Source organism: Rana temporaria, chromosome 6 (assembly GCF_905171775.1).
Source record: "Rana temporaria chromosome 6, aRanTem1.1, whole genome shotgun sequence".
NCBI classification, from domain to species: domain Eukaryota; kingdom Metazoa; phylum Chordata; class Amphibia; order Anura; family Ranidae; genus Rana; species Rana temporaria.
This window is the reverse complement of record NC_053494.1, coordinates 4,920,071-4,992,159: the sequence shown is the minus strand read 5'-3', so window position 1 is coordinate 4,992,159 and position 72,089 is coordinate 4,920,071. Positions and strand designations below refer to the sequence as shown.

Below are 72,089 nucleotides of genomic sequence, written 5' to 3'. Positions count from 1 at the left end.
AGAGGAAGGCGGTCAACCAATAGTCAAAGAATCCAAGGGCAGTAAGAGAAACAAAGCAGGTCAGATAGACTTCTTTCACAAAGAACTTCTGGAACCATACAAGGACCATCAAAATCTCCATGGTCAGGAAAAGCTGTAGAAGGGCGTTCACCAATCCTTTGGTCAGGTGGATCAGATCACACGGTTTTATTTTCTGCCTGCTTTTCATGCTTTTCAAATTGACATTGAATATGTACAGGTTCAAAGCAATCCCAGTGCTACTTTCTAATATAACTATAACTATTAACACAATATACAGAGGAGGGACCATGATGATGTCGGCTGTGCCTAAATATAGCAGTCGCCTTTGTCCGGTTTCTTTTATAACAAAAGTCAAACAATTCTTTTACACTCCAGGTACTCTTTTTTCCTCGGTATTCCTCCAAGCATTTGAGAGCTACAGATTCTTTCAGTCAATATGCTGATATAGGAGTCTGAAGGGAACTGAGATGATGCAGCACAGAAGCATTCTATGAGTTTTGACATATGCAAATAGTTAGTCTCCTATTTCCATGATTTAAATGAGATTTTCTCTTCAGGTATTACTCCTTTAATGGCTACTGCAGTGTCCTGTGCTTCGGTGACGGCAGAGGGTTTTACACACACTGCTGGTGGCTAAAGATTGTGAATTGTCAGATGGAAGCTATCACTTCCGCACACTTCCGAGAGCGCCGGTTCTCCCCCTGCATGCCCACGCCATATTTCCCGGACTCCACATGCCCATCCGGGGACCCAGGACCAGAATGGGGGGTGCCTCCTGTAGTGATATAGTATAGTGGGTAGATAATTAATTAGTAGTTATTATTAGCATGACGATGATACATTTTCTGCAGCAACCCCGATTCTTCCAGAGAGATGCACTTTATTGACTTCCAACACAGAACAAAGTCCATAAGATACTTGCAGATGACAAAATCCAACAGAGTAAATATGACAAAGAATAATAGCCTTCAGAGTCCCATTTTTCCTAGACCATTTCTAGACCTGTGCCTTCATATCCAAAAAAAATGAAAAGACTGAGCGCCAGGTTATATCCCCTATACACGGAAGGGCTGAGCAATTTGATTGGCCATTTCCATTAGGCCTTTGATCTGAGTGAGTGAGTGAACAACTTGTATAGCGCAACAATTGCGAACTGAATCGCCTCAAGGCGCTTGGTATCCCTTTTACTTCTGTTTCTCCCTCAGAATAGGTGGGTCTTAAGTTTTTTACTGAAGGCCAGGTGATCAATTTCCGTTCGGATGATAGTTGGTAATGCATTCCACAGTCGAGGTCCTTGGACTGCAAATCGACGTTCTCCTTTGGTCTTGTAGCGGGCTTTGGGGATTTGTAGTAATTTTTGGCTGGTTGATCTAAGCACTCGATTGGGGTTTTGTTGTTTTATTTTCTCACCTAAATATTGGGGCGCGCTTCCATGTACACATTTGTGCGTTAGGCATAGGGCCTTAAATATGACTTGGTCTTTTGCGGGCAACCAATGGAGTGATCTCAGGGACGGGGTGATTGATCTGCTTCTGTCTTTCAGAGTGACAGATAATGACCCCGAGCCATAAACAGCTGCAGTTATGAACTGCCCTAATTTGCATTCTTGCATATTCACATTAACATAGCACAGAGCCATTATCTGTCCCGTTTGAAATGTGTAATTAGTATATATAATAAATGGAAATCATATTTATTTATTTTCTAACCAAGCTTTGCAATAGTGAACAGTCGTTATTTCTTTGTTTCTTCTATCCCTAGAAGGTATAGGGTAGTGATGGTGAACCTCGTCACCCCAGATGTTTTGGAACTACATGTCCCATTAAGCTCAACTAAACTGCAGAGAATATGAGCATTGTGGGAAATGTAGTTCCAAAACATCTGGGGTGCCGAGGTTCGCCGTCACTGGTATAGGGTATCATTTAGCAGAGGCTAAAATGCAACATCTCCACTGCTGTTTTCTTTAGCTTTGGAGTTGTGATAATCATTTGAATAGACAGTAGTGGTGTAAAAGAAGAGAGAATTAACAGAAGAATCCAAAGCTCGGCTCTTAAAAATAAAAGAGCGGCCACATAATAAAGAAGCACAAGTAGATAATAAACCGAATAGGTTACGTATCCTCGCATTATTTTGGGCACTAAATTTCCATTGCTTATTTTTTTGTTGTTGGTCGAGGTTCCCATGTTTTCCATCATACTGTGATGGTGCTTATTCAGGATTATAGCAATACAGCTAAAAGTGACCACAATGATGAGGAATGGTGCACAGCTTAAGGTCAAAGCGATGCTCAAAAATCCTGCCGCATAGTTTGATACCGAATTGTTTGAACCTAACGTCGAATTGTTGATAGAAGAGACATGAGGTTTAAAAAAGAGTAGCACACCAAAAACACTGCTACAAAGAGATAAGACTTCTGCCCCCAGGATCATCCATGGTACGACCAGCTTGATGTTCTCCTTTGCCCACACCATGGCCCTGGTTTTGAAATCCATAATCTTTATGAAATAGAATAAGCTGAGAGCTGCCGTGAGCCAGGAACTGGAGGTCATTGTAAACATGTCCAGAGAGTAGACAACATACGCCCAGGGAGAATTGATGATATATTCCTTTTTGGGCCCAAGAAAGCCACTGATCGCTCCAGCAAACACGGTGATCGAGTAGCAAACGTTTGTCATGTACAGGACTATACGTATTTTGTTGGCTGTTTTAATGGTCTTTTTTTGTTTGCTTTCCTTGACTATAACACCTATAACAAATAAAGTGGAAGACATCCCAAAGACCATTTCAAGCAAGAGAATAAAAATGCATGCCGTCGTTAAGGGATCACTAAGGATGGAAGCCATGGATCCAGATCCTCTTATAGACAAAAGCAAATGGACCGGAGATATGTTCTGCACACACAGCTTAGCGCAGCAGAATCATTTTCTAATGGCCATTTCACGAGATGAAAAACGATTTGTTTATGACGTCAGCAACATGACTTTGCATAATTGAACTCACAGAATTTGATTATGTGATTTACATGAACACGTGGAACGATAATTGACTTTCCAGTATCCTTGTGACATAGACAACATTAGATAAACTGGCTACATTCTTAAAGCTCTCATGATTAGAACATAGAAATTACCCCAAGAAAAGTTCCAGTAGCGGCACTAAAATTCCATTAGCCATCAAAATTGTGCTTATCTCATTTCCCTATATTTATATAAGGGTATCTATTCAACACTTTTATAAGAGGGCCTGCTTACAAGTTCATGCAGGGGCAGAACACCCTGCAAATTTCACAGGTAAATGTTCGACCCAACAGGGCCGATCCTGGGCGGGTGCGCTGGGTGCTCTGGGGTGGGGGGGGCACCGGCGTGTCAGACTGCTCCCCTCCCTCCTCTCCTTGTGTCACACACAGAGCCGGCAGCTGCTAGGGTGCCAGGAGAGTACTGAAGCCGGGGGTGACTGTCCCTGAAGAAAAGTTACGCTGCCGCCGCCCCTGCTCTCATCTAGCTCGGCAGCACAGGTACAGTATGTATCACAAAGCGCACCATGACAGGCAGATACAACCCCCCCCCCCACCGCGATATGAACTTGCGGCTGTTTCCAACCTCGGGTCAACCCCGCCCCTTGACCCCCGTATAGGACACTCCCTGTCTAGAGAGATAAAAGGCAGGCAGTACCTGGTGCAGGTGTTCTTATGAATAGCTTGTGACGGTCCAAGGAGGGTGTGTGCTGTCCTGAGACAGAACCAGGAAAGGAAAATTATGGTAAGTATGGATAACAATTTTCCATTTTCCTGTCTCAGCCTCATGCCAGCACAACCGCGGGACTAGCACACCTGCACCAGGTACTTCCTGCCTTTTACCTCTCTAGACACGGGGTGTCCTATACGGGGTCAAGGGGTGGGGTTGACCCGAGGTTGTGCTGTTCTGAAGCAGAGTCAGGAAAAGCTATTGCAATGCAAAATATATTTAATTAGCCACAAGAAAGGTATTTCTTGCATTTTCTACATTCTTAGCAATACACCATTACAAAAAAGACAGAAAACCCCAAGGACCTTCACTTTATTGGCCACATCTCTTTATTAAGTTGATTTAGATATCTCATGTATTAAAACAAAAAGATGATGAAAAAAACAGTATAATATAATTGCAGCAATAATAATTACAGATACGGTACAGAAAATGAATGCCTCGTACACACGATCGCGATTTCCGCCAAGAAAAACTTGTTTTGTTTTTTTCAGCAGGAAAACTGCAGAAACTTGTGTTGCATACACGGTCATGCCAATCTTGGACAAAATTCCAAACGTCAAGAACGCAGAGACGTACAACACGTACGACGAGCCGAGATCAATGAAGTTCAATAGGCAGTTCGGCTCTTCTGCTTGATTCTGAGCATGCATGTTTTTTTTCGCATCGTAATTGCATACAGACGATCGCGATTCCCGATCATGAGCATCATTTCCTGTCGCGAAAATTGAGATCTTGCTCCCAATCTTTTCTTGACCGAAATGCTCACAGAGAAAGTGCGATGGAGCATACACACGGTCAGAATTTGCGACAAAAAGCTCACATCGCACTTTTCTCTTCAGGAATCGCGATCGTGTGTACGAAGCATTAGGTTTATACAAGGTCAGTAAATATAATGCTCTACAATTCTGACTGCTAATGAAAGCGTAGAGCCTAGCTGGGCATTAGAACACACAAAGCCAGATGTGCATTTTTAGCAAGTGTAAATTTGTTACAAATGCCGCCATGTCTGCTTAATAATTTTTTTAATTTCTCACTTAGCTATTTTTTTTTAATACAAACTTTTTTTATTGACAGGAATAATGGGTCAGGCCCCGTACACACCAGCGGATCTGTCCGATGAAAACGGTCCGCAGACCGTTTTCATCTGACATGTCCGCTGCCAGATTTTGGTCTGATCAGACCAAAATCCCCGCGGAAAACAAACGCGGTGACGTGTCGCGACGTGGCCGCGACAATGACGCGGCGACGTGCGCGACCCTGGAAGGTCAATGCTTCCACGCATGCGTCGAATCACTTCGACGCATGCGAGGGATGGCGGCCGATCGGACATGTCCGGTGAGTCTGTACAGACGACCGCACATGTCCGACGGACAGGTTTCCAGCGGACAGGTTTCTTAGCATGCTAAGAATTTTTTTTCCGCTGGAAAACGGTCGGCTGGACAAATGTCCGCTGGAAACCTGTCTGGTCAGCCGTACACACGACCGAACTTGTCTGCTGAAACTGGTCCGCGGACAAGTATCAGCGGACAGATCCGGTCGTGTGTACAAGGCCTAACTGAGATACAATACGAAGGTATACATATTCAGCTGGGTTGTATACATATTAAACATCCAAGTACATAGTAAGCAGTTACCTGGTATCAGGCTCATATAATATCCCTTTCATGCCTAAGCAATGTAAACATCCCTTGTGACAATAATAGGTGGTGACAGGTACTCTTTATGGAGAGATCGGAGGTCTAAAAACCCCAAATCCCTCCTTTGAAATTCAAAGTATTCAGATTGCCAAATACGGCGATTCTATATAGTGTATATTTTTTTAAAACCGGCGCCATTGGCAGCCGAGTAAACCGGAAGTGACGTTGTGACGTCGGTTCCGTGTTTACATACAGGAGACTGGAACAAAGCCGTTTCCGGCTTCGTGCCAGTGTGTCTCTAGCCGCCAGTGTGTCTCTAGCCCCAGTGGGACGGTAGGCCCGGTAAGAGTGGAAGAAGGCGGCGGGAAGGGGGATGTCCCCTCCCGCTCCTCCGGTATAACAGCCGAGCGGCTTTTAGCCACATTGGTTGCCAACCCTGGAAAGCTGGGATGATGCAGCTGCAGGCATCATCCCAGTATAATCCCCTAAAGCCGAGGCCGCAAATGTGTGTACGGTCAGCACGAAGGGGATAAACTTGTTTCTGGCAAAACTCGAAACAGACAGAAAAAAAAAGAAAAAGAAAAAATAATAATAATAGAAAGAAAAGAAAGAAAAGAGAGGAGAGGAAAGGACACCTTCCTCCGGGCTTGTTCATAGACATACAGTATGTACCGCATTAGTTTTCCTCTATACAGCACATGTATTGTAGGAGTAGCACCAAGCTCAGGAGGAAATCCTATAGATGGGTCTAGAACCGTAGCAATCTATCCATTACTAACTGAGGGGGAGCAAGGTTAGAGGTGTCGATACGTCAACTGTTCCCTGAGGAGAAGAGAGTTGACAATCCACTGGGCCCTTGTAGGCAAATTAGACGCCAGCCAGTAGTGTGCTATGAGTTTTCTAGCCAAGTATAATTCAGGGGGTCCCCTAGTTACAAACATCCGACTTACAAACGACTCCTACTTACAAACGGAGGGAGACAACAGGAAGTGAGAGGAAATCTACCCCTAGGAAGGGAAATTCTCCCCTGTAAGAGTTATTTTGGGAAAAAGGTGTCTCTACTGATGCTTAAAGCGGGGGTTCCGTGGGAAATACTTTTTTTTTAGGTGCATCTGCCGCTGTTAATATACTTCTGATTGTACTCACGTGTCTGAGATTTCTAGCCATCCGCACGGACATTCGGCCGTAAACAATAATTTATAAAAATGTTTCCTGTATGGTTCCATCTTGCTTGTGGGCACTCTGAAGCCCACGAGCAAATACTTCCGGGATATGGTGAATGCTGATGTCCCAGCATTCACGCTCTATCCCACGCATGTGTAGTGTTGACCGCGAGCGGCGCCGCCAACACTACATGGTTGCCATCACAACGGCCGGCGTACTAAAAAGTACACACCCCCTTGTGACGGTAGCCACAGCGTCACTATGAATCTGCCTCATAACTCGTCTCTTGGGAAGCATTACGCTGTGCTCCCAGGAGACATGGCAATCGAGTCCCAGAAAACACTGGGGCGCTTGCGACATTAATGACACGCCCACTCCCGTGGGAGGGATATCCGGAAGTGCCTGGTATTCCCAGCTGGATAAAGGTACTGTAAAAAAATAAAAAATAATAATAGCGGACTTAAAATGTAGTTAGTGTGGCAGTCTTAATCAGATACATTGTCTATTGAGGGTGAACCTCCGCTTTAATCACCAATCCTTGTTTCCACAACAACCCAACATTTTCAAAATCCAATTGTCACTGGGACAGAAAGTGAGGTGAAATCTTCTGAACAGGGTCACAGACATCAAAACAAATGTTACAGGGGTGTTAACCATTCCCTATGCTATTCAAAAAGCTTAAAAATATTTTTTTGGGCTGGAGCTACACTTGAAAAGTGTACCTGTTCCGACTTACAAACAGATTCAACTTAAGAACAGACCATGTCTTGTTTGTAACCCGGGGACCCCCTGTAATCTAGTCATCATTATATAAGTACCCTTTGGATACATTTCAGTGTCGATCGACTCCAGGAGGCTCACCGGTGGAGTAAATGGTATGGGCAAGCTACATTTTAGTTATTGTATTTACTTTCAGTATTTGCACATTGAGTTTTTCAAAATGAACAATCATTTCTATTAGCCAGATTCATAGAGAGTTACGCCGGCGTATCAGTAGACTCTGAATCTACGCCGCCCTAAGTTTAAGCGTATTCTGGAAACCAGATACGCTTAAATTAGGCTAAGATACGAGCGGCGTAAGTCTCCTACGTCGTCGTATCTTAGGGTGCAATTTTTCCGCTGGCCGATAGGTGTCGCTTCCGCTGAGTTCGGCGTAGAATATGTAAATGACTAGATACGCCGATTCAGGAACGTACGTGCACCCGGCACAGTAAAGATACGCCGTTTCCGTAAGAGTTACGCCGCGTAAAGATAAAGCTGCCCCCTAGCTGGCCTAGTCAATGTTAAGTATGGCCGTCGTTCCGGCGTCGAAATTTGAAAAATGTACATTGTTTGCGTAAGTCGTCCGTGAATGGGGCTGGACGCAATTTACGTTCACGTCGAAACCAATACGGCGGTGTACTTTGGAGCAATGCACACTGGGATATGTACACGGACGGCGCATGCGCCGTTCGTAAAAAACGTTAAACATGTCGGGTCACCAAACATTTACATAAAACACGCCCCCCCATCCTCATTTGAATTAGGCGCGCTTACGCCGGCCCCATTCACGCTACGCCGCCGTAAGTTAGGAGGCAAGTGCTTTGTGAATACAGTACTTGCCTCACTTACTTACGGCGGCGTAGCGTAAATACGATACGATACGCCGCCGGAAAGATGCGACCGGCTACCTGAATCTGGCTACATATGTTTACTATAGAAGGTATGAGGTTGTATTTATTGACGCAGAGCGTGCAATTCAACATCTCCTTCGCTATTTTCCTCAACTCGGGAGTTTGGACAATCATTAGAAGAGACATTAGTGGGTTAAATGAAGACATTATTATCAGAAATACCCAAATTTCAACGCTCAAATTGAAAAGAGTGGCCACATAATAAAGAAGTACACATAGATAAAAAAACATATAGGTTAGAATTACGCACATTACTTTGGACACTACATTTCCAAAGCTTTTTGTTTTCTTGCTGTCTGAAGTACTCATGCTTTCCGCAATACTACGGTGGTGCTTACTCAAGACTTTAGCAATACAGTAGGAGGAGAACGCAATGATGAGAAATGGAGCACAGCTTAAAGTTAAAGAAATGCTCAAAAATCCCGCAGGAGAGGTGGAGACCGAGTTGTTTCGACTTAACGTTGAATTGTTCATAGAAGAGGAATAAGGGTTAATAAAGAGAAGAACACCAAAAAAACTACTAAAAAGAGCTAAGACTTCTACTCCCAGGATCATCCATGGTACGACAGCCTTGATGTTCTTCTTCAGCCACACCATGGCCCTGGCTTGGAAATCCGTAATGTTCATGACATAGAATACGCTGAGAATGGCTGTGAGCCAGGAACTGGAGCTCATTGTAAACATGTTTACAGAGTAGGCAACATATGCCAAGGTAAAACCAGTGATCTGATTATTTGAAGGTTCAAGAAAGCCGCTGACCGCTGCAGCAAACACGGTGAATGAGTAGCAAGCGTTTGATATATACAAGGCTATACGTATTTTGTTCCCTGTTTTCATGGACTTTTTTCGACTGCTTTCAATGGCTATTGCACCTAAAATAAATGTAGCGGAAGATATCCCAATGACCATTTCAAGTGAGAGAATAAAAATGCACACTGCAGTAAAGGGATCCTGAAGAATGGAAGCCATTGATCCAGTTCCAATCATAGTCGAAGGTGAATGGACCGGAGTAATGCTCTGCACACACACAACGTTTAGCTTGATAGCATCGTCTTCTAATCCACATTTTACAAAACAAAATGTTTTTTGTTTATGACGTCAATAACACGATTCTGCATAATTTTTAGCCACAGAATTTGATTATGTGAATTTACATGAACACGTTGAATGATAATTGACATAGAAAGCTTATGATATGCTGTCTGCATTGTTAAAGCTTTAAAGTCGTTGTAACCCAGTGAAGTGACTGGCCTCAGGTGATACAGAGATTGAACAAATCCTCTTACTTAAAGCGGAGTTCCACCCATATACAGAACTTCCGCTTTCCAGTATCCAGTATCTGGTATCCGGTATCCCCCTGTCAGGACCTGGGCTTGAACCTGGGACCTCTTCTGTGTCTGGCATTGACTCTCCCCACTGAGCTGTCTGGGATGCTGGACAGTTCCCTGCCTGATCTGCTGGATAAACCTGATCCATCAGGCCTTGTACACATGACCGAACATGTCCGCTGAAACTGGTCCGTCGGACCAGTTTCCGCGGACATGTCCGACCGTGTGTAGGGCCTACCGGACAGTTTTCCGGCCTAGCGGACAGGTTTCCAGCGGAAAAAAGTTTCTTAGCATGCTAAGAAACTTGTCCGCTGGAAGCCTGTCCGTCAGACATGTCCGATGGTCAGTACGACTCATCGGACATGTCCGCTGGCCCGAAATCACGCACATGCGTCAAAGTGATTTGACGCATGCGTATTCTGTCTGTGGGGAATTTGGTCTGAAGGTGTGTACACACATCAGACCAAAATCACCCAGCAGACATGTTCGATGAAAACGGTCCGCGGACCGTTTTCATCGGACATGTCTGGTCGTGTGTACGAGGCCTCAGACTACTCTGCTTGGTGTCTTGATTGCTGTTGAACCTTGAACCCTGAACCCCTTGCTCCTCCCATGAACTTCCTATAAAAGCCTTGTCTCAGCACTTCCTCTTTGCCAGGTTATTGTGCCTTTCATGCCAGTGCATTGCTGTTGTCTTTCCTGCTGCCATCTGTACCTACAACCACATGTGATTGACCCTTGGCTTGTTCCGATTCAGCTTCATATATTGAGCGGCATGTATGGGTTTGGTGCTACCTGTCTCCTGTGTTGTGTATCAAAAAAATATTTAGCAACGTACGATGCTCATTATGTGTATACACTGTTAAGCCTCGTAACACACGATCAGTCCATCCGATGAGAATGGTCTGAAGGACCGTTGTCTTAGGTTAACCGATGAAGCTGACTGATGGTCCGTCACGCCCACACACCATAGGTTAATTAACCGATCGTGTCAGAACGCGCTGACGTAAAACACAACGACGTGCTGAAAAAAACGAAGTTCAATGCTTCCAAGCATGTGTCGACTTGATTCTGAGCATGCGTGGATTTATCGGTTAGGAATCCATCGGTTAAATTTAAAGCAAGTTTTTTTTTTTTTTAACCGATGGTTAAATAACCTATGGGCCCCACACACGATCGGTTTTGACTGATGAAAACGGTCCTTCAGACCGTTGTCCTCTGGTTAACCTATCGTGTGTACGAGGCCTTACAGAAAACTTCTAGCTCCTGCCAATGGATGGATCTGATTTACATCAGCTTGGAAACATTCAAATATCTGACCGTGTAGGTTTACTGTTTACCTCAACAACCGCTCAGTTATGTCAACAGTAGAAGAGTTCCAATGCAAATTTTTGGCTTTTGGTTTTAAGGCTTTGCAAATAAATAAATGACATGGTGTGTGATTTATTTCATCATTTCGATCCGGATATAGTTGGTATAGAGATCACACACTGAGTAATGTACAACAATCTCATTGATGGCTCATCCATGATCCATTGAATTCCTAATGAAATTATTTAGCACTGTTTTTTTTTTTTATAGTATTAACCACTTCAGCACCGGACCGTTTTGCTGGCCAAAGACCAGACCATTTTTTGCGATTCGGCACTGCGCCGCTTTAACATGACAATTGCGCGGTCGTGCGCCGTGGCTCCCCAACAAAATGTACGTCCTTTTTTTCCCACAAATAGAGCTTTCTTTTGGTGGTATTTGATAGCCTCTGCTGTTTTTATTTTTTTGCGCTATAAACAAAAATAGAGCGACAATTTTGAAAAAAAAATCAATATGTTTTACTTTTTGCTATAATAAATATCCCCCCCCCCCAAAAAAAATATAAAAAAATGTATTTTTTTTGCTCAGTTTAGGGCGATACGTATTCTTCTACATATTTTTGGTAAAAAAAAATCACAATAAGCGTTTATTGATTGGTTTGCGCAAAAGTTATAGTGTTTACAAAATAGGGGATAGTTTTATGGTATTTTTATTAATATTTTTTTTTTTTACTAGTAATGGCGGCGATCAGTGATTTTTATCGTGACTGCGACATTATGGCTGACACATCGGACGTGTTTGACACCATTTTGGGACCATTGTAATTTTTACAGCGATCAGTGCTATAAAAATGCACTGATTACGGTAAAAATGACACTGGCAGTGAAGGGGTTAATCTGTAGGGGGGCGCTGAATGGGTTAAGTGTGACCTAGGGAGTGCTTCTAACTTTTAGGGGGCATGGCTTGCCATGACACATCACTGATCGATGTTCCCGATAACAGAGAACAGACAATCAGTGACATGCCACTTGGAAGAACGGCCGGCAAATTAAAGGGGACATATATATATATATACGCCCATTTGCCCAGCCGTGCCATTCTGCCGACGTAAAAGTGCGTGCGGCGGTCGGCAAGCGGTTAAAATGGAGCGGCAGTGAAAAAAAATCCTTATATCGAGCAGAAGGATTTATCAGACTTTACTGGTACACTAATGTCCCGTACACACGGTCGAATTTTCCAACAGCAAAAAGATTGACAAACAGGTTCTCAATTTTTCTGACGGAAAAAATTATGATCGGAAATTCTGAACGTCTGTATCAGTTCCGATGCGCAAAATTCTGACGCAGAATGCTGCTAGGAAACAATTTGACGCATGCTCGGAAGCACTGAACTTCATTTTCTCGGCTTGTTGTAGTGTTGTACGTCACCGCCGTCTTGACGGTCGAAAGATCAGAGAACTTTTGTGTGACCGTGTGTATGCAAGCCAAGCTTGAGCGGAATTCCGGTGGAAAGACCATCCAAGGTTTTTCTGATGAAAAATCCAATCGTGTGTACGCGGCATAAGGCTCGCTGTACCAGTAAAGTCTGATACATCCTTTTTCTCGATATAGCTACTCCATATGCAACTACAGATGTAAGTATGACAGTGGTGTTCTTGTAACTATAAAAAAAAACCTTCTAGTCTTAGGTAAAATATAGTAAAATTGCGGTTGGCAGCACCCCCGCTGGCGATCAGGTCCCCACCTTCCGGGGGTTTCGCGATTGGTCATCCAGCCCCGCACTTACCCTATCTAGGTTGTGGGCAGCACTCCTATGGATTTCCACCGTGCTTCTCCTCCCGCCTCCTCTTTGGCTTCCAATAGGATCACCTGTCCTTTCAGCCAATCAGGTGATGGGTCTCAAGACCCACTTCCTGATTGGCTGGGAGGAGGATCAGTGTGACAATAGCAAATATTCATTCGCTATTGTCACACAACTGGGTGGGGTCGGAGCGCAGTGGCCCTGAGCCCCCACCCTTTTTTGAAGTCTATTAGAGGCTCTGGCTTTAAACATGTGAATCAAAAAAAAAAACACCCACCGCCATTGCAACCCCCCCTGATGGAGGGGGCAGCCACTGCTCTCTTCTATCTATCTATCTATCTATCTATCTATCTATCTATCTATCTATCTATCTATCTATCTATCTATCTACTCAGGAGATTTCTTCCCATTTTCCCACTTTCTTTTGGGTCCCTTGGCAGAAGTTTACCTAGTGAGGACACAGACAACATGGAAAGCCCAGAAATAGGTTGTAAACGTCAGTGCCTGACCTCACAAATGCTCTTCAGGAAGAATGGTCAAACATTCCCATAGACACCCTCCTAAACCTTGAGGACGGCCTTCCCAGAAGAGTTGAAGCTGTTATAGCTGCAAAGGGAGGGCCAACTCAATATTGAACCCTACGGACGAAGACTGGGATGCCATTAACGTTCCCCTGCTCCTCGGTGATGCAGGGACACACGCACCCCCTATAACGCCGGGAAGCTGAGGCCGTCATGTGACGCCTTCCCAGGATGGGAGATCCCATCTGCGGACATCATATGACATTGGGCAGGATGTGAAGTGGTTAACTTTTGACACGTTCTATTGAATGTTTTCTACTCTTGATCTTCTCTTTCAAATGCCCCTGAAGAAGGGATAAACTCTCTATTTTTATATAAGTTACCATTATTTAGTTTGCCCTTAGAAGAGTTGAAGCTGTTATATCTGCAAACTCAATATTGAACCATACAGACGAAGACTGGGATGCCATTAACGTTCATGTGCGTGTAAAGGCAGACGTCCCAATACTTTTGGTAATATAGAGTATGTTAGTTATTGTTTGTACCTGTAGTACAGCCTAAAAATTTTCATCCTACCTAAAACACACTGACACTAACTGACACTGATACTAATTAGAAAAAAACCCCTGTCAAAAAAAAAAATACTGACCCTGACCTTGGCACTGACATAGATCTAACCTTGATCTATGATTTTTTTGTAGTTTTATTATTATTAATATTATTATTATTATTATTATTATTATTATTATTATTTTTATGCACGCTTTTTTTTTTACTCTCTGCAAGGAAAGAGAGAGATATGATGTATCCAGGGCAGGACTTAGGATGGTGGGGGCCCCTGGGCTTGAGTGTTGATTGAAGGGACCCCAACCGCTAACAAAGTTGTTGAGCGAGGGGGGGCGCTGATCGACGACTGATCATAGTTGTTGGGGGGGTTCTCATCTAAGTTGTTGAGCGGGTGGAGGCGATCAGAGTTGTTGAGCGGGGGCCGTGGCACGATCATAGTGTCTGAGGGGTGGGTGGCGATCGTAGTTGTTGAGCGGGGGGTGCTACCGCTGGCCGGACTTCTTACCTCTTCATCCACAGCTGCATGGCTCTTCCTGCTTCCTCCTCCCGTGCTGCAGGGCTCTTCCTGCTTCCTCCTCCCATGCTGCAGGGCTCTTCCTGCTTCCTCCTCCCGTGCTGCAGGGCTCTTCCTGCTTCCTCCTCCGGGGGACCCCTATTGGGCGTGGCCCATGGGCTTCAGCCCAGCCAAGCCCAATGGTAAGTCCGGCCCTGGATGTATCTCTCTAATCCATTTACAGAGAGAGAAAACATGGGGGCGGACTTCACAGTGACTGAATACTGTGGTAGCCAATCAGAGCTGTGAACAAGGCTTGTGCCAAAACGCATCTGCGTTTTCTTTTAAACGTGGTCATATAAAATAAAGGTACAAGACTGAACCTCCAGTAGTGCCGGATCTTCAGATTTCATTTGACCCAAAATCGTGCGTTCTGGGTCCAAATCATTAGTATGGGGCCCATGGCTCTTGGTGAGACGGTGAGACCCCTGGTCTCTGTTCTGGGAGCAGGCTACAGGAAGCTACAAAGGGAGATACACAAATATGCAGCCCCGCGGAAAAAAGCTTGATCTAGCGGGGCCGCATATTTGTGTTAGGTCGGCATCAAGGGGTTAATGTATACATACAAACAGACAGGCCATAATATCACAAAAGTCAGATCTATGTTATTCCTTTTTATTTTTATTTGTTCAGAACAATCACCAAAATGTTAGAAAATTACATTGGTACTCGAGTCATTTCGAGGATCCATTGTTTTATCTTTTACAAATATCATGTGATTAGCTGTGGTATGGCTTATAGCCAACATTTACTAGGAAAAGTTACATAATTCTTTTCACCCCATCAAGGGGTCTGTTGAGATATAAAATGATATATTAGAATCAATATATTGTACGGTATTGAGTATATAACTTTATTTAAAATGTACAGTTGCAATAAAAAGTATGTGAACCCTTTTGGAATGATATGAATAGGAAATCTTATAGCTAGATTCAGTAAGAGTTAGGTCGGCGTATCAGTAGATACGCCGACCTAACTCGGAATCTGCGTCGACCTAAGTTTAAGTGTATTCGCAAACTGAGATACACTTAAACCTATCTAAGATATGACGGCTTGCGCCGTCCTATCTTAGGGTGCAATATTTAGACTGGCCGCTAGGTGGCGCTTCCATTGCGGTAGGCGTAGAATATGTAAATCACTAGATACGCCTATTCACGAACGTACGCCCGGCCGCCGCAGTACAGATACGCCGTTTACGGAACGCATTATCAGGCCTATAGTTATTCCATCAAATAGTTGGAATAGTAATGTTAAAGTATGCCCGCTGTTCCCGCTTCGAAATTCGAAAATTTTACGTTGTTTGCGTAAGTCGTCCGTGAATAGGGATTTACGTAATTTACGTACACGTCGAAATCAATAGGACCGTGCAGCGTACTTAGCCGCAATGCACACTGGGAAATGTAGGCGGACGGCGCATGCGCCGTTCCAAAAAAACGGCAATCACGTCAGGTTAAAGCAAATTATCATAAAACACGACCCCTCAGCCTATTTTGAATTAGGCGCGCTTGCGCCCGCCGCATTTATGCTACGCCGCTGTAAGTTAGGAGGCAAGTACTTTGAGAATACAGTAATTGCCTCTCTGACTTAAGGCAGCGTAGCGTAAATACGATATGCTACGCCGCCTTGAAGTTGCGCTGGGCTACCTGAATCTAGCTATTATTCTGTACATTGATATGGGTTTACATCCACTTTAACCACTTAAGGACCGCCTCCTGCACATATACGTCAGCAGAATGGCGCAGCTGGGCACAAGCACGTACCTGTACGTCCTCTTTAAGTGCCCAGCCCAGTCCAAAGCTCCATGACTGCGGCCGCAGGACCCGCGGACCCGATCGCCGCTGGAGTCCCGTGGGCGGTCCCCGGGGCTGAAGAACGGGGAGAGCTGTGTGTAAACACAGCTTCCCCGTTCTTCACTGTGGCGGCTTCATCGATCGCGTGATCCCCTTTTATAGGGATACACAATCGATGACGTCACACCTACAGCCACACCCCCCTACAGTTAGAAACACATATTAGGTCATACATAACCCCTTCAGCGCCCCCTTGTGGTTAACTCCCAAACTGCAATTGTAATTTTCACAGTAAACAATGCATTTTAAATGCATTTTTTGCTGTGAAAATGACAATGGTCCCAAAAATTTGTCAAAATTGTTCCGAAGTGTCCGTCGTAATGTCACAGTCACGAAAAAAATCGCTGATCGCCACCATTAGTAGTAAAACATTTTTTTTTATTAAAAATGCAATAAAACTATCCCCTATTTTTTTCAAAATTGTCGCTTTATTTTTGTTTATAGCGCAAAAAATAAAAACCACAGAGGTTATCAAATACCTCCAAAAGTTTGTGGGGAAAAAAGGACGCCAATTTTGTTTGGGAGTCACGAGGCACGACCGCGCAATTGTCAGTTAAAGCGACGCAGTGCCGAATCGCAAAAAGGGGCAAGGTCCTTTACCTGCATAATGGTCTGGGGCTGAAGTGGTTAAGGAGTGAGGTCCTTCTGGGACTGAAGCGGTTAACAGTAACATAAGATTTGCATAGTTGATACATTGGGGGGTTATTTAAGAAAAGTGCAAACCACAAGTGAAAAGTGCACTTGGAAGTGCAGTCGCTGTAGATCCGAGGGGGACATGCAAGGAAAATTAAAAAACTGAATTTTAGCTTGCACATGATTGGATAATAAAATCAGCAGAGCTTCCCCTCATTTCAGATCTTCCCCTCAGATTTACAGCGACTGCACTTCCAAGTGGACTTTCAGTGCAATTTCAAGTTCACTTTGCACTTGTAGTGCAAAGCGAATTTTCCTTTCGTAAATATCCCTCCCAATGTTAATAGTTTTCAAGTTGTAAAACAGATACCTATGTAAACGAGGGAATCTGGTTTCAAAGGTGAACATCCAGCAATAATTGTACCCAAGAGGTGCCCTGAGAAAGTACATTTGTGTCTTAAATTCCTCCTGAAATATGGCCGTACATTTCCCTTGCCTGGACACTCCCACATCGTAACCTCCTCGCTGGATTCAGCATTGCAGGTGGACATTTTCATCCCGGCTCTTCTCAGCTTTGTTGTGGAAAGAGACAGAAGAATCTGCAGTGCAACCATTTCCCTGCTTCATCCATTCTGCCCTTCCTCCGTGACTTCTGATGCTTCCGGAATATTCTACCACCGGCCATCAGACGGACGCACATCCAGGAGGAGCCCTGATATGAAGAATTAAAGCCCCGGATCCCCTACCGAGGTGGTCATCTTCACACAGAGACACTATACAGAGCAAGGCAAGGTAAGTCATAATGGGAAAATTATCAGCTGTAGGGAAACGTGGGATTTTTAGGCAAAACTTGCAGAGAAAAAATGAAAGATATGTCTTTGCTATTTATAGATATTTAGTGTTCATTTTGGCCAGAAATTTCAATGTTGTTTTATGCCGCGTATGCACGATCATTTTTCGGCATTAAAAAAAACATAGTTTTTCAAAAACGTCATTTAAAATGATGGTGTGTGGGCTACACATCATTTTCCAGGTTCTGAAAAACGGCAAAAAAAATAATTGAACATTTTTTGTATTACCGTTACGCCCTATCAGCATGTCTTTTGATTTATTTGTGTGGGGGAAACCGGAGTACCCGGAGGAAACCCACGCAGACGCAGGGAGTACATGCAAACTCCAGGCAACCAGTGTCGTGGTTGGGTCAGGATTCGAACCCACAGACGTGATTGGTTGCTAGACTGTAGTGCTAACCACTAGGCCAACTGGGCTGCCCCATGCTGCATTTTTTAACAATGTTTTAAACAATGTCATTTTTCGGGTTGTAAAAAATGGTCGTGTGTGGGCTAAAACGACGAAAAAAAACAGCGCATGCTCAGAAGCAAGTTATGAGACGGGAGCGCTCGTTCTGGTAAAACTACCATTCGTAATGGAGTAAGCACATTCATCACGCTGTAACAGACAGAAAAGCGCGAATCGTCTTTTACTAACACGGAATCAGCTAAAGCAGCCCAAAGGCGAATAGAACTTCCCCTTTATAGTGCCGTCGTATGTGGTGTACGTCACGCACTTTGTTCATCATTTTTCAAAAACGATGGTGTGTGGGCAACGTCGTTTTAATGATGAAGTTGGAAAAACGTTGTTTTTTGGACATGCTGAAAAATGATCATGTGTACGCGGCATGAGACTTATGCCGCGTACACACGATCATTTTTCGGGTTGTAAAAAAATTAACTTTTTTTTTTATGTCATTAAAAACGATCGTGTGTGGGCTCCAGAGCATTTTTCAGGTTCTGAAAAACGGCATAAAAACATTCGAACACGCTCTATTTGTTTTTTACAATGTTTTTAACACTGTCGTTTTTCGGGTTGTAAAAAATGATCGTGTGTGGGCTTAAATGACGTGAAAAACCCGCGCATGCTCAGAAGCAAGTTATGAGACGGGAGCGCTCGTTCTGGTAAACCTAGCGTTCGTAATGGAGTAAGAACATTCATCACGCTGTAACAGACAGAAAAACGTCTTTTACTAACACAAAAGGGTGGCGTCATCCGAATGGAACTTCCCCTTTATAGTGCCGTCGTACGTGTTGTACGTCACCTCGCTTTTTTTCGCGATCGTGTGTAGGCAAGGCCGTTTTAATAATCGGGTTGGAAATGTTTTTTTTTTTCTAGAGCCTGAAAAACTTTGTTTTTTTACAACCCGAAAAAATGATCGTGTGTACGCGGCATGAATCTTAGGACTAAAATGGCATTTTAGTTTAATACACGTATGCACAAATACAGTGTCACATAAAATAATGCAACAATCGCCATTTTATTCTCTGCTAAAAAATATATACATAATGTTTGGGGGTTCTAAGTAATTTTCTAGCAAAAAATACGGATTTTAACTTGTAAACACCAAATGTCATAAATAGGCTTAGGCATGGAAGGGATAATTAAATAGAGTGGAAACACAATAAAACAAAAAAAAAGATACATCTACTCTTTTCTAGTTTCATCCTCATCACTGGATCCAACATTGCAGTGTAACATTTTCATCCAGGCTCTCTTCAGCATTGTTGTGGAAAGAGACAGAAGAATTGATTGAAGAGGACTAGATGAACATATAATGATCAGAAAAACCCAAAAGCCACGGCTATAGATTGTGAAAACATTGAAATAAAAAAGACAAAGCGTCACATAGATCAGAGCATAGAAAGCCAACAGACACACCATGATTTTTACGGCACCTTCGTATTTTCTCACATTGCCGTTGGTGGATGCTGTTCGGTTCTTCGCCATTTTTAGTTTGTGGAGGTGTAGAGACCAGGCGGTGGAAGCCGTAGTGAAGACACTAATAAAGAAAGGTATAAAACTGCTAACAAAGGCGATGTAAAGCTTAGTATCAGATGTTAATAATGAGGTAGACACCTGCGACGTATTTCCGAACGTTGAAATGACAGACTGTGTGTCTTCTTTCACAATGATCTGTAATAAATTGAGCGAGGAGCAAAGAAGAGAAAGTAGAACCGACAAGACGATCATCCACGAAGCGAGGGAATTAATCTTCGGCTTCAGCCGAGAGAGAAGGTCGGAGCTGAAATGATTTATCTTGACGTAATAGTAAAAGCAGAGAGAGGCCGTCAGCCAAGCCGAAGTGATGACGATAAAAAAGGTGAAAACAAAGAGAGAATCGTAGACTTGAGCGATCGACAAAAGATCGGGCCAGATGGTAAACACTAAAATATTGGTGAACATGGCGTAGGTATAACCGAGATTGGAGACGCTCAAAGCCGCAATAATCTTCTCGCATCCGCTCACATGTTGATGTTTCCAATAGGTGAGGAAAATTCTAAAGATGATGAAAATATTTGTGAAAGTTCCGATAACGGACTCCAGAATTGTTATGGGAAAAAATGTCCAGTCTGCGGTGATTGCCATGATCGGCCAAAGCTGAAAGGTGAGCAGTTCTGCCCCCGAAGGGTCTCTTATATTTCCCTCGAGTTATCAGCGGGTGTTTAAGGGTGCAGCTGTAGGACCACCAACTTCTAAGAATCAGCTTAACAATGATGAAGAAAATCCTCAACAGACACCAACGTGCGAGTAATGTTTTCTTAAGCACTGTTGGGCGGAGCTTGTGGTTTTAAATAGAATGTCGTCAAAGCTGATTGGTCAGGCTGTAGGACGCTGGAGCTGCTGATTGATGGTCTTAAAAAGATCTCTACACTAGAATGCAGAGATGTAAAAACGACTTCATGTGCAAAAGATTGTGGGCCAGATCCTCAAAAAACGGGCTTAACTTAAATATTCCGATTTAAGTTACACCGCCGCAAAATTTCTACCTAAGTGCCCGATCCACAAAGCACTTACCTAGAAATTTTGAGTGGAGTAACTTAAATCGGGCCGGCGCAAGGCGTTCCTCATCATCAGGGGGCGAATCCCATTTAAATGAGGCGCGCTCCCGCGCCGGCCGTACTGCGCATGCTCGTGACGTCATTTTCCCGACGGGCATAGCGCGAAATTACGTTACGTCGGGCTTTGTGGATCGCGACGGGGTCAATAAAGTTGCGTCGGGAAAAAAAAAAGATACGGCGGCAAAAAAAAAATTCAAAATCGAAAAAAAAAGCGCGGCGCGAGGAAGAAGGGTCTGCTTTTACATGGTGTAAACAGTTTACACCTTGTAAAAGCAGCCCTAATTTTGCACTTGCAAACTAAAACTTACGGCGACAAAACGAAGCATAATAGCTTCGTGGATCGCCGTAAGTCCTAATTTGCATACCCGAAGCGGCATTTCGACGCGAAATGCCCCCAGCGGCGGATGCGGTACTGCATCCTAAGATCCGGCAGTGTAATTCAATTACACATGCCGGATCTTCGTCCTAACTATGGAAAACTGATTCTGTGGATCAGTTCCATAGTTAGGACAAGGGATACGATGGAGTAACAGCAGTTACTCCGTCGTATCTCTTTTGAGGATCTGGCCCTTAGCTTCTTTAGATTTAAATCTTGCTAAAGCAAGATTAATGCCCTGTACACACGATCGGTTCGTCTGATGAAAACGAACCGATGGATTTTTTCAATCAGATATCCGATGAAGCCGACTTTCATCAGTCTTGCCTACACACCATCGGTTAAAAATCCGATCGTGTCCAACGCAGGAGTTTTTAGGAGTTTTGTAATTTTTTAGGCTGTCAGTAAAAAATGTGCTCTGCCAGTAAATTGTCCATGTTTTGTCAGTAAAAAAATGCTGCGGGAGGTTGGCAACCCTGCTTGTACCTGACCTCCAGAGGATTTACCCCCCTCAATGACCAGGCCATTTTTTTGCGATGCGGCACTGCGTTACTTTTTTACTTTTTTTTTTACCCAAATAAAATTGATGTCATTTTTTTTCACACAAATATATATTTTTTTGTTTGTATTTGATAACCACTGTATTTTTATTATTTTGCGCTGAAAATGATAATAAAAAAAATATATATATTAAAATATATATATTTTTTTCTGTTCTAAAACATATCCAATAAGAAATGTAATCTATTTTTTTTCTTCATAAATTTTACCCAATATGTACTCTGCTACTTTTTTTTGGTAAAAAAAAATCCCAATAAGCGCATATTGATTGGTTTAAGCGAACATTATAACATCTACAAACTATGGCATATAAGGGATATAAGGAATTTGTATTTATTTATTTTTTATACTAGTAATGGTGGAGATCGCATCTTATAAAAGGACTGCAATATTGCGGTGGACTATCGGACACTAAATGACAATTTTGATCACCACTGCGTTTTTACTTTTTTTTTCGCTGTAAATAACAATTAAATATATATATATATATATTTAAATATATAATAAAAAAAAATAAAAACATTATATATATATATATATATATATATATATATATATATATATATATATATATATATATATATATATATAATTTGTATTTGTTTCTTTTTTATACTAGTAATGGCAGAGATCGCATCTTATAGAGCAGGGATCCTCAAACTTCGGCCCTCCAGCTGTTGTAGAACTACACATCCCATGAGGCATTGTAACACACTGACATTCACAGACATGACTAGGCATGATGGGAATTGTAGTTCCTGAACAGCTGGAGGGCCGTAGTTTGAGGATCCCTGTTATAGAGGGACTGCAATATTGTGGTGGACTATCAGACACTAAATTATACTTTTAATCACCACTGCATTTTTTTGGCGCTGTAAATAACTATTATATATATATATATATATATATATATAGATATAGATATAGATATATATAGATATATATAGATATATATCTATCTATATAGATAGATAGATAGATAGATAGATAGATAGATAGATAGATAGATAGATAGATAGATAGATAGATAGATAGATAGATAGATAGATAGATAGAGAGATAGATAGATAGATAGATAGATAGATAGATAGATAGATAGACAGATAGATAGATAGATAGATAGATATTACGTTATGCTCTAAAACATATTCAATAAAAAATTAAAAAAATCTAATTTCTTCATACATTTTGGCCAATATGTATTCTGCTATATATTTTTGGTAACAAGATCCCAATAAGCGTATATTGATTGGTTTAGGTGAAATTATAGCGACTACAAACTATGGGATATATGGAATATATGGAATTTATATTTATTTATTTTTTATATTAGTATTGGCAGAGATCACATCTTATAGAGGGACTGTGATATTGTGGTGGACTATCGGACACTAAATTACACTTTTAACTCTTTGCTGGAACCAGCGACACTAATACAGTGATCAGTGTTAAAAATATGCACTGTCACTGTACTAATGACACTGGCCGATGTGTGCCTAGCCAATGTTTTTGTGTACACTAGGGGACGATATCGATTCTAGTCCCTGCTTAGCAGAGGCACAAGGATTCCCCCCCCCCCCCCTGTCAGAACTTTGATAAGCCTTGTTTACATAGGCATATCTCAGTTCTCCATGTATACCATTAAAAGTGCTAGAGGGTGGTCAGCAAGTGGTTAAAGACCTTTTAAAATTATACATATATCTTTGATATGTATAGACAATTTAGTGGGAAAAAAAAAACAATAATAGCAATTATAATGGTAAAAGCACAACAAGAAGATACAGCAAAAATACCGAATCTACTATTGTCTGTTTTCATCGCCATCACTGGATCCGGCATTACAGGTGAACATTTTCATCCAGGCTCTCTTCAGCATTGTTGTGGATAGAGATAGAAGAATAGATTGGATTGGACTATATGAGCATAAAATGACCAGAAAAACCCAGAACCATTTACTAGCTGGATTGAGAACTTTAAAAAAGAAAAGGCACATGTCCACATAGATCAGAGCATAGAAAGCCAACAGACACATCATGATTTTTACGGCACCTTCGTATTTTCTCACATTGCCGTTGGTGGGTGACGTTCGGTTCTTCGCCATGTTTAGTTTGTGGAGGTGTAGAGACCAGGCGGTGGAAGCCGTAGTGAAGACACTAATAAAGAAAGGTATAAAAGTGCTAACAAAGAATATATAAAGGTGGGTATCTCTTATAACAACTTGGGAAGACTCCCGTGATGTATTGCCGACTGTTGAAATTGCAGAATCTTTATTTTGACCAACCATTGGTAATATATTGATGGAGGAAAAAAGAACAGACAGTAGAACTGACACGACGATCATCCATGACGCAAGAGAATTAATCTTCAGCTTCAGCCGAGAGAGAAGGTCGGAGCTGAAATGTTTTATCTTGACGTAATAGTAAAAGCAGAGAGAGGCCGTCAGCCAAGCCGAAGTGATGATGATAAAAAAGGTGAAAACAAAGAGAGTGGAAGAGATCTGAATGATCACAATTAGGCTCGGCCAAAGGGTAAATGTTAGAATATTGGCAAAATTTGCAGAAGTATAACAGAGATTGGAGATGCACAAAGCCACGATAATTTTCTCACATCCACTTACATCCCGGTGATTCCAATAGGTGAACACAATTCGGAAGATGATGAAGGAATTTGTGAAAATTCCAATAAGGGACTCCAGAGACGTTATGAAAAAAAATGCCAAATCTATGCTGAGTGCCATGAATCGGCCACACAGGAAAAAAAACAGAACTGAAAAAAATTGAATACAAGAAATTCTGTCTGAAGGAACCTCTATGGGATTATTATCGGGCTTTGGATACCATTAATGGTGCAGCTGAAGGTCCACCAACATCTATGAATCAGCTTCAAGATTCTGTAAATAGGCAATGTGCGCACATACAGGTGTTGTATCTTCTTCAATGTTGGGTGCGGGTTCTGGCTTTAAATAGAATGTGATGAAAGCCGATTGGCCAGACTGTAGGATACCGGAGCTGCTGATTGACAGGCAAGTCAACAGAATCCGAGCAAGAGATTCATATTATGTAAAAGCTGCTGCAAGTGCTTGAAATTTGATTCTGCTTCTCTACAGGCATCAGAATGATCTGCAGAATTTTATTATTTACTATTCAATTATTATTTACTAGACATGCGCACACTGAAACACTTTGTTTCATAATTTCGTTTTCGTCCGAAAAATACATTTATTTAGTTACTCCTGAAATTCGTTTTTATTTATTTTGTTTTTCGTAAAAAAAAATGCATTCGTCCGAAAATCCAAATTAAAGTCGAATCTGTCATTGAAGGCTTATGGTGTCTGTCGAATGTTCTAAGATAAAAAAAAAAAAAAAAGAAGATTTGACAGAATCTTTAAAAAAATATATATATTTTTGACTCTTCATGTCTCTCTGTGTAGAATCTTTTCTCTCTATGTAGAATCTTTCCTCTCTATGTAGAATCTTTCCTCTCTATGTAGAATCTTTCCTCTCTATGTAGAATCTTTTCTCTCTCTGTAGAATATTTTCTCTCTATGTAGAATCTTTTCTCTCTATGTAGAATCCTTCCTCTCTATGTAGAATCTTTTCTCTCTATGTAGAATCTTTCCTCTCTATGTAGAATCTTTTCTCTCTATGTAGAATCTTTCCTCTCTATGTAGAATCTTTTCTCTCTATGTCGAATCTTTTCTCTCTATGTCGACTCTTCTTCATGTCTCTATGTAGAATCTTTCCTCTCTATGTAGAATCTTTTCTCTCTATGTAGAATCTTTTCTCTCTATGTAGAATCTTTCCTCTCTATGTAGAATCTTTTCTCTCTATGTAGAATCTTTTCTCTCTATGTAGAATCTTTTCTCTCTATGTAGAATCTTTCCTCTCTATGTAGAATCTTTCCTCTCTATGTAGAATCTTTTCTCTCTCTGTAGAATATTTTCTCTCTATGTAGAATCTTTTCTCTCTATGTAGAATCCTTCCTCTCTATGTAGAATCTTTTCTCTCTATGTAGAATCTTTCCTCTCTATGTCGAATCGTTTCTCTCTATGTCAAATCTTTTCTCTCTATGTAGAATCTTTTCTCTTTATGTAGAATAATATTGGACTACTAGGGTTAAGGTTAGGCACATTCGACCGCAACGAAAACGAAAATAAAGCATTTGTTTATGTCGGATGTTTTGGTTTTCATTATCTGTGCTTTCGTTACTCCTTCACTTACTTCATCCTTCCATTTTGCTTTTAAATGTCCTTATTTCTTGTGAGAAATCCTCACTTCCTGTTCTTCTGTCTGTAACTCCACACAGTAATGCGAGGCTTTCTCCCTGGTGTGGAGTGTGGTGCTCACACCCTCCCTTGGACTACAGGTGCGTGCGCGTGCCTGCCACGTCACTGAGGTGCAGATGCGCGTGCCCGGGGGCCTCAATGTCTGCCAGGTACACGCGATCGCCTGTTACACAGCCAAGGACGTGGATCTGTGTGTGTAAACACACAGATCCACGTCTGTCAAGGAGAGGAGACCGATGCTGTGTCCCTTGTACATAGGGACACAGATCAGTCACCTCCCCCAGTAGTAAGTCCCCTCCCCCATAGTAAGAATCACTCCTAGGGAACACATTTAACCCCTTCCTCGCCCCCTAGTGTTAACCCTCTTCCATGCCAGTCACATTTATACAGTAATAAGTGCATATTTATAGCACAGATCGCTGTACTATTGTGAATGGTCCCAAAAATGTGTCAAAAGTGTCCGATGTGTCCGCCATAATGTCACAGTCCCAATAAAAATCACAGATCGCTGCCATTACTAGTAAAAAAAATAAAATAAAAACAATTTAATAATTATATCCCATATGTTTCATACAGACGGTTTGTTATCTTAATGCATAGAATGTACCTTCTGACTTTACAACCACTTTAAGATAGTTTAGAGCTTTTTTTTATTACATTATAAAATATAAAAACTATTCAATATGGTGTGTTTACAAAGTGTTTGTTTGGATACACATTTGCAAAAGTACTAAATGCAGCTTATTTGCTTTACAGATACACAATGCAATAATTTGCCTTTCAGGTAATGTATCGGAGCACGAGAGGCTTTCATTTCCATTCATTTGTATGGTCAATGTTAACTGAAACCCTTGATCTTTTGCATATCCTGACATAAATCATTAAGACATTAACCTGTAGGGCTGTGAGGGTTTGTTATGTGTATACAGTGTATGCAGCTTACAGTAATGTCCTAAACATTTGAGAAAATGTTCCAAAAAAGGAAATGTTTTTATTAATAATTTTAGTGACCAGAGGTAATTAGATGCTCGAGTGATTCAATTCCCAGGCACAATGTTGCATTATTAGCATGTTTTTGTTAACTAAATAATAACTCTATAAATAATGTCCAAAATTACAAGCCCTGTCTTTTTTTAAACATATAGGGGCAGATTCACAAAGCGAGTACGCCGGTGTATCTACTGATATGCCGGCGTACTTTCAAATTTCCACGTACGAGCGGCCGTCGCATTCTTTTACGTTGTCTCTAGTCGGCTTTTTTCGAAGGATAGTTAAAGCTGCTATTTGGTGGCGTATAGTTAAACCTGCTTTGTTAAGTATGGCCGTCGTTCCCGCGTTTAATTCGAATTTTTTTTTTTTCGTTTGCGTAAGTCGTCCGTGAATCGGGATGGACGTAATTTACGTCCACGTCAAAACAATGACGTCCTTGCGGCGTCATTTAGCGCAATGCACGGCGGGACATTTAGGAACGGAGCATGCGCAGTTCGTTCGGCGCGGGGACGCGCTTCATTTAAATGAAACACGCCCCCTACTCGCCGCATTTGAATTCCGCGCCGTTATGCCATTTGAGATACACTACGCCGCCGTAACTTACGGCGCAAAATCTTTATGGATTCGAACCAAAGCCAGGTAAGGTACGGCAGCGTAGCGTATCTCAGATACGATGCGCCGGGGCAGATCTTTGTGGATCTGCCCCATACTGTATATAATGTAATATTCGTTTTTATTATTGTAATTGTATCTGATAATTACAGTATTAAAAAAAAGCATACAGTCACTCACATACAGCAAAGGCATCTGGAGATGAATAGTTTTTTTTTGGTCAATGAAGTCTTCAGCCTCCATGTGGCACCTATATACACTTGCCGACTGCCATACGCATATATAAGTTATGGTTTTATAAGTGATTTACCGGGGTTATGGCTCAAACTATCACTATAACCCTTGTATCTTGATATCTTCTCATGAAAGCAGTCCGAGTGCTTCATTAGCCACTGGATCGCTTTCCGAAGCAGTGGGAGGGAACATTCCCCCTCCTGCCTTTCGCTGGTGTTTCCCAGGCTTACCTCTTTCTCCGGCATGCTCGAGAAATGATCCGACGATGCGGCCGGTTGGTCACAGAGGCAATGAGAGACTCGATCATCTCTGATTGCCTCTATGGCCTTGGAGGACCAGGGCAACGTTTTGATGTCACTCCCGGTCTAGGGGGGGAAGTAAAAAAAATTTGGGGGGAAAAGCAGAGATCACATTATTTTTTAATCTTTTTCTTTTAAAGGTAAAGAAGAGATTTGGGGTATTTTTTGACCCCAGATCTCTACATAAAAAGGAGTTGGCTTCCCTATTTCTATTACAAGGGATTTTTACATTCCTTGTAATAGGAATAAACATAATAAAACAAATAATTAAAGGGACAGTGCAAAAAGAAAAAAGAAAATTCATGAGAAAAAAAATTAAAGCATCCACATCCCTCCCTGCTCATGCACAGAAACGAGCGCATACGTAAGTCGCCATTCTACGAGCGTGCGTAATTTTAAAGCACGACATGTTAGGTATTTGTTTACTCGGCGTAAAATCATCTTTCATATTTTACAACAAAAAAAATTGGGGTATATATTGTGCTTTTTTTTATTATTATTCATTAAAGTGTATTTGATCTTTAAAAATAACTATTTTTGAAAGACCACTGTGCACATACCATGCGACCTAAAAAATTGCAATGATCGCCATTTAATTCCCTAGGTGAAAAAATATATATTATGTTTGGGGGGGTTATATGTGATTTTCTAGGCAGAAATACTGATTTAAATTTGTAAACAAAAAGTGCCAAAAAGGGCTTGGACTTTATGTGGATATGGCAGCTGATATAGTGACTCCATGACCAGAAGGCACTCTGACGGCAGACCCCTGGTATTGTTAAAGGGGTTGTAAAGCTTCGCATTTTTCACCTTAATGCATCCTATGGTGGCACAGTCTGGCATGTAATTGTGGCACAGTGAGGCATGTAGAGGCACAGTGAGGTGAGGCGAGGCATGACTAGTAGGAAGGGGTCATCTTATATGGCGAGTATATCCCAAAACCAACATTCTAGCTGGAAAACTAGGGGGTCGTCTTATACGCCGGAAAATACGGTATAGAAATGAATGAATATGGCGTGTTTACAAAGTGTTTGTTCAGACACACATTTGCAATAGAATGAAATGCAGCTTATTTGTTTTTTGAACAGATACACAATGAAATAATTTGCCTTTCAGGTAATGTATCGGAAGGACGAAAGGCTTTTGTTTCCATTCATTTGTATGGCCAATGTTAACTGAAACTCTTGAATTTTTGAATATCCTGACATAAATCATTAGGACAATAACATGTAGGTCTGTGAGGTTGCTTGTGTGTGGGTTTGCACAGTGTAAACATCATACAGTACTGCGAAAAAGTCTTAAACATTTGAGAAAAAAGGAAAGGTTTTTATTATTCCTTTTAGTGACCAGTCCAGGAGTAATCAGATGCTTGGGCGATTAAAAACCCGGGTAAAATGTTGCATTATCAGCATGTCTCTGTTAGCTAAATAATAACTCTATGAATAATTTTCATAATTACAACCCATATTTAACCACTTCCATACCGGGCATTTTCGCCTCCTTCTGGCCAAGGCCAATTTTCAGCTTTCAGCGCAGTCACATTTTGAATGAGAATTGGGCTATCAATGCGACGTTGTACCCAAATAAATTTTGATCATTTTTTCCCCACAAATAGAGCTTTCTTTTGGTGGTATTTGATCACCTCTGCTGTTTTTATTTTTTGCGCTATAAACAAAAATAGAGCGACAATTTTGAAAAAAAAAAACACAATATTTATTACTTTTTGCTATAATGAACAAATGTACAGTCAGTCTGACTACCGGCCTACTTGTTAGATCACAACCCCCGGACCAACGTGGTCCCGGAGTCAGGAACACACGAACACGCACCCCCGGCCAGGAGGGCCACACACGGGGGGTGGTGGGACGACAGACCCAGGATCGACGACGACCCCAGACTAATGACGTCTGTCCCTTAAGTACTCCTCCCCAGCATGCACAGCGGGACGATTAACTCCCTCTGATTGGCTGCTGAAGGGGAACACCCAAAACACCTTGACCTGACTGCTGCCACCCTCTGCCTGGGGCAGTGAGGGCACCCCAGACAACAATAGTGGTCACTCACAGTACAGCCATGGCTGGAAGAGAGGCCCAATTTAGTGAAAAACAACACAGTCTGAGTCAACTAACTCTTAAGGCCCGTACACACGGTCGGACTTTCGGCCAACAAACTTCAAAATCAACAAGTTTTCAAATTTATCCGATCGTGTGTACGCTCCATCGGAACAACTTTTTCGGGTTTCATCGGACAAAAAGTTCGGTCTGCGAATGGACAAACTTTTCGGCAACAAAAGTCCGATGGTGCCTAGTCCGACCGTGTGCACAGCAAGCCATCGGACTTTTGTACAAAGTGCAAATACGCATGCTCAGAACCAATGTTAAAATCAACCAACAATAGCAGAAGTTAACCAAAGGGTGGCGGTAAAGAGCAGAAAACAGCAGAAAAAACACGTGATGTTGGGAAAGTTTTAGAAAAGTTTGCAGAAAAGTCAGAGCGTGTGTATGCTATGGGTGTGACAGGACGATTCACTTCGGACAAAAATCCAAGGGGAAGTTTGTTTGATGTCCGACCGTGTGTACGAGGCTTTAGACTGCCCTCTAAGTTTACAGCAGCGCAGGCTAGAAAGTAGCAGGCCGCTACATATATATACAGGGCTGGACTGGTACAGAAATTTGGCCCTGGACTTCATCCAGACTGGCCCACTTTGACAGGTCTCTACCATGGCGGCCGGACAACTCCCACACCCCCCTCCCCCGGCCACCCAAGCCCCCTCTACCCCTTCACTAGCCACTAGCCATTCTATTTTATTAGAGTAGAACAGCTGGTACTGGTACTCTTTTAGGCAGTACCAGTGGGGAAGTTATTAGGCTCTGAAGCCTAATAAACTCTACCTTCTGGTGAGTAGATCCCCATTAGGGGTAGTTTGACACGGGAGACGTTGGAAGGGTGTTGTGTGCACGTTTGATGTCACCAGCTGCGGACAGCTCACTACTTTCTTAGGAACACCTCTCTCACTGGACTTTGGCTCACACTCTGACTTCTGGAGAACTTTCCTGCTTTTATGTATGATTACACATGGAAAAGAGTGGTCACATTTAGTTACTAGTGACAACTAGCGATGCTGTATTATTTGATAAAGACTTTGGTTGATTTTATCATTTTTTACTATATTCAATATTTGTTCATTTTAAGTGGCTGCTCAATGATTATTTAATATTGCTTTAACCCTGCACTGTTGCTGATACCTGTAGCCCCATAGTGCCGAGATAGTGGAATTAGGCGTAATCTTTCACTGTTTGTTTTTAAGTACCAGTGGGGAAGCTAGACGTTATTTCACCCAGGGTAAAGAATCAGTTCGGTGCCCCCCTTATGGGACATGATTAGGCAGAAGTGAGAAACTCCCAGGCCATAGCTGTTGAGTCAGCTATCTGTCCCCTCCCCCCATGCTCCCCTGTCCTCCCCCCTGCTCCTCTGGTCCTCCTCCTGCTTATTTGTTCCCCCCAGGTGAGCGCTGCGGGGAAGGAGAGACAGAGGAGCGGAGGGGGCGGTAGTCCGCTGTCACTGAAGCCGGCCCACTGAGCCATCGGCCCACCGGGAAACTCCCTGTAGTCCCAATGGCCAGTCCATCCCTGTATGTATACCATAAAAGTGAATTAAATCTTTGTACTTTGTTCAATAAATCTTTTCTTTTTATTTCCTGTGTACTGAATTTCCTTTGCTTGGGGAATAAATAATCTCTCTCTAGTCAGTTAATAAATATATTATGTATAGCTGAAGGACGGAAAGCTGTAAATACACGCTGGGTATTGATTCCCTTTGGGACCAATTGTCTCCACGCCTCTGACTTGTATCACTTGATCTGAAGGTATATTAGTTGCACAGGTCTGGAATCGTCATTCTGACTTTACAATAACTATTATTTGACATAATAACAGGAACACATGTTTTGCTTACAGGGGAATACACTTGTTTTTCCCATTCCAATGTTTTCCTTCATATCTCGTTGTTACATTACTTAATCCAATGAAAGGAATCTGAACCAGGCATATTACTGCAATGTCAATGGTAAGAATTTGCCACATCACTGCCTATGAAACTGGGATGAGCTTTCCTATGGGTGAGCCAAAGTAATAGATTTATTAGGTAACAAAGAACAATAGAATCAAATACATCTGTCAATGTGCACATGTCATAACTGTTTATATATATTTTTTTAAACATTAAGCCAATGCTAATTTATTTCCTTTAATTTAATAGTGATAGTGTATATGAACGTTTTCTATTTGTGTATGTCTGTTTTTTTTTTCTGTGTTCGTTGAACTGGATGGACTTGCAGCTTTTTTCAACCAGATTAACTATGTAACTATGTGACTATTATTGACATAAATAAGGACTAGGAGACTAATGTTACATGTTATGTTTATGTCCATCTTTAAAGCCAAATCTCTTTATTTTGTAGTTTTGGAAAGCATGTGGAAGGGTTCAAATCAGTGTCAGGTTTTCATTGTTACTTGCATCCCTGCATGGGAGAATATCCTTTTTGACTGGTTTTGGTAACTGTTGTCTCTGGTATAGAAAGTGATGGGAAATTCAAAATGTCTGAGTTGTCAGAGGAACAGGAGGTAAGCGGAAACTGTGTTTCTGTGACAACTGTCTAAGATGGAATATCTTCTCACTTTGAAAAGATCATCTCTTTTTTTAGGGTTCTCACACATGCAAGTTGAGGGGCTCAGGGTTGTGTGTCTTATCAGGAAAAAACAGGCTTTTGAGTTTTTGCCAAGATTGGAAAATCCTGGTGCGGGTTCTAGAGCATGGATATTTTGTAGCATATTGGGTGAGATGAAGCTTACAACCCTGGATCCGCCCTTTTGATTGTGACCAGGGCTCAAGTCCTGCGGGAACGCGTGGGAACAGAGTTCCTGCCCTTTTTTTCACAGCAGGAACTCAGTTCCCTTTGCAGGACTAGAGCAGTCGAGAGCAGCCGAGCCGCCAGAGCCAATCCTTCACTAAGTGGCGATGCCCAGCTCGAGTCACTGTCAGGGGCAGGCGAACCTTAGTAATCCTTTATGTTACTGGCCGCTTCCTTATATGGATACATCGGGTAGTGTGCGGGTATTCCGTCACTTCCTCGATGCCGCAATGTCTCCTGGGAGCTTTTGTCATTGTTCCCAGGAGACATTGTGGAGGTCTGCCGCAAGTTATCGCGGGATTTAGAAAGAGCTTCTTGCGGTTTAATAATTATGCATACGAGTGTATAATTTTTTTTTTTGGTGGGGGAGTGGATCTTGGGTGGAAGTTCCCACACTTTTTTCCCCAGGACTTGACCCCTGATTGTGACCAGCACTCCCTATTTATGCAAAGTTCCTATGATATGGGAAATTAGTAAAGTTCTTGGATCTACTTGGATGACAGGAGGACCCTGACCAGTCATCATGGTGGGGACAAGTGCAGAAAGCTATGAAGAGTGTCCATGCGAGGCTTTGTGAGACAGTCTGAAGGAACAGATGAAAGGCCTAAAACTGAGGCCAGAGCAGAGATGTTGCAAAAGGAAGCCAGGGGGCTGCAAACCATATTACAGTACTTTGTGCTTTTAAAGTGGAGTTCCACCCATTTTTTTATGTTTGTCTGTGCTGCATGCCCTAATCTCATAGTGTTCAGAATGGACAATTTTTATTTATTTTGTTGCTTGTAAATACCTTTATTTTGTAGTCCTTCATTACTTCCTCCTCCTTATTAGCCTAGGCTATTAAGTCACAAGGCTATTCGCAAGGGTTTCTGGGATAGGCGTTATGTATCCCAGTAGTCCTTGCAAATAGCCTATTTGCATAGAGAAGGGGTGGCAACTTCCTCTGACACTCCCGTTGCTATGGAAACCTGACTGAAACCTATTACATCGCTTGTGCAGCACTGAGTATGTGCGAGATCTGCAAGGCTGAAATCCAGGAAGTCATACAGTCTGGCTTCATGATGCCCACACTTAAGATGGCCACGGTCTATTTCTAGATTATAAACTAACTAAATGCTCTAACAACCTAACAAAACGGACCTTAGTTTACAGACTAACTTTACTAGACTACATTAAGCTTGTGTATTACAGGGGTATTTATATTTAAAAAGTGTAATTGTGGGTGGAACTCCCCTTTAAGTGATGTTTGAAACCCCTGGAAAATGGAAAATTCTAATATAAAGGATGTTTGTTTTAAATAGAAATTGTTTAGAAAACCCTTATGCCGCGTACACACGATTGGATATTCCGACAACAAAACCATGGATTTTTTTCTGAGGGAATGTTGGCTCAAACTTGTGTTGCACACACGCGGTCACACAAATGTTGTCGAAAATTCCGACCGTCAAGAACGCAGTGACGTACAACACTACAACGAGCCAAGAAAAATTAAGTTCAATGATTCCGAGCAAAAAGCGTGGGATTTTTGTGCGTCGGAAATGCATACAGGTGATCAGAATTTCCGACAAGAACTTTTGTTGTCGGAAAAATTTGGAAACCAGCTCTCAAACATTTGTTGTCGGAAATTATCCGACCAAAAGCTCACATCGGACATTTGTTGTCGGAAATTCCGATCGTGTGTACTTATCTACATCCTGACTTTGTCATGCAACCTCTTGATCATCTTGTTGGTGTTCTTCTCCAAACTTTCACATTCTCCTATGTATGTGCTCCTCTCCAACCTGTCACTGTCGGAGATCTTTTTCACCAGCAGTATTGCTCCCCCCATGCTCTATGTAATAAGTAGAGATGGTGCAATGTTTTCTCTTGTTGGATGTTTTATACAGTGTTACATATTTGGATCATTGGGTACATTGGAAAGTTTCCTCCTCTCGGCAATGTCCTATGATCGATTTTTGGCTATCTGCAAACCTCTTAATTACAGCTTAATTATGAGTCCCAGGATGTGTCTATCTCTGATCCTTGTCTCCTGGATGTCGGCATTCTTGATCATGTCCATCCCTTTAATTTTCTTGAATATTTTGGATTTTTGCAGCACAAATATTATTGATAATTTCTTCTGTGACTTTGTTCCTTTATTGAAGTTGTCTTGTTCTGACACTTCTACCGTTCAAATCGTTGTGTCTTTGCTTTCATCTACGGCCACTGTGTTCCCATTTCTCCTAATCATAGCTACTTATGGGTTCATCATCAAAGCTATCACTGGGATTTCTTCGGCGAAGGGGAAAAAGAAAGCCTTCTCCACCTGCAGTTCCCATCTTGGCGTGGTTTCCATCTACTATGCTACCTTGATTATGGTCTATCAGGTCCCATCTGGACATTCATTGGTGGCAAACAAAGTTCTATCACTGCTTTATATAGTTCTCACCCCACTATTGAATCCCTTCATTTATACCTTGAGGAACCAAGAGATCAAGACAGCAATAACACAAATATGGACATCCAAAAGGAGAATCTAAATTTTCAAAACTTTTTTTGGTTGTTGTGGTAAAGTAAAGAAAGAAATACAGAAGATCTAAAACAATTTATTGTAGCCAACAAATAAATGATGACTAATTAATACATATTGGGAAATTAGGCCAGAAGTTCCTAAATAAATTACCATGCATTAAAAAAAAAAAAAAAAGATGAAACAATATTTTGCTTTAGATTCATTACATATTACATGTTTTATTACATACCATATTTATTGGCGTATAACACGCAATTTCTTCCCCTTAAAATAAGTTGAAAATCGTGAGTGTGTGTTATACACTGAACGGCTGCCTCGGAGGGAACGAGCCCCGCCGAAATACACAGAGCCGAGTGTACTCGGCTCCGCTTGCAGTCACGCCTCCCACCATTGGACCGGTGTTATGTCCATCATAGGAGGCGGGCCAAGGGATGGGACTGCGAGACGAGCCGGCCATCCGGGACGAGCCAGGACATCCGGCTCTGTGTATCACGGTGGCGCTCGTTCCCTCAAGGCTGCAGATTGACACTGGATGGGGGCAAGGCTGCAGATGGATGGGCAAGGCTGCAGATGGATAGGCAAGGCTGCAGATGGATGGGCAAGGCTGCAGATGAATAGGCAAGGCTGCAGATGTATAGGCAAGGCTGCAGATGGACAGGCAAGGCTGCAGATGGATGGGCAAGTCTGCAGATGTATAGGCAAGGCTGCAGATGGATAGGCAAGGCTGCAGATGGATGGGCAAGTCTGCAGATGGATGGGCAAGTCTGCAGATGGATAGGCAAGGCTGCAGATGGATAGGCAAGGCGGCAAGGCTGCAGATGGATAGGCAAGGCTGTAGATGGATAGGCATGGCTGCAGATGGACACTTGTAAGGCTGCATTGATGGGCATTTAAAATGTACCTTTTTTTCTTAAACCTCACTCCTAAAAGTTTTTTTCCTTTATACATGTATTACATTTTCATCATTCTTCTTTACAGAAAAAAGTAATGTAAATTTGAGTTAGTTGGCTTCTTTTCTGAACATGGAATTCCAACAGAAATTCATTAATTAATTAATTTAATTTTTCATGTTTTTCTTTTTTTCATGTTTTTTTTTTCATTGACAGTTCCTCTATTATGATTTTGTTGTATCTTCTAAAATAATAATAATAATAATAATAAAAAAAACAAGGAGAACAGCTTGAACTAATTTAACCAACTATTTTGCACAGACTTGTAATACAGTATCATAACAACAAATATTACCCCCCCCCCCCATGACACTGAATATACTCTATGTGGCCAAAAGTATTCAACTATCACCTCAATTTAGTGAGATTGGCTACACCTACCGACAAACACTAGCAGTAGAATGTTAACAATTGTGCTTCCTGCTTTGTGGCAATAGTTTTGGGAAGACTATTTACCGTTTGGACACTGCACAGTATTGCATGACTGAGTAATTCAAAGTGCGACAGCGCTAAAAGCTGAAACTTGGCCTGGGCAGGAAGGAGGTGAAAGTCCCCTGTATTGAGGTGGTTAATATTTAGTGATCAAGCCCGTCTGTTGATGTAATGCTTTCAGCTGAGTCAGACTACAGCCTGGAGAGGCTCTGTGGAAGAAGGTAATCCTTTGAAACGCGTCAGTTAACAGTGGTTCGCATGTCCTCTCTTTAGGATCTGGACACTGCTATCAGTAAACGGATTGCCACAAGTCAAAGACTGTTACATTGTGCCTGAAGGCCTGACCTGAAGGGCCTGGTATGGAATTTGGGGGGCCCACGCAATTTTTCTTTTTAATTTTGGTTCGGGGTTCCCCTTAATATTCATACCAGACCCAAAGGGCCTGGTTATTGACTGGGGGGGGGGGGGCATGCCGTTTTTTTCAATGAGTTTTATCTGTATTGCCAAGACCCAGACAATTTATTATAGCCGCGAGTAGTTTTAAAGGACTGTTTTCCTTTAGAAATGTCATTTTGCTGTGGGACAGTTCTAAACACGGGGAAAATGTGCCACTTTACAGGCATACTATAGACACCCCCGGCACGAAATTTTAAGGAACATTTCACTTTATTGTTTCACTCTAAGCATTATTAAAATCACTGCTCCCACAAAAACGTACATTTTTTAAAAAAAAATTTGCATTGATACATGTCCCCTGGGGCAGGACCCGGGTCCCCAAACACTTTTTAGGACAATAACTTTGATTATTAACCTTTAAAATTAGCACTTTTGATTTTTCATGTTAATCTCCCATAGACTTTTAAATCATGTTCTGCGGCTTTTGAATTTGCCGCGAACACCGCAAATTGTTCGCTATTCGGCGAACAGGTGAACACCCGATGTTCGAGTCGAACTTACATTTCGACTCAAACATCGGGCTCATCCCTACTCACCACCACTACACCAACATGGACTTCTGCATTCTCCACCACTGCACCCACATGGATTTCTGCTCTCACCAACTCTTCACCGGCATGGACTTCTGCACTCATTTTACCCTGCACCAAAATGAACTTCTGCAATCACTCTGCAAAAATATTTGCCTGTTACAACCAATACTTGAGCAGACTCATTCACTGCACTAGTCAGTCAGTCAGTCAGTCAGTATGTGTCAGCGGTGGAGTAGGGTGCTTCGGACCTTCCGCTTACGAGCCTGCTCTCACCCAGACCTGGCAGTCAGAAGCTAGGCAGACTCTCCATACCTGCGCTGCACAAGAAACAGCTCCTTGGAACCAGGAACCAGCTCCTTTCTCTCCTCGTGGACTCCTCTTTCCTCCGCAGGTAAGACCCTGCCTCTCAGGGCCTGACATCCTGGGGAACCACTGACGGCCGTCCTTATCAGGGCAGCCGTCACACAGACCCCACACTGCGGCTCTCTGCCCCATCTTTCGTCCGGCATCGCCGCCCGCACGGCCACCCACGTTTGTGGTGGTCCCAAGTCACCCCCCCTGGGTGTATTCTCCGGGTTTTTCGGCGTTTCTACACGCCCGCGCCAGCCTGCTCCTTTTCGCGGCCGCCGCACCTTAGGAAAGTCTGCGGCTTCAGCCGCGGCCTACCGGCGCGCCGACCGTTCTCCCTGCATTTACTTCCAATAGTGCAGATCGCTCTGGATTTTCGCCCCCTCACCCCTAGAGGTCCCCTCCACCCCCTGTTCAGCAACCTCATCGGTAAAATTACTGTTTTTACCAAGCTGACAGCCCCCCCCAGCCTGGGTCCTCTGCTTTGCCTGGCGGCCATTTTGGTACACCCCAGCAGCAGTGACACCCAGCATCCCCCCCTTTTCCCCTCCATAGCCTTCAGTCTTTGATCCAGGGTTTGATCCGATCGCCTTCAGGGATCAGGAAGGAATTTTTTTCCCTGCCGCAGCACATTGGCCAGCTTGCCCAGGGTTTTTTTTGCCTTCCTCTGGACCAAAATTCCCTCGAGCAAGGATTCTGCGAATCCTCTCTCACCCAACACCCGCACCCCCGCCCACGGTGACTGGCAACAATGGTTAAATTGCGATACTCTGCAGAAACCATTTGGGGTCTGAGACAATTCGCAACAATATTACCTGCCGTCACCACAAAAGCCTTAAAATCAGATCAACTTTTGAGATTCGATTGTCGATCGATCATCAAAAATTTCAACCATTCAACACAGCTCAAGCACATATCATGTGCGTTGCTTAACACTAGATCGGCAGTTAAACACCGATCAGAAATCCATGATTTCTTACTACAAAACGATCTAGACTGCCTCTTTATTACAGAAAGTTGGCTGTCAGACGACTGCAACACCATTCTCGGAGAACTGGTACCAGCAAATTATCGCATCTTAACGGAAAATAGAATAGGGCAAAGAGGAGGAGGCCTGGCGGTGATTCATAAGTCTCATATTGCAATCACTAAACCGGTCCTTCAAAATCCTCTACCTTTTATGGAAACCCTTACGCTTCAACTTCAAGCTCACTCCCAGGAGACCGTTCACATTCTCCTCTGCTATAGGCCCCCTGGGCCCAAATCGCAGTTGCTTCCAGCATTAACGGAGTTCATATCCACTTACTCCCTTAACAGCAATCATCTTTTGCTGCTCGGGGATTTCAATCTGTGGGCCAACTCCTCACAGGATCCCATCGCGGAGGCCTGCATCGACCACCTGGAAGGGTTAGGACTTCAGCAACTTATATGCGGACCCACGCATGCTTCAGGTCACACACTCGACCTAATTTTCAGACAAAATCTGAAAATAAACATTTTGGGTAATGAACCTTTGCCATGGACAGACCACCATGCAATTAGCTTCATAATTCCCAGAATTCCACTAGTTATGAAAGTACCCAAGCCGGTGACAATACACTGGGCTAGATCTCAGAAGAAGCTCCACTCGGAACTCTTCAGATCTACCCTGGGAAACCGAATTGGGGTTATTTCTCCTCAGCTAGCAGCCTCAGATACATTGGATGCCATAAATGCAGCTCTGCTACAGTCAGCCGACTTAGCAGCACCAAAACGCAAAGTCCGCAGCCGGGCAAAAAAGTCCAGCTGGTTCAATAACCAGCTGTCGCTATTGAAGCAAGAGCGCAGAAGGGCGGAAGCCGCCTGGAAAAGAAGTCCTTCAGAAGACCGCCTCAACTTCTACAAAGCAGTAACAACACGATATCACAAGGAAATTTTCAAAGCCAAAAAACTTCACTTTTCCATGGTGATTAACAGCGCAATTAATCGCCCACGCGAACTCTTCAGGATGGTCACCCAGACCATGAATCCGGGATGTCTTGAAGTCCCCACTTCAGACACCCAAGAGTTCTGCAATGAACTATCGGATTTCTTCATCAACAAAATTGAAAAAATTCGGGTAAGTATTCGGCAAAACAACACTCCACTCAGCCCCCTCTTCAATCAACTACAAAACACCGACAGAAAGCCTCTACAATCAACTAAGTTCACTCTGGAACCCATCTCCATCGATACCACCAAAAAATTCATTGGTGCGTTGCGGAACAGCACAGCACCCAATGACATCATTCCCACCAAGCTACTGAAGGAATGTGCCGAAATCCTGGCGCCTCCAATCACACAGCTTATAAATCAGTCATTTAAGGAAGGCATAGTGCCTTCCCTGCTGAAAGAGGGCACAATCCTGCCGATCTTGAAAAAACCTAATTTGGATCCTATGGACCCAACTCACCGCCGTCCCATAACAGGTCTAAATGTTCTCTCCAAGATAATGGAGAAAGTGGTGGTAAATCAGCTGCAACAGCATCTGGATACCCACAACCTACTTGATCCATTTCAATCCGGGTTCCGTCCCGGACACGGGACAGAAACGGCCTTACTGAAAATATGGGACGATGCGCTCGAGGCCGCAGACGAAGGAGAATCGTGTCTCCTGGTTCTGCTGGACCTAAGCGCAGCCTTCGACACAGTAGACCATAAATTGCTACTGAGACGACTAACAGAAGTCGCCGGAGTCACAGAAGATGCCTTACCATGGTTCTCCTCTTTTCTCGGAAACCGATCACAAACAGTGAAACTGGGATCTTTCACGTCAGAAAAACGCACGATGCCATGTGGGGCCCCCCAAGGATCCCCCCTATCACCGGTGCTGTTTAATATCTATCTTCGTCCTCTCTTTGATATTATCAGTAGCCAAGAACTACTCTATCACTCTTATGCAGACGACACGCAGTTGTATTTTCGCATCTGCCATAAAAAGGATCATCATCTCAGATTAGAGAAATGTCTCTCTTCAATAGAAAACTGGATGACTAAGAGTTATCTCAAACTCAATAGCGCTAAAACAGAACTCTTTATGTTCGATGCCAGTCGGAAGAGACAACCGGCAACAAACTGGACACCATCGCCAATTCTGGGACAAATCATCGCCCCTAGCTCCAAAGTCAAAAGTCTAGGAGTCACGTTTGACACCTTCATGACAATGGACGCACAAATAGGGTCAGTAGTCAGCGGGGCGCACCATTTGATGCGCCTACTACGCAGACTTATTCCATTTATCCCCAAAGAAGACGTAGCAGTCGTGGTGGGAACAATCATGAATTCCAGACTGGACTATGCAAATGCCCTTTACCTCGGGCTCCCCAAGTACCAAATCGCTCGTCTTCAAGTCGTACAGAATACGGCCGCTAGACTGGTGACTGGGAAAAAATCTTGGGAATCAATCTCACCTTCACTGAGATCCCTTCACTGGTTGCCAGTGAAAGACAGAATTGCATTCAAAGCACTCTGCCTGACACATAAGTGCATCCATGGGAAGGCTCCTAGATATCTATGCGACAAGATCAAACCGCACAATTGCAACCGCATTCTGCGATCCACCGACCAAAATCTGGTCAAGGTTCCTAAAACCAAATACAAGTCCAAAGGAGAAAGAAGGTCTGCTTTCCAGGGCCCCAGGCTTTGGAATGCTTTACCAACCAGCATTCGGTTGGAGCAAAACCATCTGTCTTTCAGAAAGCAGATCAAAACCCTGCTTTTCTGAAGGCATGAGACACAAACAACCAGCGCCCAGAGGCGATTCAGTTCGCATGTGCCGCGCTATATAAATTTTTCATTCATTCATTCATTCATTCACCGCCACTGGTGTGCTTCTCCACCACTGCACCAAAATGAACTTCTGTATTCACCTCCATAGCACTGACAAGTGCTTCAGAATTCACTACCCCGGCACTGACATGCTCGTATACAATTGCCACCACTGCACCCGCATACACTTCTGCACTAATCACCACTGCACAGACAGGCACTTATGCACAATCAAAGATGCTAAAATGCTTACTTTTTTTTTTAACAACAAGGTTGGTCTTTATTAAGGCAAAAGTGGTACAACATAAGGTACAAGAAATAAAACACATATCAGCATGATGAGCAGACATGAAGCACAGGAGTCACAGCCCATAGAAGAACATTCTGCAGGTCAAACTTCAAACAGAGTACAGTTAAGCATACCAATCATGAATAATAACGATTAAAGTGGACCGGGAGAGGGGAAGGGAGGGAAGAGGGGGGGAGGGGGAGGGACAGGGGAGAGGGGGGGGGGAAGAACCAGCAAAGGGCAACGGGTCATTAGCCAGGCAAGGTCAAAGAGGATTTATCCACGGCCCCCATACCCGCTCAAACTTCAATGGGCAGCCCCTGTTCATGTAAGTCATTTTATACAGGGGGAGAACAGCATTGACCGCATCCATCCACGCACCCACCGTAGGAGGGGCCCTAGAGGTCCACTTCAATAGGATCGCCTTCTTTGCATAGAAAAATAATAAAGACATCAACAGCTTGGTATACCGAGGTCTCTGCTCATCGTGCTGTACTCCCAAGAGCGCCAGCTCCAGGGAGACTGGAAGACTCAGGTGGAGACGAACATTAACAGTCTCAAAAACAGCAGACCAAAAGTCCAGCAGCTTAGAGCAGGTCCAGAACATATGCATATATGTACCCTCCGAGGTGCCGCATCTTGGACAGTTAGGAGAACGCTGCGGATATATCCCATGCAGTCTCTGAGGGGTGAAATACACCCTGTGCAGGAACTTAGCCTGTATCAATTTATCCCTAGAAGAGATCACCAGCTTATACCCATCTTCAAAGCACTCCTCCCACGCCCCTCTGTCCAGGGACGGGACATCCACCTCCCACTTGCTCCACAGGGCATCTATCTTAGGGGATTCCTTACTGAGAATCATCAGGTACAGAGTGGACAGTGCCTTTTTTAAGGAGCTCTAGGCCAGTAAGTCCTCAACCAGGTCAGCCTGAAGGACAGGCGGGGTAGGGAACTGGGCCCTGAAAGCATGCCGCAACTGGTGGTAGCAGAATAGCATCCAGGGCGCCAAACCAAAACGACTGGACAGGGTCGAGAAGGGAAGCAGGGACCCACTACCAACAATATCCCTCAGGAGTTTAATACCCAAGCGTGCCCACAGTTGCGGGTCCAGTATGGTACGAAAGTGCCTGAGGTTAGGGTTCCCCCACAATGGGGTAAAGGGGGACCATCTGCCAGGGGACTGAAAGTGACGCCTAGCCACCCCCCACACCCTCAACGTAGTCCTAGACGGGCCCGGCAACAGGGGGTATCCAGATGGACCCCGGTAAACCAGGTTACTAAGTTCGGTAAGGGACCCCACGATAGCCGCCTCCAAACAGACCGCTGCATTGGCCCTGGACTGCTCAAACCACCACCGCACCGTAACCAGTACAGCAGCCCAGTAGTACACTAGTAGGTTGGGCAGCGCCAGCCCCCCGAAACTAACAGGTAGCTGAAGGGTGGATCTGGCCAACCGAGGGGACGAACCCCGCCACAGAAAAGAGCCAATACAGCTATCCAAGTCCCGAAAAAAAGAGCGAGCCAACAGGGCAATTCCTGAAAAAATAATAAAATTTGGGCAAAAAAAATCATCTTCAGAACGTTTATGCGTCCAAGGAGGTTCAATGGTAAATTACTCCAGCGCGAGCAGTGTTCCTTAAGTCTATCAACCACCGGCCTCAGATTAAGTAAAATGTTTACTTTTAATTAAAGAAAATAGACATCAACTGAGAAAGTAAAAAAATATCATCCAATAAACTAGAATTATATAAGATTAAAGTATTGAAATGTTACCTTCTATAGTTCTAGCTACACAAGCCTGTTGTTGGCGAGCTGACAATAAGGTTCTTATACTCTGATGACTTTTCCTGCTGACTGAATAAAAAGAGATTGTGGTACAAATCTCCTATGTTAGGGTAACTTTCCAATATCCGGATCTTCTCCTGATCACTGCTGTCCTCCACATTATCCATCACTATGATCACATTATCCTTCCCTGTAGACACACAAAGTATTAATAATAAGAGTTAAATTTTTCCTTCTGTAAGTACAAATCAAGCCAAAAGTACAAACACGCATGCTCAGAATCAATGACTACCAAACAGGGGCCCAAAAGGTGGCGCTCAAGAGCTGAAATACCTCGTAGTACGTCACTACGTTTGCGTTTGTGGCACGACAATTTGTGTAACGTTAGTATGCAAGACAAGATACTGGCACACGCCCTTTTGACAAAAATCAGACATTAGGTTGGCCAACAATCGTACCGTGTCTCCGAGGCTTAAGACTGGGATGCCATTAAAGTTTGTGTGTAAGGGCAGGCGTCCCAATACTTTTGGTAATATAGTGTGTGGCCCAGATTCACAAAGCACTTACGCCAACGTATAACAGGTTATGCCGATGTAAGTGCAAATGTGCGCCGTCGTATCTGTGAGCCAGACCCAAAAAAAGATATGCGCCTAAAAACAGGCTACACCCCGCCGACGTAGCTTGCTTACGCCGGCGTAGGATGGGCGCACATTTAGGCTGGGTGCATGGTGCCGCTCCCATTGATTAGCCATTCAAACATGCAAATGAGGGAAATACGGCGATTCACGAACGTACGTGCGCCCGACGCAGGCTACGCGAGGTGCGCGTAAGTTGTACGTCCGGCGTAAAGTTATTCCCCATAAAGGAGGTGCAACCCAGCAGCAGACATGCAAAGGTCTGCACCAGGGAACACAAGCCGGCGTATTTTACGTTGGACGTGTGTCTGGCTGGGCGTAGGTTACGTTCACGATGTACGCAGTGATCCGGCGTAGTTAAGGCAGTTTTTCCGACGTGGTTGTGGGCAGGCACAGGGGGATGCATCCACGTCACGGCGCATTTGCAGTTTGTGATACGTATCTGTCTGGCGCTCGGCCCATCATTTGCATGGGGTCACGCCTCATTTGCATGGGTCACACCCACTTCCACCTACGCCGGCGTACGCCTTCCAAACCAATGCTACGCTGGCGCAGCGAAGGGAGCACTGGCTTGCTGAATTCCATGCTTGCCTCTCTGAGCTGCGTTGGCATAGCGTACAGTGTTTTTTCTACGGCGGCGTAATGTGCGCCCACACTCTGTGAATCTGGGCCTATGTTTTTTTTTTATATTTAGTTTCAATTCAGTCAGTTATTGGATCATGATAAGTGATATTAAAGGGGTGGTTCACCCTAAAAATGACTTTTTCTTATTCCACTGCCCCCCCACATTACAATATGATTAAGGCTCTTATTATTTTTTTCATGCTGTACATACCTTAGTACAGCATATTCACCCGTGCATCCGGGTTGCGAGTCCCGCGGGAGTGGGCATTCCTCACATGCTGGTGATTGACGTTTTGCCCAAAAACGAGCTCCCCCCGTCGAGTAAGCCGCGTCACGATTGGCAAAAGGAGCCGAACGGCGATGCGCATGCGCAGTATAGCGCCGACTCGCCATTCGGCTCCTTTCGCCAACCGTGACGTGGCTTACGCGACGGGGGAGCTCGTTTTTTGGGCAAAACGTCAATCACCAGCATGTGAGGAACGCCCACTCCCGCGGGACTCGCAACCTGGATGCACGGGTGAATATGCTGTACTAAGGTATGTACAGCATGAAAAAAATAATAAGAGCCTTAATCGTATTGTAATGTGGGGGGGGCAGTGGAATAAGAAAAAGTAGTTTTTAGGGTGAACCACCGCTTTAACCAGTGAGTAATCCAGAAATATCCGGTAGCTAAGAAGCAATGTTTCACATACAAAATCCAATGCCCGGCACATCTAAACATTTTAAGTTATCAAAACAAACAATGTTATATTAAAACCATAGATAGGTAGCAGATGTTATCCAGTACTTGAAAATGAGTTGGAATATCAATAACAATAACAATTACAAAGGTGCCATTAATGGCAATGTTAAAGGTAACGGGACAATGTTTTTGGATATTTAATTAGGGTTAAAATGTTAGGTAAATGTTAGGGGGTGGGGCTTTCTAACCTGATTGGTGGTTGCAATGACATCAGCATGTTAAATCTTATATGACATTTCACTGATTGGGTGAACATATATTTAATAAATACGGATATTAGATATGTGCATTCCCGTTCGTACGAATGTTATTTTCGTCCGAAAATGTTCATTTTCGTACCCGCAGAATAATGTATACATACGAAAAAATTAAAGCACCAAAATACGAAAACTCCGGGATTACGAATGAGCCGCATAACGAACAACCGCAAATACGAACGAACGATCCGACGAAAATACGACAAAACGAAAACGGCAAAAGAACGAAAATGACATCTATAACAAAAGACTTGCATTCTGTATTTTGTTTGAATCCTTGTTCTGTTCGTATTTTGATTTTCAGTCGTATGTTCATCTAACAAAAGATTTTCATTCTGTATTTTATTTGAATCCTTTTTCTGTTTGTATGTTCATATGACATCTTATAACAAAAGATTTGTATTCTGAATTCCTTTTTTCTGTTCGTAATTTGATTTCAAAATACAGAATGCAAATCTTTTGTTATAAGATGTCATTTTCGTTTTTTTGAATGGGCAGTGAGTGTAGTTAGTTAGTGAAGCAGCTTCTCTTTTGTGCTGAGTAGTACAGAAGAGCCAAATAAACTTTTCTGTGGATTTTCGTCTGAAGGGAGAGATCAGTTGGCCAGACTTTTGAACCTGGAACCCAAAAATGGTTTTCTGATGGAGTTTAAAAACGAACGAACGTTCGGTAAAACGATCGTTTTTATGTTTGTTGTTAAAAAAGTCTGACCAAGTGTATGGGGCTTAACAATAGTTAATATGGATGAGCCGCGTGTTGAAAGTGCCGCGAATCCCGCGATATATTTACGAAAGTACAAAATGACGAAAATTCACGAAAATTATTGTCTAACAAGTAACAAACATGAATTATACAGAATAACGAACCATCCCGCATGTACGAAAATAAAACGGTAACCAAAATACGAAACGATCGGAATACGAAAAAAACGCGTCGTACGAAAAACGAACGGGAACTAACAGGAAAATGGGCGTCTTACGAAAAACAAACGGATACGAACCTACGGAACGATACGAAACGGAACAAAAAAAAAAACATTTTTTCTGTGCACATGTCTAACGGATATCATAAAATCTTTACCATGACGACTTCTGTACTGTTGTATCAGTTGAACATCTTTGTCATCTATCTCATTGATTTGTCCTCTTTTCTTGGTGAAGTACAAAATACCGAAGGTGCACGTCCCGGGGGTGCTGATTGGGTCATTGCTGAAATCAGAATGTCTGACATCTGAAACATGAACCCCGAATGGATCTGAATGGAGCAGTTCTGTTATCCAGGAATAATCACTAATTGCTGATCTGGAGAAGATCCCAAGTTTGTACTTTGACTAAAATAAAGAAATGAACAGACAAATATTTCTATGTATGGAAAACATGTTGTAGTCTTGTAATCTGTACAAATATTTTCATACAAGAATTTTTTATTTATTTTTTTTATTTAAAGCTCCCCATCCCTCCGTGCTTGCACGCAGAAGCTAACGTATACGTAAGTCGCCCCCGAAAAATGTAAAACCACACATGTGAGGTATCGCCGCAGTTTTTATGCCACAAACACAAGCTCGAAAATTCCGACAAGAAAACCGTGGATTTTTTTTTCGATAGAATTTTGGCTCGAACTTGTCTTGCATACACACGGTCACACCAAATTCCGACCGCCAAGAACCCGGTGACGTACAACACGTTACGATGAGCCTAAATTAAGTTCAATGCATCCGAGCATGCGTCGACTTGATTCTGAGCATGCGTAGGATTTTTCTCCGGCAGAATTGCATACAGACAATCGGAACTTTTTCCTGTCGAAAATTTGAGAACCAGCTCTCAAATTTTTCTTGCCGGAAATTCGGACAGAAAAATTCTGTTGGAGCCTACACACGGTTGGAATTTTCTACCGAAAGCTCACATGTGACTTTTCTTGTCGGAATTTCCGATCGTGTGTACGCGGCATTAGAGCGAGAGCAATAATTCAGGCACTAGACCTCCTCTGTAAAGCCCTGTACACACGATCAGTCCATCCAATGAGAATGGTCCGAAGGACCGTTCTCATCGGTTAACCGATGAAGCAGACTGATGGTCTGATGTGCCTACACACCATCAGTTAAAAAAACGATCGAGTCCAACGCGGTGACGTAAAACACAACGACGTGCTGAGAAAAATTAAGTTCAATGCTTCCAAGCATGCGTCGACTTGATTCTGAGCATGCGCGGGCTTTTAACCGATGCTTTTGCATACTAAACGTCGGTTTTGACCGATCGGTTAGGCGCCCAATCGGTTCAATTTTAAAGCAAGTTCTAAAATTTTTGACCTGAAGGATAACTGACCGATGGGGCCCACACACCATCGGTTTGGACCGATGAAACGGTCCTTCAGTCCGTTTCCATCGGTTTTGACCGACCGTATGTACGCGGCCTAACTGTAGACTAGTAACCGTTACATTTTGTTAAAGCAACTCCTGTGGGGACTTCTAAGTACTGTAGTTTGTCGCCATTCCACGAGTGTGCACAACTTTAAAGCATGACATGTTAGGTATCTATATACATCATCTTTCACATTATTCAAAAATTGGGCTACCTTTACTGTTTTTTTTTATTTTTTATTTATGAAAGTGTATTTTTTTAGTTTGAAAGACCGCTGCGCAAATACAGTATGAAATAAAATATTGCAACAACCACCATTTTATTCTCTGGTGTTTCTGCTAAAAAAAATATACATAATGTTTGGGGGCAAAAAATACTGATTTTAACTTGTAAGGGACAAGTGTCAGAAAAAGGCTTATCGGCTTGTCTGATGAGAATGGTCTGATGGACTGTTTTCATCATACCAAACCGATCATGTGTGGGCCCCATCGGTTATTTATCCATCGGTTAAAAAAAATAGAACTTGATTTAAAATTATCTGCTGCCTAACTGATAGAATTATCTGATACCTAACCGATAGAAAAAAAACGATCGTCTGTAGGCACGACCATCGGTTAAAAATCCACGCATGCTCAGAATCAAGTTGACGCATGCCCGGAAGCATTGAACATTTTTCTCAGCACGTCGTTGTGTTTTACGTCACCTCGTTCTGACACGATCGTTTTTTTAACTGATGGTGTGTAGGCGCGACGGACCATCAGTCAGCTTCATTGGATAACTGATGGAAAAATCCATCAGACCGTTCTCATCGGATTGACCGATCGTGTGTACAGGGCATTAGTCTTCCAGTGGTTAGGGCATGGAGTGAAAGCATCATTCAGAACACTGTGACTGATGACAGCATATATCTCACTATGAGAAAGTATTTAGTATTAATGTACATTTAAAAGAACATAGATGAACAGATTTATGGAGCATTCTGAATATTTCCATACAGCTATCTACATATCTCTCTACAACACATGTGGACACAGTGTTGGGATTGCCTAAATATAAGAACCAAAACTAAATACAATATTTATCGGCGTATAACACGCACAGGCGTATAGCACTTACCTTCAATTTAAGAGGGAAGTGTCAGTAAAAAAAATGTAAAAAAATCAAATAAACCACTTTGAAGCAAAATAATGGTCAGTGTCCATCTGCAGCCTGATCTGTGCCCATCTGCAGTCTCAATGCAACCTATGTGTCCATCTGCAGCCTATGTGCCCATCTGCAGCATCAATGCAACCTATGTGCTCATCTGCAGCCTATGTGCCCATCTACAGCATCAATGCAACCTATGTGCTCATCTGCAGCCTATGTGCCCATCTACAGCATCAATGCAACCTATGTGCTCATCTGCAGCCTATGTGCCCATCTACAGCATCAATGCAACCTATGTGCTCATCTGCAGCCTATGTGCCCATCTACAGCATCAATGCAACCTATGTGCTCATCTGCAGCCTATGTGCCCATCTACAGCATCAATGCAACCTATGTGCTCATCTGCAGCCTATGTGCCCATCTACAGCATCAATGCAACCTATGTGCTCATCTGCAGCCTATGTGCCCATCTACAGCATCAATGCAGCCTATGTGCCCATTTGCAGCCTGTTTCTCATCAATGCAGCCTGATGCCCATTTGCAGCCTCACCATCTCTCATGCAGTGAGGGAATCACTGAGGCCTCATCTCCTGTTCACTCGGCTCTCAGTCACGTCGGCAGTCACATACACAGTCCCGCCTCTGCCATTGGCATTGGAACAGCTCCTGTGATTGATAGATTGACAGAACACTGGTCCAATTCCAGTGGCGGAGGCGGGACTGTGTGTGTGACGTCAGAGCCGAGTAAACAGGAGATGACAGCTCGGTGAATTCCAGCGGCGCTCGTTCCCCTCCAAGTCCGAGGTACACTATCGGCTTATAACACGCACCCGTCATTTTCCCCCTATTTTCAGGGGTAAAAAGTGTTATACGCCAATAAATACGGTAGATGAGAGAAGTTTATTTACCAATCACCTGGGTAATGGACCACCCGTGTCACCTCGATAACAGAAATGACCTAGATGTCTAAATCATTTCCTTTGACTGCAACATATAAGGTAAACATTACGTTTTGAATCGAAGACATTTCTGGAATGAAGGCATGTGTAATTTAACCCTTGGTGGAGCCCCCCTGGGTGGGGAACACACATAACCAACCTTGAATATAAAATAAATAAATAATTAAATGAAGGTTTGGGTGATATTTTTGTCACCCACCAATTGAAAAAAACGAATAAAGTATTAAATAGAATGAATTAAGCTGGAGGTTGAAGGAGGAGGAGATCTTTGGGACCCCTGTGCCACATATAGTTGAACTGGGAGGAATATCTGGATACACATTATTGCAGTCCACGGGGAGGAATTATGGCATGATGTATGAAAATGCACTATATATGTATGACTATTTAAGATCAAATTTGTCACTCTATTTAGATGGCAGCAATTCAAGTCTGCTAGCTCCTGATAAGGAGGATGTAATGGTCACCACCCACGACAGCTTATCTGACACTCCGACCATCCAACTGACATCAGACATCCCATTTCCCAGAATAACAAGACTTGCTCTGTTACTGGTTTCAAATATATGAATACTTTTAATGGTTAGCTCTCAAGTTTATATACCGTTTTCAAGGCATGTTTCAGTGATCACAGGAACAATCAAACTCTCCACCCACACACTGGGGGGGGGCTTCAATACACCTTCAGATGGGCTAATTGCTAAACATTCCAGACATTTCGGCGCCGGTCTATAATTAACATGACCTAATCACTTCACATGAGAGGTCACATTCCTTCATTAACAGAATTCAAACAAAACACCATCACACAATGATTTCTCCTCAATCCACATCTTTAGACAGACGGTCTGTCTCCGACAGAAAGGTATTCACACCTGAGCATCAATAGGCTTTAAACAGTGTTATCACACAATGAAAGGCCTTTCAGAAGCAGACTCAATTAGCATGTCAACAGTCTACACAGAGAAATTAGTCACTATTGACCGATAGGATCAGAATATTCTTTGCAGACAATAAGGAATGTATGGTGGATTATTGTCCATGCTAAAAGAATCCAACATATGTCCCTTATCTCCTGGCTCAATCTGTGCCCAAAAGTGACTCCTGTTACAGAGGACCATGTCCATGAAACGCGTTGAGCGGAAAGACTTGCTATAAATCACTGCAGTGGTTTAAAAAGACAGTTTTATCATTTTAATTTATTATATGCTTACTTATTTAAAAGAAATTAAATAAAATGTTCCAAATTTCACTAAAACGTTGTGCCTCAAAAAGTCCCATATGTTACTACTTTTTTGTTGGGATTGTCTTGATAAGATCAGTTTGAGGTGTTTCTGAGATCATTCAGAATTAATTGGCCAGTACATACGACATGCGGTTGACTTGCTTCAAGCAGGTCATGCATTCATAGAGGGCTATATACAGGCATACCCCACTTTTAAGTACACAATGGGACCGGAGCATGTATGTAAAATGAAAATGTACTGTACTTAAAGCGAAGCAATACATTTTTTCACTTCTAGGCTGTAGTGTGGGTACCAGAGGCTGTAGTGTGGGTGCCGGGGGCTATAGTGTGGGTACCAGAGGCTGTAGTGTGGGTGCCAGGGGCTATAGTGTGGGTGCCAGAGGCTGTAGTGTGGGTGCCAGGGGCTGTAGTGTGGGTGCCAGGGGCTGTAGTGTGGGCGCCAGGGGCTGTAGTGTGGGCATCAGGGGCTGTAGTGTGGGCATCAGGGGCTGTAGTGGGGGTGTCAGGGGAACACTCACATGTAAAAAAGCTCATCAAATGCAAGGGGGGCCGCTCCAATCTATCCCCCCGGACATCGCGCTGTGCACAGAGCACAGTGCTGTGGAGAGGCTGGATGGCATTATGTGGCTGACAGGGAAGCCCGGAAGAACCACTGAGTGGGTGTGATGTCACTGGAGGTGGAGACACGGCCAGGATACAAGAAGAGCACACTGGAACAGGGCAGGCTATGTGCTCAGAGCTTCAGTTCCGTCTAGTGCAGGTGCATGGAGCGAGAATATTAGTACTTGTGTGGCACTTTACGTACATTTGCGGGTATGTCCGTACTCGCGAGTGTACGTAAAATGAGTGTCCGTAAAGCGGTTTATGCCTGTAGAGGCAAACAAATTCATCACTGACCTAACAATTAAAGGATAAGTAAAGTGGAGAAGATAAGGTTGAATAAGATATAGATAGGAAGTATAAAGAGCTTTACTTACCCAGGCTGTAAAATTCCCAGTGGCCTAATGAAGAAATAAAAGTGAATTATTATGAAACAAAAAAAAAAAAGTGAATTGGTGATCCGGCACAGAACTGATACAAAGAGAACACTACATATCAACTATATATAACCAGGATTAAAGTAGAATTAAAGGCAAAACTAAATAAAGAATTTCCATCATATAACTATCCGGCAGCTGCGTGAGACTGGAACGATCCCACAATGGAAAAATGTGAGTAAATGTGAGAATTAGTGGCCCAAGAGTGAGAGAGAAAAAAAGGGTTCCTTTGTGCAGATGGGGCCACAGACAAAGCAACCACACACTGTCTTGGGCCCCTTTCATACTTATACGACTTGTCCCATGATGTTGAACTGCAAAATTGCATGACAAGTCATTCTCCATGATTTTCAACGACTACCATTCATATTAGCACAATTTTAAGTCGTGCCAACTTCAAAGTAGTTCCTGCACTACTTTTTTTCTGAAGTCGGATCAAAGTTTGGCATACGACTTGTGCATGAAGGGGAAGTCCACGCCAATTAAAAAAAAAAAAAAAAAAAACGGCATGGGTTCCCCCTTCATAAGTATACCAGCCCCCTCAGTCTAGTATGGATTTTAAAGTGAACCCCCATGCCAAAAAAATGGCAGAGATTGGGGGGTTGGTGCATACAGAGTGAAGAGTTCAAGGGTGGTCTACACACAGTGAAGAGTTCAGGGGTGCTCTACACACAGAGTGCAGAGTTTAGAGTTGTGCTGCATACAGAGTGCAGAGTTTGGCCTTCTTCTACAGCTGCCTACATCTGCATCCCCCATCCGCATCTCACTTTCACCCTTCTTTAGCTCTGACCTCTGCATTCAACCCCCTTACACCCTTAAAGCTCCACCATCTTCCAAATGTATTTTGTTTCCATATTAAGCTGAAGCTTCCAGCCGTCTCTGGTACCTCACCACACACTGTAGCTGGCTTCTCCTCTTTCACTTGCAGGGAGATCATTCAATGGGGTTGTCGGCATCCACACTCCACCCTGGGCACCTGCATCTTTCTTGTCTCCATCCTGAACTCAGTGGGAGAAGCTGAGGAGATCAGACCTGTGGGAGCCAAACTGTCACTTGTAAACACAGATGCCGGACTTCTGTGTTCACAAGTGATAGTGTGGAGCGGGGAGCAGAGGGGCCGAGCCAGAGGTGGTGGAACTGAGTTCCACCAAGTTCCAGCTGAAAAAAAAGCCCTGGACCTGTATATGTCAGGGACCGGGAGATTATTAGCCAGATTCAGAAAGACTGGCTTAAGTTTGTGCGAGTGTAGCGCATCTCAGATACACTACGCCGCCGTAACTTAGAGAGGCAGGTACCGTATTCACAAAGAACTTGCGTCCTAAGTTACGGCGGCGTAGTGTAAATGGGCCCGCGTAAGCCCGCGTAATTCAAAGTAGGCTGGTAGTGGGGGTGTTGTATGGTAATGAATCGTGACCCCACGTAAATTACGCGCCTAACGAACCACGCATGCGCCGTCCGTGGACGTTTTCCAGTGCGCATGCTCAAAATCACGTCGCAAATAGTCAATGCTTTCGACGTGAACGTAACCTACGCCCAGCCCCATTCACGTACGACTTACGCAAACAACGTAAACAACGTGAAATTTGACGGCTGTTCCGACGTCCATACTTAACATTGTCTGCGCCATCTTTTTGGTGGTTTATCTTTACGCCTGAAAAACGCCTTACGTAAACGTATCGGGCGCAAGTACAATCGTGAATAGGCGTATCTTGCTCATTTACATATTCTAGGCGTAAATCAGCATACACGCCCCTAGCGTCCAGCGTAAATATGCAGCTAATATACGACAGCGTAGGAGACTTACGCCAGTCGTATCTTAGCAACATTTAAGCGTATCTCAGTTTGAGAATATGCTTAAAGATACGACGGCGCAGATTCGGACTTACGACGGCGTACCCACTGATACGCCATCGTAAGTGTTACTGAATCTGGCTATATATGTTCGACAGAGAAATATTTGGTCCCAACCTAGGAGTATACTTTGAACTTGTGGTGCATTCCTCTCTAGCGGTGGTCCTCACCCTTACTCAGCATTTCAGATATGGTAAAAGCTTTGTGACAGCAGGTAGATATTGGTATGAACTTTGTGACAATCTTGGTATTTGTGCAGCTACAAAATTATCTTCATTTCTTTATGTTAATATTAAATTGGATGAAGGAGAGAGGTAGTACTTACCCAGAATGGATACATTAAAGAAACCTAATTTAAAAAAAACAGAAGCGAGTTGGTGTGAATGCACAGTGCTGATATAAAAGAAAAGCTACATACTAAGAAAGTGTAACGAGTACTAGTACAATTTTCCTTTAAGTGTAAATATTGGCAAATTAAAGCCCTATCCCTACCCCCATTGAGAATGTCAGATTGTGACAAAACGCGTCTGGAAGGGCACGTAGTGACGTCACCAAGTCTTTCTAGTGGAGGAAGGGCTCCATATCTGCCAGCCGGCAACTTTTTATACATGCGTTCCTTGTTCTATTTACATGTGAGTGCAATATATTTTTTTAATAAATTTCATCGTTGACGTTATTACGCTGTGGTCCGTATCTCTTTCCTTGGGTCCTTCTGCACACCACATTATTGACTGTACGCAAGTGTACGGAAGTATCCAGCTGTCCAGTTTGTTCCTGTGTCGTTTACATCTACATTGCAAGCCAAAGGCCGTGGCTTGTTATAGCCTAACGCTTTTTGTGCTTGCCATCTGGTAAGCGGTTATATATTGCAGTGTTGGTCACTTTTTCATGTGTGAAGTCACTGTGGTGTTGGAGTAAGGATAAGAGGGGTTCAAGACCTCAGTCTACAACATTTATTAACCATTTATTAATCATCTATTAGTGTGTTTTTTTTGTTGTTGTGTGGACTTTTTCTATATGGACTTATGATTGGGTGATTGTTGTAAGTACTGCATTACCAACCATTTGAACAGACTTATATGGAATGTGATTCAATTTACACATTTTTTTTTTTTTTTGCCTGCCTGGAGTTTCCATGTTCTCCCTGTGCCTGCGTGTGTTTCCTTCCACACTATAGATGTGCTGGTAGGTCAATTGGCTCCTGTCTAGGGGGTAGATTCAGATAGAGATACGACCGGGTATCTCCTGATACGCCGTCGTATCTCTGAGATCCGACGGTCGGATCTATGCGACTGATTCATAAGAATCAGTTACGCATAGATCTTCCTTAGATCCGACAGGTGTAAGTGACAGGTGTAAGTGACTTACACCGTCGGATCTTAGGCTGTAATCTCCCGCCGGCTGCTAGGTGGCGCTTCGGTTTTTTACGCGATGAATATGCAAATTCCGATTTCCGCCGATTCAGAAACGAACGCCCGCCCGTCGCTTTTTTTTTACGTCGTTTGCGTTCGTTTTTTTCCGGCGGATAGTTACCCCTGCTATATGCGGCGTATTTTATGTTAAGTATGGCCGTCGTTCCCGCACCGAGTTTTGAATTTTTTACGTCGATTGCGTAAGTTGTTCGCGAATACGGCCGGACGAAATTTACGTTAAAGTCGAAACCAATGACGTCCTAGCGACGTCATTTGGAGCATGCGCACTGGGAAAAATCACGGCCGGCGCATGCGCAGTACGATCGGCGCGGGGACGCGCCTGATTTAAATAATACACTCCCCTAGCCGCGGAATTTGAATTCCGCCGACTAGGGGAATACAGCACTTGCCTCAAAAAATTGCGCTGGCGGATCGTAAATAAGATAGATTACGCGGATCTAAAGATCTGCTGATCTATCTGAATCTACCCCTAGATTGGCCGTAGCATAGTATGTATGAATGTGAGTTAGGGATCTTAGATCGTAAGCTCCTCAAGGGTAGGGACTAATGTGAATGTACAATGCATAAGTAAAGCGCTGCGTAAATTGACAGTTCTATACAAGTACCTGTAGTAAATAAAATAACTATCTATTTCTTACCTTCTTTAAATTCTGTTTAAAGTATTCCTCTGTAAAAAAAAATAATACAAATATGTGACATAGAAAGGTAATGAGGGGGAAACACATTTTAAGAAGCAGAGGCCAGCATTGGCAGTCTCTATACTTCCCTGACAGGTTTCCTCAAGGCCCCTTTCACAATTATACGACTTGTCCCAGGAAAATCGCATGACAATCATTCTCTATGATTTTCAATGACTACCATTCATATTGCCACGACTTTAAGTCATGCCAACTTCAAAGTACTTCCTGCACTACTTTTTTTCTGAAGTCGTATCCCGTATTAACAGATCCGACTTTGGCATGCGACTGGCACATGAACTCCACGCCAATTTTTTTTTTTTTTTTTTTTTTTAAACCGGCATGGGTTTCCCCTTCATGGGCATACCAGGCCCTTTATTCTGGTATGGATTTTAAGGGGAACCCCCACCCCAAAATCCATAGCAGAGCCTTATCCGAGCATGCAGCCCGGCAGGTCAGGAAAGGGGGTGGGGATGAGCGAGCTACCCCCCTGCTGAACCGTACCAGCCTGCATGCCCTCAACATGGGGGGTGGGTGCTTTGGGGCACCCCCCACCCCAAAGAACCTTGTCCCCATGTTGATGAGGACAAGGACCTGTTCTCGACAACCCTGGCCGTTTGTTGTCAGGGTCTGTGGGCGAGGGGCTTATTGGAGTCTGGGAGCCCCTTTAATAAGGGGGCCCCCAGATCCCGGCCCCTCACCCTATGTGAATGAGTATGGGGTACCCATTCACCTGGAATAAATAAGTGTCAAAAATAAAACACACTAAAAAACACAAATAAAAATTAATTTATTAGGCAGCTCGGATAAGGGTCTGGTATGGATTTTGGGGGAACCCTTAAAATCCATACCGGACCGAAGGGCCTCGTATGCTCATGAAGGGGAACCCATGCCGGGTTTAAAAAAAAAAAATTGGAGTGGAGTTCTCCCTAATTATTGGGGGATCAAAGTCGTGTCCCTGGTCATTGAAGTCGTACTTCAAGTCATAGGGCAAAGTCGGATAATAAAACCACACCTAATCCTGCTATAGTTGTAATACTCATAAAAAAACAAACCCAATGTATTAATAGTAAGACGATAGAGGAATAAAACAGTGGAATGTCTCCATTACCTGCAGCCTCCTGTAGGATCTGGTAGAAGTGTCGGAGTTTATTGGCCATTCTTCTCTCCGCTGATAGAGGGTTTATTTTATGTTTAATCAGGGATCTCATTTCTGTTTTGCTGAGAGTCAGAAGTTCCCAGTCCCGGTAATCCCCCACCATCCACCATTCTGTAATCTTCCTCTCCGAATTTATATCCTCCACATCAGCTATCACAACTTTTATGTTTTCTAAACCTACAGAGTAAACAAGACTAAAGATTACACAATAGGTGTAAAAACGAGCAATACATTATAATGTATAATTTAAATAGATTGTAAAGATTCTATAGTGAGTGGCTGGTGTTAGCTCTACATTCCAATCACAAATGTTTTGCAGCACTTTACCCTCTTCCTGCCTGCAAGCTGTTTATTACAAAGCCCATCACAATGCTCCATACTGTGGATACATTATTAGATATCCTCCTTCGTTCAATGCATTACACACATAATTCTGCCAGTTCAAACTCTGTTGACGTTGTGGGACTTCAACTTGATACTTTATGTTTTGCATACATCTCCATTTGGACCCATTTAGAATATTCCTTTAGTTTCCCTACTTAGAAGGTAAAATTACTTTAGATCACAGGGTTTAAGAATTGACTGCTCTTTCGGATAAGGAGCCATTCTTGGTGCTCCACCGGGACAAGAAGATTTTATGGCCCCAGCCATCCTTTTTTGCCTAAGGTGGTGTGATGAACCCTCGTCCTCAACAGGACTATGTCCACCATCAATGCTTCCTCTGTCCAGAACCAGCACTATCCACTATCCAAGATCCCTTAGCTCACCCAGTCACCAACCGTACTTCAGTGTAGGGTGAACAACAACATCAAACTGCTTTATTATAATAACACATGTACACAGATATGTAACAGAGACACTTCCACCCACCCTTGGATTCAGGGCAGGTTAAACTGTCCAATGACAATAGACACACAGGTCAGGTGTATTCAAATGTCTCATCAGTAAACAGTGTTATCAGCAGGGGGGGTTCTGCCCCCTCCCTCTTTCCTCACAGAAAACACACTTATACATCCCATAATATTTGAGGCAGACAGCCACAATAGAACAATAGAATACAGTCACACCCCAAACTATCACAGCAAAGAGTACACAACAAAATTAGACAATGTACAATATACTGTGTATATATGCATATATATATATATATATATATATATATATATATATATATATATATATATATATATATATATATACACACACACACACAACATTCCAATGTGGCTGTACCGTAAGTCCAATTAGTACAGACAAGACTGGATTTCTCTGTCACCCTGTGCCCCTATTAGAGACACAGGGTGATTTACACATAAGAGGGCTGGGGAAGCTTCACACAATGGCCCGGATTCACAAAGCACTTACGCCTACGTATCTCGAGATACGCCGCGTAAGTGTAGATATGCGGCGTCGTATCTATGCGCCGTCGTATTTTACGTTGTTTACGTAGTACGTGAATAGGGCTGGGCGTAGGTTACGTTCACGTCGTAGGTAGTGATCCGTCGTATCTTAAGGAGTAGTTGCGACGTGATTCTGAGCATGTGTACTGGGATACGTCCACGGGACGGCGCATGCGCCGTTCTTTTTAAGTACTTGTTTGGCACTCGGCCCATCATTTGCATGGGGTCACGCCTCATTAGCATGACTCACGCCCACTTCCACCTACGACGGCTTATGCCGAGGGAACCCAGCGCAGTTTGGGAGGCAAGTGCTTAGTGAATTCGGTGCTTGCCTCTCTGCGCTACGTTGCCGGCATAAATATGCGCCAATGTATGTGAATCCGGGCCAAAGTTTCCAGAGCTCTCTAAGGTAGACTGAGTTGCACAAACCCCCCCCCCCCCCCCCAAAGTGACTCCTGTCATAGGTGGCTTCTTTGTTTAAGCCTTCAGACGATAGTGGACAAAGTTTTGCATTCATTGTATGCTGTTTGTGCTATCAAGTAGACATGTGCATTAGTTTTCGTCCGAATTTCAGGTATTTTCGTTATCATTTTAACAAACGAAAACAAAAGCGCAGAATATGAAAAACGAAAGATCCGACATGAATAAATGCTTTATTTTAGTCTTCGTTGCAACAACAGTTCGATATAGATAGACGATTCGACTTGACGCTGAAAATAACAATCTGTGTCTATCAAACCTGCGGTTGAATTTGCCTAACCTAACTCTATTAGTCCGAGATTATTCTACATAGAGAGAAAATATTCTACATAGAGAGGAAAGATTCTACATAGAGAGAAAATATTCTACATAGAGAGAAAAGATTCTACATAGAGAGAAAAGATTCTACATAGAGAGAAAATATTCTACATAGAGAGAAAAGATTCTACATAGAGAGAAAAGATTCTACATAGAGAGGAAAGATTGGACATTATAGAGAGAAAAGATTCAACATTATAGAGAGAAAAGATCGCTGCTGGAATTGGGTGGGGGAAGTAAAATAAAAATAATGATGATGATGAATGTTATTGGCTGATTGCAACCAAATAGGAGGAGCAGTAAAATAGCTAGAACTAACTTGACAATTCAACATGAATGATGAAGATTCGACAAAGCATCGAAAAAACATACAAACGTCGAATATGTCATTGAAGGCTTATGGTGTCTGTCAAAAGTTCTAAGAAGATTCGACGGAGCAGCTAAACTGTACAACGCCGCAATCTTACATTTCCGATCAAATGCTCGGCCCATAGGCTATAGAAAAATTTGAATGTTGGTTGACTAGTAATAATAATTAATAATTATAATTATTACTAGTGTTATACAACATTAGAATTCTACTATAGCTAGCTTGTAGGTGGAACATTCGACGGGAAATGTCGTACAGTTTTGCTGATCCGTCGAATCTTCTTTGAACATCCGACAGACACCATAAGCATAAGCCTTCAATGACAGATTCAACCTTAATTAATTCAGATTTTCGGACGAATGCAATTTCTAACAAAATAAATAAAAACAAATTTCGGGAGTAACTAAATAAATTTATTTTTTGGACGAAAACGAAACTCCGAAACAAAATATCTCAGTGTGCACATGTCTACTATCAGGTCTTACCTGAATTCGACTATTTGACAGTTATATTTCCTCTTTTTTGTACTTCCTGAAGGCCCTAGGAAGGGTCACACAGCTTTTTTTTTAAATCTTCAGTTTTGCAATGGCTCCGGCAATATATTTTTCAAGCTTATGTCTTAAAGGGTGAGGGCCGATCTTTTCTGGTGAAAGCTCATTCTACTAGAAGTGTTGGAGCATCCCAGATTACTCATCTTCAGATTTTGTTAGTCAGGTTTGTAATGTTGCTACCTGGACTTCAGTTCAGAAATTTGCTAGGTTTTATCAAGAGGATGTCTGTGCCGCTGAGGACACTTCTTTTGGTTGGCAAAATAAGTGGTTTCTGTGTGAGGTTCATACCAATTTTTGAGTTGCTGGTTGGTACTTGGTTGCTGTATAACCTCCTTTAATTTCAATACTTTGGGATTTGCCTATCATCGTGTAGCCGCAGTCAAACGCACACTCTGGACTACAGCTGCACAGATCGGGCTGTCACTGACAGTGTCAAACATGCTGTTGCAGCTCACACATAGCCAGTACTGAAGCTGTTCTCCTTCTCCTTTCCTGCCAGTGAACATTGAACATTGTTGGGGCTGTGTGCAGCCGCAGAGAGCAGCAGAAAGCCCGGTGATCTGCCGATATGGTTCCGGCTAACGTGAAAGTTCTTTTAAGGACTGCACAGGCGCAAACTTGCCGATGGAAATCTCCGAACCTCGGCCGGCATCCAGGGCGACGTGGATTTTGAGGAAAGTGGCCAGTTGGCCTCACGTCCTCGCTTCGCTCAGATGGCTCGCTCCGCTCGCTCGGCCTCCTGTTTTTTTTTTAACATCCTCCAATCCACGGGGATGTTAAAGAATGAGCCTGGATGCCGGGCGAGGTTCGGAGATTTCCGTCTGCAAGTTTGCGCCTGCGCAGTCCTTGAAGGAACTTTCTCGTTAGGGGAACCTTAAGGACAAGTCACCAGCCCACAAGCTGGGAAACAAAGGAAGCAATAATTGAGGTTCAAGAACTTGTGGGAGGTGTAGTCCACTCCCCAGAGAGATTGTACCTGGTGCTACAGAGCACTTTGGAGCTACAGATCTCAACATTACAAGAGCTCTGAAAAAGAGGAAAAGCTAAGACTGTTCTAAGACTGTGTTTAGATCCACCTTAGGATCATTTGGAGGAACAAAAGAAAAAAACATATGGTGGCTACATACACATTGGCAGATTTCATTATTAAACAATCAGACTTTCCATCTCATTTTCAAAAGACATAAATTAATTCAGAGGAGTCATGTCTGCTCCAGACATGGGCCAATTATCTGCAAAGTAGTTTTAAAACATTTTTTGTGTATATATAGCCATATATAGCCAAAACTTGTCTTTGTTTTATTTTTGGTTAAGTAAGGAAAGGATAAAATACCCTGTCAGAGAATTACCCTATATACTCGAGTATAAGCCGACCCGAATATAAGCAGAGGTACCTCATTTTACCCCAAAAAATTGATAAAACGTATTGACTCGGGTATAAGCCTAGGGTGTCCATCTGCATCCCTTACTGTGCCTCACTTTGCCTCACTGTGTCCATGTGCATGCCTCACTGTGTCCATGCCTTACTGTGTCCATGTGCATGCCTCACTGTGTCCATGCTTCACTGTGCCTCACTTTGCCTCACTGTGTCCATGTGCATGCCTCACTGTGTCCATGTCCATTCCTCACTGTGTCCATGCCTCACTGTGCCCATGCCTCTTGTGCCCATGTCTCACTGTGTCCATGCCTCACTGTGCCCATGCCTCACTGTGCCTATGCCTCACTGTGTCCATGCCTCACTGTGCCCATGCCTCACTGTGCCCATGCCTCACTGTGTTCATGACTAGACTGACGTTTAACATGGGAGTCTATGGAAGGGGTGCCCAGATTTGAAAAATCGGTGCTCCCCAGCCGTAGGTCTGCCAGACAACAACCTTTGCAAACTTGTAGAGAAGAAATGGGGCTACATGTGTGCCAAGTTCCGGGTGCAGGGGACCTATGACCGGCTGGTACCGGGTCCCTAAATTTACCGGAGAAATTAACGTTTAACATGGGAGTCTATAGAAGGGGTGCCCGGATTTGAAAAATCGGTGCTCCGCGGCCGTAGGGCCCCCGGACAACAAACATTGCACTCTTGTAGAGGAAGAGTGGGGCTACATTTCCGATGGAAAAAGTCTGATGGGGCATACACACGAATATCTGATGAAAAAATTCTGTCTGACTTTTTCCCTCGCACATTCCGACTGTGTGTACGCGGCATAACTCTACCACAATCTATAAAAAGGTTTTGCCTTTACATACACCTTAAATAATCCAGGATCTCTGATGTGTTAATAGTTTGTAGATCAGAATATTTATATTTAGCTGAGAAATGGAGAGTGATGGGACCTCTCTGCTCTGTGGATCCATTTAGAGTGGATTCAGAATCCATTAGATCCCTTTATCACCTGTGACTCAGTATGGCTCTCTTACCATGTTTCTCTCTGCTGTAATCAAGGAATTTCTTCAGACAAAACAGATCCAGCAGAGGGGTTTCCGGAGAGTATGAGTGATACAGGAAAAGGGTGGAGGATCTATCAACATAAGATTTCCATTTATCTTCTTCAAGATGAGAAATGCAGCCGCACACAGTCCAATATTCAAAGACTGAAAGTTCTGACAAAAGCTTTAATAGCGGAGTTACATCTGTTTTAGGGTCCCAGGTGAAGACGGCCAGGCGCTCTGTACACTCCTTACAAATTGTTGTATCACTGAAAGAACACAGAGCAAACGTAATAAGAAATTAGTTTGGTTAATATAAATATAAAAGTGATATAAAGAAATTCCCCTGCTGACGTCAGCCGGGAGGGGAGGAGGAGAGAGCCTGGCCAGTCATGCGATCGCCAAGTGTCGCTCTGAAATTAGGTATAATTGGCTCTTTTTTTTATAAATCACACACAAAGGGGCACACATGATTAGGAGACAGAGAGGTTAGTATGGTAATGTAAATATTATTCCAGCAGAGCAGCAGGAGGGGTGGGGGCACTGGTATGAGCTGACAGACAGGGAGGGGAGGGGAGGAGGACACAGGAGACACAGGGAGAGCAGAGAGCAGGGCTGCAGATGACAGAGGAACGTAAACTGACCATGGTGTCAGGGCTCAGCAGCCATGATACGCCGTGATCAGTTTACAGATGGGAGGGTTAGAAACTGGCAGGATCATGCATGCCCAGCTGCAAAGACCTGACCGAGGTACAGCATAGTTTAGTAACAATTAACACCAGTATTTACAGGATACCCAAAATAAAAGGAATTTCTGATATACTGTATGCCTTTATGTGTCATATATCATCTGAAATTTACTATTAAATGTGTCATGAAATAAATAATAAAATACCTTGGTAAAGTAGAATGGTCTTCCAGATCTATAGTTTTCTGCAAGCAATTACTGTTCCTTAAAATTTCAGAAGTTTGAGAACTGGCCTCACCATACTGCAGTGAACATGGAACCATGGAATCTTGTACTTTTGAGCCTTCACCTATCTCCAAATATTCTAAACCGGTGGTATTAACTTTGATATCAAAAGGTTGACTTGACCCATTAGAGATTTGGGTAAACATATCAGATGTTTGTTTGTTTTCAGAAGAGTTAAGGTCATCATCAGAGGCTGGAATGGTTGGTTCAGAACTTTTAGTTGCCTTGTAAAATCCAGATTTAGTCTTGGATTTCTCATTCTCAATCATGTTACTATTCCAGCCTTCCCTTTCAGATAATATGGGTGACCTGCCATTTTCTGTATTCAATTCATCATATGTTTGAACCTCAGCTTCAGATGAAACATTTGCCTTCATATATTCTGGCTTTGGTCTGCTAGGTTGGTGTAAAACAAATACATTTGTTCCTATCTGTATTTTATCTTCATGCCACAGCTGGGTCTTTGTCTTGGAAAAGCAGCCATTGACGTGGGTTTTTGAGTCGTTGACTGCAATTAGAAAAACTTCTCCTTCTGTCTTCCTGATCACACAATGTTCACACTCAACATCAGGACCGGAGATCTGGATGTCTTGAGAAGGTCCAGAGCCAATCTTGATGATATCATTTATATTATGGATACTTAATGATGTACTTTGTTGGATAAGATAGCAGTCATTACTAAATGTGACATTCTGTTTTTTAAGAATGACCCCCATGTTCTCTAAATTCTTCTTCCATTCCTGAGTGGCGACCTCGGTCCTTTTCAGCTTTTCTTCCCACGAGGTTTTCAGATCACTGAGAAGATTTTCTTTTTCCTCCAACTGTGACTTCAGTTTCTGTACTTCTGTTTTGACGTGTTCTGTTGTTGTCAGCTGCTCACTGAGTCTTTTAATTTCCTCTTGTAGCTCCTCTATGGCTTTGGATTTCACATCCTCATTGACCACGGCTTGGTTGACTATTCGTTTGGCGCTCTCTGCGTATCTTAGGGTAGAGAGCGTTTCCTGATAATTATCTGCTGCAGGACTGACTGTGGCCAACATAATCGTCTTGCTGTTTCCTCCAAGATTGTTCTTTAGCAGCAAGGTGAGTACAGAGTCTCTATATCTCACGTATTGACTTTTCCTTTTATTTTCCGAGATTTCAGCCAATGAATTTATGACTAGACCGAGAGTTAAGAGGGATTTATTGATATTACAACATTCCTTAAGCTGACTGCCTTGGGCTCCAGATTTGTAGGACCTCTCACTTCCCGCCAGATCTACTAGGCTGACCTTACTCACCAACTCTCTGGAGGCTCCAGACTTGTGATCATTACATGTTTGTGTAACGGTCAGTGTTAGTATAGAATGGGACCGACTGCTCTGCTCATTCATCTTGGTTTCTGCAATGGCCCTCTGTTTGTTACCTTGGTCCAACAGCAATTTAATCTCTTCATAGCTTTGAACAGCATGGCAAGATAACTCCTCTACATATGGACCGAGTAGTTGGTCTTGTCTAACTCTGAGTTTTCCTTGCTTTTCATCTGACCTTAGAAGATCTCTCACCTCTTCATTATATATCTCAAAATAGGATGCCTCAATCCTGATTGTGTCCAAGTCATTGGACTCTTTATTAAATAAAGCAGAGCAGATTCTTGGCACAATACCAGGTTGGTCATGTGTTCCCATCATAGAAAATGTTTTTCCTGATCCGGTTTGGCCATAAGCAAAGATACACACATTGAAACCAAGCCATATGTTCTCAAGAGCTCCATCTCCAAGATGTTTAAAAACATCTTCCTGCCCAGTCTCATGTCTGCCCTCTGTCCAGAAACAGTTGTCATATGTGAAGATATGAGGTTCTTTTCTGGCTTTTTCCTTGCAGGAAATGGGTGGCAGAAGGGTAATCTGGTTTCCACTGACCCGAGCAACACACTCTGAGTTTAGTCCTTCCTCCCTCTGATTTAGAGGACGGACCCTCACAGCCACTTTCACTTTACTGTTATTCATTTTCCCAGTTTTTAGATAACCTGTGGGGAGAAAATATAAGAAAGGATGAAAACAGTCTTTGAGATCTAAATATCCTTATAATACTGACCTGCGGACTCACATGCATAAAACAAACAAAAATCTGTCTCAATAGGATGCACTTGACATCCTTAGGATTATACAAACAGATGCTCCTGTTAGGTAACCACTTCTATACTGGGCCAATTCTGACTCCTACATGAAAAAATCACAATTTTTTTGGATACTTTGGTACTTAAAAGTCTCCATAGGTGACACTTTAATTTTTCTTTTTTTTACAAGTATACAGTTTAGAGTACAGAGGAGATCTTGTGCTAGAATTATTGCTCTCGCTATAACATTCGCAGTGATACCTTACATGTGTGGTTTGAATGCTGTTTACATATACGGGGGCAACCTGTGTATGTGATTGCTTCTGCGTGCTGGGATAGGGGTGGTTTACATTTTTTTTGTATTGTTTATATTTTTTTTTTACAATTTCCCTTTAATTTGTTTGTGAGTTGACAGATTGAATCAATCCAATAGGATCGCCTGTCCTTTCAGCCAATCGTGTGACGGGTGTCAAAACCTGCTACGTGATTGGCCAATATTTATTTGCTGTTGTAACACACCTGTGTGGGCTGAGAGCGCACTAACCCCCCCCCCCCCCCCCCCCGAGCCCATCCTATTTTGAAGCCTATTAGAGCCTCTGGCTGCAAGTAGGAAGAGGAAATATGGACAGCCGCATTCCAAAAACATTGATGGTTGTCTTTATTTAAAAAAAGAAAAATGCACTACAAGTCACAGCACACGACACAGGGGTGAACATCTGACACGTTTCGCACTGTGGCTCTAATCAGTGCCTCAAAAAAACACACCCCACCCACCCCCGAAATTGTACATGCGCCCGGTGTCTTGAAAGGGGTCGGGCGTATTAATAGGGGGTGGCGGAAGGTATAGGGCGCCCTCAATGGACGGGCCGCCCCTGGCCAGAAGTGGTGCTTCTGGCCTCCAAGGGTTATAGAGATGGCCATGAATCATCTGTTCTGTACACCACCGCCACAGGCGGTTTCATTCTTTGGCTCGCACGGGTGAGCCAGGAGAAGCACCGGAGGGAGGCAGGAGGGGGGCAGGAGGAAAGCATGAACATAATACCTGCCAAACAACATGAATACTGAACATGAAAAATTTACCAAAGACCAGAGTATGTGCTTGCAGTCATAACTTGTAGTACATACAAATAAGGTACAGTAAAGGCAATTTTTTTTTTATTATTTATTCATAATTAGCTTCCCAGCTGCCCCTTTCTAGTGAGATCCCCGGCAGCGTTCTGTGATCAAGCACTGGTCTTCTGGTTTGAACGACACGCTGATTCATTCAAACCCCTTTTTATTAAATCCTCACTTTCCGCATAGAGCACCAAGGACTCCCCCCAGGGGGTTGTCACGATGGTGCCCTATAATAATACAGAGAACAGTGCTGATGTCATCATGATCTCTGCATCATTGAAGACTTCCTAGCTCTAAAAAAGAGGGAAAGAAGAAGACACTGGGGGTTATTTACGAAAGGCAAATCCACTTTGCACTACAAGTGCATTGCAAGTGCAGTCACTGTAAATCTGAGGGGAAGATCTGAAATGAGGGGAAGCTCTGCTGATTTTATCATCCAATCATGTGCAAGCTAAAATGTTGTTTTTTTATTTTACGTGCATGTCCCCCTCGATTAGACAGCGACTGCACTTCCAAGTGCACTTTGCACTTGTAGTTTGCACTTGTAGTGCAAAGTGGATTCGCCTTTAGTAAATAATCCCCAAAGTGTGCCATGTGACTAAGGTTGCCAAATTGTTTGGGGGGGAAAAAAATACTGGCTTCAGCCCAGGTGGCAACTCTACACATGACAGAACTGAAGGTATCTGAAAAAAGGTAAGTATTAAAGCGGGGGTTCACCCAAAAAAACTAGCTACAGTATGCCTTTATTTAATTTTCTTGTGCCGTACTCACTGTTTAATCCCGTAGTTAAGTTTCAGACTCCCCGAGGGGAATGGGCGTTCCTATGCAGAGGGGTTACATGAGTGACGGCCGGCTATGGCGCGTCACGCTTCCCGGAAATAGCTGAAATAGGACTTGGCTCTTCACGGCGCCTGCGCAGTTCGCTCCTAGCATGTGCGCAGGCGCCGTATAGCGCCATGAAGAGCCGAGCCATAGCCTGCCGTCAATCATGTTCCCTCTGCATAGGAACGCCCATTCCCCGTGGGGAGTCTGAAACTTAACTACGGGATTGAACAGTGAGTACGGCGCAAAAAAATAAAAATAAAGGCATACTGTAGCTCAAGCTAGTATGCTGGATTTCATGGTAGAAACTTGTTATTTAGGGTGAACCACCGCTTTAAATACATATAGGCCTATTAGGGTGCAGGTTTATTAGGGTGAGGATGGGTTATAGCTTCTTTATTTCTATCTGTGTCCTCTTCGGTGAAAGATATCCCTTTGCTTGCTTTCTGTACTGGCAGTGGCAATAGGGGAGGGGAGGGGGGCACAAAATCAGGCGCAAATAAAAAAAGGAAGAGGGATAGAAGAGAAATACATCCACCTTCCTTTAAAAGCTCCATGAGCAGGGACCTCCTATTCCTTATGTTCTGAACTGTATTGTTATTGTATTGTCCCCATTTATATTGTAAAGCGCTGCGCAAACTGTTGGCGAAATATAAATCCTGTATAATAATATACAATATGTTCCATGGTTCAGATCTATAGTACTATGTGGGTCTTTATTTAAAGCCGAGTTCCAATCAAAAGTGGAACTTCCGCTTAATCCACTCCTCGCCCCCTTAGGCCTCGTACACACGACCGAACATGTCTGCTAAAACTGGTCCGGCGGACCAGTTTCAGCAGACATGTTCGGTCGTGTGTACGGCTGACCGGACAATTTTCCGGCGGATCGGACAGGTTTCCAGCAGACAAATGTTTCTTAGCATGCTAAGAAACATGTCCGCTGGAAGCCTGTCCGTCGAACATGTTCGGTCGTCTGTACGACTTACCGGACATGTCCGCTCGGCCGAAAGCCCTTGCATGCGTCAAAGTGATTCGACGCATGCGTGGAAGCATTGACCTTCCAGGGTCGCGCACGTCGCCGAGTCATCGTCGCGGCGACGGCGCGGCCACGTCACCACGTATCCTGTCCGCGCGGATTTCGGTTTGATGGTGTGTACAACCATCAGACTGAAATCTCCGAGCGGACATGTCCGATGAAAACGGTCCGCGGACCGTTTTCATCTGACATGTCCCCTCGTGTGTACGAGGCCTTACATGCCACATTTGGAGGCTTCAGTAAGAGTGGGACTTCCTGTCCCACTTCCTCCTTCCGCCCAGGGACCGCTTAGGCGATACGTCATATCGCCTACGAAGGCCCCTTCCTGTAGGTGATCGCCTGACCACTCATAGAGCGCAGCGCCACTCGCGCATGCGCAGTGAGTGCCCAGCCGTGAAGCCAAAAGCTGTCACGGCCGGGTGCCCACAGTAGGAATGAAGGCGCCGGCCGGAGAGGGGGGGAGAGGAGCGGAGCTCCGGGCGTCGCGTCGTTGGACAGTGGAGCAGGTAAGTGTCTGTTTATTAAAAGCCAGCAGCTATGCTTTTTGTAGCTGCTGACTCTAAGGCCCTTTTCACACTGGGGCATTTTTCTGGCGTTATTCGGGCGTTTTTCAGGCGCCTTGGCCTTAAAAAAAAGCCGGTAAAGCACCTGAAAGAAGCCTCATCTGCAATCCCAATGTGAAAGCCTGAGGCCTCGTACACACTACCGGTTTCCTCGGCAGAATCCATAAAGAAACTTGGTGGCAGAGCTTTTTTGCCGAGGAAACCGGTCGTGTGTACATTTTTCATCGAGGAAACCGTCGAGGAACTCGACGAGCAAAAAAGAGAGCAAGTTCTCTTTTTCCTCGACGGGAGTCTGAATTTGCTCGTCGAGTTCCTCGTCGGGCTGGTTTTCAACGAGAAACTCGAGCGTGTGTATGCTAAGAAACCCGCGCATGCTCAGCATAAAGTATGAGACGGGAGTAAAAGTAGCGTTTGTAATGGAGATAACACATTTTTAAAGCTGTAACAGACTGTAAAGTGCAAATCGTCTCTCACCAAACTTTTACTTAACACACAGTAACATGAGATTAGCAAAAGCAGCCCCAAGGGTTGTGCCAGTGGAATGGAACTTCCCCTGCCGTCGTATGTGTTGTACGTCACCGCGTTTGAGAACGAGGAGATTTTGTCTTGACAGTGTGTACGCAAAGCAAGCTTGTCGAGTTCCTCCACAAGCCTGACAAGGAACTCGTCGAGGAAAACAATGTGTCTTTTCCAACGAGTTCCTCGGTCGTGTGTACAAGGTCTCAGTGCGTTCAGAGCCCTTTCACACTGCCCGCGCCCAAAAAAATGCTGGTAAAGCACCGCTAAGACCCTAACGTTTTAGGGCGTTTTTGCAGTGCCTCAGTGTGAAAGGGTAAGGCGTGTTTACAGCGCTTTCAATTCATTTCAATGGAGAGGGGCGTTTTTGGAGCGGTTTTTTTTTCAGCGCCCAAAAGATGCTCAAAAGATGCTGCTTGCAGGACTCAGTGTCAAAGGGTCCATTGAGATGCATGGAGAGTGTTTTATGAGCGTTTTAATAGCGCTGTTTTTAACGCTAAAACGCTGTAAAAATGCTTCAGTGTGAAAGGGGTCTTAATAAACATAAACAAAGCCTGGAACTCCCCTTTAATAGAAAATAATGAACTCACCATCAGGGATTTTCAGCTCACCCGTCACTCCTGCGTCAGAAGTTCCTTTGTTTTGGTTGTCACCCTTAGGCACTCCCTGTATGATGAGGACATGTAGGTACAACAGAGCAGATTGGGATGTTTGTATTCCGCAATTCTTCCACTTCTGAGTTGTCTACAGTAAAAGTGTTATTTCTATCTTTATTCTCGAAATCCTGGACAATGGCATCTGATTCTGCTCTACCCGGGTTGTTTGCTCTCCTGTTGGTAGCAAATTCACTTTCGTTATGACTAGAGACGAGTTAATCATTAGAAATCCCCTGTACTAGGCGTGTTCCTGATATGTTCCTGTACTTTGTTTCCTTAGGTTTAGCAACCAGGCAGGTTTAAGTTTGCTCTTCGGCCGATGATCCACTTTTTTTATTTAACCACTTCAGCCCCTGAAGAATTTACCCCTTTTCCTGACCAGAGCACTTTTTGCGATTCGGCACTGCGTCGCTTTAACTGACAATTGCGCGGTCGCGCGGCATTGCACCCTAACAAAATTGACGTTTTTTTTTCACAAATAGAGATTTATTTTGGTGGTATTTGTTTACCTCTGCGTTTATTGTTATTTTTTTGCGCTATACACAAAAAAAAAACGCGCCAATTTTGAAAAAGAAAAAAAGCAACATTTTTTA

The 72,089-nt window shown here is 43.3% G+C and overlaps 5 protein-coding genes across 5 annotated transcripts in view; 1 reads left to right on the top strand and 4 right to left on the bottom strand.

The window, feature by feature from the left end:
- Positions 1–365, bottom strand: part of LOC120942840 (taste receptor type 2 member 40-like) — a 982-nt gene extending 617 nt beyond the window's left edge. Inside the window, exon 1 of the mRNA XM_040355766.1 lies at positions 1–365. This exon is cut by the window's left edge and continues 617 nt beyond it. Coding sequence (XP_040211700.1) covers positions 1–310 — 310 coding nt within the window. The 5' untranslated portion in view covers positions 311–365.
- A 1,588-nt stretch (positions 366–1,953) lies between these two features.
- On the bottom strand, positions 1,954–9,228 carry LOC120942839 (taste receptor type 2 member 40-like). Its single transcript, XM_040355765.1, has 2 exons — positions 8,497–9,228; positions 1,954–2,070 (listed from the first exon to the last, which is right to left on the bottom strand). The coding sequence occupies exons 1-2, from the start codon at positions 9,226–9,228 to the stop codon at positions 1,954–1,956; spliced, it is 849 nt and encodes a 282-aa protein (XP_040211699.1).
- A 10,054-nt stretch (positions 9,229–19,282) lies between these two features.
- On the bottom strand, positions 19,283–20,224 carry LOC120942838 (taste receptor type 2 member 4-like). The gene has a single exon (XM_040355764.1). It carries the CDS (start codon positions 20,222–20,224, stop codon positions 19,283–19,285), a length of 942 nt encoding a protein of 313 aa, XP_040211698.1.
- A 14,418-nt stretch (positions 20,225–34,642) lies between these two features.
- Positions 34,643–35,516, top strand: LOC120942837 (olfactory receptor 1468-like; the record flags this gene model as incomplete). Its single annotated transcript, XM_040355763.1, has 1 exon — positions 34,643–35,516. A coding segment is annotated over one exon (837 nt), but the record flags the coding sequence as incomplete, so codon positions are not given.
- A 6,566-nt stretch (positions 35,517–42,082) lies between these two features.
- LOC120942937 (kinesin-like protein KIF13A) lies at positions 42,083–71,768 on the bottom strand. Its single transcript, XM_040355905.1, has 9 exons — positions 71,431–71,768; positions 64,612–66,697; positions 63,708–63,985; positions 58,129–58,353; positions 56,979–57,007; positions 55,233–55,256; positions 52,997–53,020; positions 47,393–47,642; positions 42,083–44,244 (listed from the first exon to the last, which is right to left on the bottom strand). The coding sequence occupies exons 2-9, from the start codon at positions 66,675–66,677 to the stop codon at positions 44,054–44,056; spliced, it is 3,087 nt and encodes a 1,028-aa protein (XP_040211839.1). The 5' UTR covers positions 66,678–66,697; positions 71,431–71,768; the 3' UTR covers positions 42,083–44,053.
- Between the last annotated feature and the right edge of the window lie 321 nt (positions 71,769–72,089).

Excerpts from the sequence above, each read along its gene's own strand:
- LOC120942839 (XM_040355765.1), bottom strand. The coding sequence starts at position 9,228 with ATGATTGGAACTGGATCAATGGCTTCCATTCTTCAGGATCCCTTTACT. Across the intron at positions 2,071-8,496 it reads TTGGAAATGTAGTGTCCAAA|AGCCGAGCTTTGGATTCTTC; the intron begins GTAATGTGCGTA and ends TTTATTTTTAAG.
- LOC120942838 (XM_040355764.1), bottom strand. The coding sequence starts at position 20,224 with ATGGCAATCACCGCAGACTGGACATTTTTTCCCATAACAATTCTGGAG.
- LOC120942937 (XM_040355905.1), bottom strand. The coding sequence starts at position 66,677 with ATGAATAACAGTAAAGTGAAAGTGGCTGTGAGGGTCCGTCCTCTAAAT. Across the intron at positions 53,021-55,232 it reads CTTTAATGTATCCATTCTGG|GCCACTGGGAATTTTACAGC; the intron begins GTAAGTACTACC and ends TTTCTTCATTAG. Across the intron at positions 44,245-47,392 it reads ACAGTACAGAAGTCGTCATG|GGAAGGATAATGTGATCATA; the intron begins GTAAAGATTTTA and ends GTGTGTCTACAG.